Here is a 72,089-nt window from a genome sequence, read left to right on the forward strand (position 1 = left end):
GTGCAGGGATGGGTTTTGGTTTAACACACGGAAATGTCCTTGGGGCAGGGATGGGCGATGGTTTCACAGTTTGTGACAAAGAAAGTCTTGGTGCTGGCTTTGGCGCTGTAGGATGGGTTTGGGTTCCAACATTCACAAAAACAGGGCGATCTGCTGTCTGTACTCCAACATCTTTAACAAATACATTGTCAATATCAGAAATCATACTTGTTGAAGCATTCAAATCAATACATTGCTCTCATCACCAGGATTTGGAAAAGTATGGTTTGACCAGTCTCCGATTACACTGAGTTCTAGGCAAAAAGGTCAAATTATGGGGTCCACAATCGACAATGGAAATGTGCTCCAATTTTAATCCAACTTGTCTCAAATTGTTCCTTTGGCAAAGATAAATCAAGATGAGAAAGAAAAGTTGCATTGTTTGACGGGTTTTTACACAATAATAACATCACAAAATAGGTCAAGGTCAACATGGCTGAATGGAATTCAATCTTCTTTACCATGTTACCAAGGTAAAAAACCACCTGAGGTATGGCAAAATATATGAAAACTTTTTATCAAAATCGGTGCATATTTTCCAATTTGTGTCCCCCCCTGTGGAATCCAAATTTTGACTTAAGAAATGTACATCGGTGATAAGTCAAGCAATAATTTTTCTGAATCCTTTAACAAGAGGATTAAATTGGTATGGGTTTCGACAACATTGGCTTTATGCAAATTAGGCACTGTTCCACTACTTGGACTTTTGGGGACTTTAGTACTAATGTTCTTTAATATACTTTTTTGAAATGAATGGTGATTAATGGTACTACACCCCTGGCCAATTTTGTGCCTATTTTTGCATTTTTCTCAAAAATTATACCGCATTGGTGACAAGAAATATATGTATATTATAGGGGCAAGGACTACTACTGCAATGAAAATTCAATAACTCAAGGCAAGTAGTTATTGATTTATTGATCAAATATTGGTTTTCCCTCATTTTTGGCTGTAACTCCACAACTGTTGTCTGTGCTGAAATAAAATTTCCAATGCAGTAGTTGTAGTCCTTGCCCCTATTATATACATATCTTACTTGTCACCAATGCGCTATAATTTTTGAGAAAAATGCAAAAATAGGCACAAATTTGGACAGGGGTGTAGTACCCCTTAAATGATTTCTGTTGCAATTAGTGGCGGGCGAAGTCCTAGCCATAGGTCAAACGTAGAGGAACTCTATAACTTCTTGGGACCAGAGGAATAATTTGATATGGTTTTGACTGAAACCAAAGCTTGTTATTTTCTTTTACCATTGTATTACCCATAAAACATGCGGCCATTTTGAATTTCACTTTATCGGGTCAAGACGCCAAAATTGAGTGTGATAAACATTTTGTTTGAAATCAGCACCCTCAAGTCACCCTAACCTTCTTACTTATCCACTTTGAACATGAAATGCTTTCTACAATCTGGACCCGTCTACTCCGAAATATTTAAGAAATTATTACAATACACTGCGATCAAGAAATCAACAGTCAATCAGTCCAGCAACTTCGGTCAGAGTTCAGTTTTTGCTGGCAAAAGTGCCTGATTTAATCAAGAACATAAACAGAAATACATGACTTTTAATAAATCATTCAACATATTTTTATCTCAAGTCTTAAGTGCACTAGTGCACAATGAAAACCCATGCCTTTTAATTTCTTAACATGTTACTTAATAATTGGAAAAATCTGGCCTCATTACACTCAAGAAATAATATTTTGTTACTTAATAATTAGTTTTGAGATGCAAAAAGTGATACATTTATCACTTTTTTTTTAGTTTTGCCATTTTGGCATTTTATTTTTAAACCATGTTTTTTTTCCACCTGTAGCAAAAACCTACAGACCCTGCTTCGGCTGCATGTATTATATAATGTACATCACTAACCACAAATCACAAGGGGTAAAACTCAAATCAATCAATATTCACACATATCAGTTAGCCAATCAATCAAACAGGTTTAATCGATAAAGCAATTAATAATTCATTCAATAAATCAAGTAATCATCATTCAGTCAATCCAATCACCCGATCAGCCACATATGTATCAATCATCATAGATTGCAAGAATATTTACAAATTGAATTGAATGAATGATACAATGTAGTATAGGCCTATAATATTGTAGACCCATATGTAACCAATTGCATAATATATCAATATCATATATTTAATGGATGAAGAAAAGTACAATATATTTCAAAGAGAAATTAAAAAAATCAAATCAAATATTGTAAACTAGATAAACCCATCCAAAAAGAAAGTATCCAGTTTGAGTTTGGTCCATAAGTCAAAGATGGGGTCTAAATCAGGACCTACCAAAAGTATGTTACAGATAAATTTATTCCATACAGTTTGATACCTAATTTGTCCAAATCGATGCAGAATTGATGACACAATGACCTTTTGAATGCACCTACCCAGGATTTTAAAGTTGCAGTAATTCCTATGTGGGTTTCCTGCTTCTCAAGATTCTTCATAAATGTACACCATAACAAAGACGGACTAAGACTGTTTGACTTCACATCATGTGTTTTATTGAATACAGATACTTGTGTACTCCTTGCTCAATGTTTTACCTTCAAGTCAATATCTGGTATGTCCTCCTGCTGCATCAATGACTGCCAGACATCTGCGGCACACACCCTCAGTGAAACAAAATGAATATTGAGCAACAAGATCAAATCAATAGCAATTATTGCAACTTTCAACATTGATTTGATTGCATTGAAATGGACATTTGTGTCATCAATAATCAATCGATTTGGACAAATGAGGTATCAAACTGTATGGAATAAATTCATCTATAACATACTTTTGGTAGGTAACACCCTTCTTTGACTTATGGACCAAAATTAAACTGGATACCTTTTTGTGATGGGTTTATCATACCATGTGATGAACTGAGATATAAATACATTTAAATATAAGTATAAACTACATTAATTCCAATAAATAAAAATCTACGTCTACATAATATTTTAAGCAATTTATATACAATTCAAATGTGTCCATAATAATCATAATTACTAATAAGAACCTAAAAAAGAAAAGTTTATAGTTTACAATACCAAGTTTGAAGTTGATTGGTTATTGCGTTTAAGCTGCAGAGTGGATAATAGAGAGATTGCGATTTTCCAAACGTAGACGTAGGACGTACGTTTTTACGTACGTTAACACGTACGTTTTTACGTAGCTATGTATTGCAGTGAGGCCACATACTTTACCAACGCTCGTGTTGTGGCGCTATGTCCTATAGTCAGTCATCTGGTGATTTGTTTTGCATGAAATCAGCCCGGGGTAGTCGGTGGGGTCAGGGATCAATAAAGGGATCTTAATCCTCTCTACGTCATACATAAATTCGCCCAGTCTCATTTCCCTAATATTAAATTTTTAAAAAATGGAATTTCAGTTCGGCACAGGTGGGCCTCGAACCCACGCCGCTGCTACATACAGAATACAGAAGTCCAGCGCACTAATCCACTGGACCACATGACAGTTCGGTAGCCATATTGAATTTTAAACATATAGGCTATAGGCAACTCCAACATTGATCGGGTATAGACAGTGGCGTAGATTTCTTTTTGACATTGGGGGGATGAAGTTGGAAAAAAAATCTTGAAGTATAGTCAATCCAGCACCCTTTGGCGACAAAATTAGTTTATGACATAAATGCGCGCGAAGTGCGTGGAAATTTTTGCTATTTTGAAGCTAAACTGATGAAATATGGTGTAAAAGTAGATTAAATGCGCGCGAAGCGCGCAAAAATTTGCACTTTTGGGGCTAAAATGTGCAAATATGAGGTTAATTTGGTCAGAAACCCATTATCAGGCGTCAACATTGGGGGGATGATTGTATGGACCATCCCCCCCTGGCAAAATATTGGGGGGGATAAATCCCCCATCCCCCGGGATCTACGCCTATGGGTATAGACCACTTGACATGTGACGTCAATGCCCTGCAGTATGCGCGCGAATTATGACAATTTCCATTGTTCTTTGCCCTGCAGTGTGCGTACGCATCGTAGTTTGCTCAGGGCACGTGCATTTCAAATCGCCCACCATATTTCATATAGTACAAGAAAGCCATTGAACAGTGTAGCGGTTTGTTTGAGCCTATCGACAGACGAGTCCCTCGCCTTTGTTGATAAACAATGATTTCATATTAGCATAATGACAGTACTCATCAGTTAATAGCCACTTGGTGAATAGATGGGCATTATCAGCTGTCAAAGAGATGTCTTATGCAGCTGCCAATCACGATAGAGGCTTGAAAACATTTTGTTATAAACCCAAAAGTGATATAAGGACAAAACTGTGCATGTTGGTACTGGATTGTTTGGATTCTTATATGTTGAAAATCCCTTGTAGTAGTATTTTTATGTGTAGTGTATATTGTTTATAAATTATACAGCTTTTCAATTTTGGGCATTAATGCTCTGTTGCACTGTTTTCATCAACCTATTTTGTCGTAGTGCATTTCTTATGTGTGTGAGCCGAAATGTCGTGGTAGATTGCAATCATGCTTTTTGTTGAACTGTACTCCGCCATAACTACGGTGAAGGACACCGGTTCAAATCGTTTGTTTGGAGCCAATCAATAAAAGAATGCAGGGCCTCTATAAGTTAAGAAGTGACGTAATAATCGCAATAGATGAATACAATGTTTGAATAGATCGCCCAACCATGCCAACACAATCCAACACTAATCACCTGTGTATGTCTGCAAACATAGATTGAATACAATACAGCTCTTTTCAAAAATACTAATCTTATAGGTGCGAGTGAACCGTTGCCTTGCCAGAGGTCTATACTTTGAATTTGTGTGCAAATAAATAAATAAATAAATAAATAAATAAATAAATAAATAAATAAATAAATAAATAAATAAATAAATAAATAAATAAATAAATAAATAAATAAATAACCGATCAGGAATTGTGCATTTTTGAACTTGTTCCTAATGTTCCTAAAATATCTGAGCCAAACTTTCCTTGCCCTCCCCCCACCCAACTTTCGACCTGCAAAAAAAATGCTTGCCCCCCTCTTTGACCTGCCAACCAATCTTTGACCCCCCCACCCCTATAATACTTCACCACCTCGCGGATACACAAAGTTATTGCACCACCCCTCAGCTGTACAAAAAACACATGATATTTTGACTATAACATTCGTAGAGAAACACTCGTTCTCTACGTTTCCTTTACCTAGACTCGAGGTAAAATCAGCCTATTTCCACGTGGAACCATGGTGGAACGTACGTTTTAATGCTACGTTGAGTCCAAAATGTCAAATCGCAAGGTAATTTTTTATACGCAAAGTATCACACACATTTCAATAGACAATCTCTGCGTATGAATATTGCGTTTAAATTTAGTCCATTTTAACACATCGCTGTACCTTTATTATAATGATTTGTTACAAACAAAAGGATCATAATAATAATTAGACTTTCCTTCGTATGTTCATTATCCTTGACTGTCTTTAACATATTGTGAAATGGACAAATTTTGTGCATTTTCAACGATGTATCTACGTCGATTTCGCACGTGGAATATCTTCAAAAATAGCTAAATACGTGACCTCGCTTCGATACAGGAGAGTGGTTTTGAATAGATCAACGTACGTCCGATGTCTACGTTTGGAAATCGCAACCTCTCTATTGTAAATAAGCAAATAAATAATCATAAATACGCAAATAACATGACACAAAACTATACAGCACATCAGGCCACCATATCCAATCCCCATACCAAGTTTGAAGTTGATCAGTTATGGTGTTGCAGAGTGGATTAATGAATTTGCTCCCCCCCCCCAGCCAAACCACATGAGAGCCAAACAACCAACCAATCAGGCAGGCAACCATGTGAGCCATAACATATGGTCATTCTCCAGTTAGGGGTGTAACTTTTGATCTTTCGGGTTGAAATTTTAAATCCCTTATGTATGCTTCTGTTTGCTGAAATCATGGATATAAGTAGTATAAATTCCAGTAAAATAATGTTTCAAAGCTTAACCTTTAGATTTATAGTTTTTTTTTAAAAAGGAGACATTTCCATAACATTTGTAATTGGACTATTGAACATTTTAACATCGATTGTCATTTTTTATGGATATTTCCCAACCTTAAAGATGGTTTTTAAGTTGAAATTCCTACACTAATTTGAATATCTAACTTCATGTACAAATACCACAGGTGCTCATAAAAGTACAATATTTGGCCAACGACTACAAGTTGATATGAAAAAATAGGTTACAAATATCATTACAGTATAAAGCCAAAGAACTAAATATCAGTTATGTTCACCACTGTATATCCTAAACCTGAACAAAGCTAAAGACATATATGTCAAATTAAAACAAGCAGCCAATACCTGTACCCTTTAGCTCTTATTTAAGACCTATTTGTTGAAATTGGTGAAGGATTAAAGAAACAGTGATCTAAAATCTATGAAAGAAACAAAATCGAAAGTTCCACATTTGTGCTCTAATATAATCAAGGAATGCACAACGCTAGTTTTAATGTGCTAATCAATGGAAGCACGGCACTAGTTCTCTTGTTCGAGAACGATTTGTAATACAAATCAATAGGGCATGGAATGGAGCAAACTGCAACTTTTTAATTTGCATCTTCCTTGGGTTTTTATTAGATTGTGTCAGTATTTCTTGAACGATTTCAAAGAATGACATCTTAAAAGTTGAGCTTAAAGATGCAGCTATTGGCTGCTAGTTCCAATTATGACATATCTGTCTCTGTTTAGGACATACAGGGGGTGAACATAACTGGTACTAATTCTTTTGCTTACTGTGGTATGCTACTACATGTACAAGTATTGAATTTCAGTTGTGACAAAAAGAAATTATCACATCAAGTAATGAAATAAGGCTCTTTTGTTTCGGAGACTTCAGTCACTGGCTGTTAACATTGTAGAACTAGTTTTATGAACAGAACACTGTTGGTATCATTCAAGATGTTATTTTCTTATATTTATTGAATCAATGCATGTACTTCTATGTGGCAAATATTACAGATTTATCACACTTTTTTTCATCCATTTGTTAAGTATGGTGTTAACCACTTAACATACATGTGAAGCCTCCGAAAAAGCCATTTAGCTCTGTACGATCACAAATCAATGGTCAGTATGGCCACCATCCACAGTCTGTGGATGCACGAAAGTGAATGTAAAATAAGGTAAACACTGCATGGTAATATTGCTGCAGGTGCATCTTGTTGTGTTGTTGATGTTGCTGGTGCATCTGCTGTTACTCCTGCATCTGCATCAGGTGCTATTGCTGGTGTGTCATCCGAGTCTGAAAAAAAAAGACGGGTAGAAACAATAAAGGTTTAAATGAACAGCATGATTTCAAAGTGTTTGGGTCTAGTCAAATAAAATTGGGCATAATTATAGGGCTATGAAAATTCAAATTTTCCTCAATTTTGGTAGAAGAGCCACAGCTTTTGGAGTTTTACTCAAGGTGAATTGATGAACTGGAGGTAATATCCCGAACTGGCATTCTTCTCTTCCGTGGGGATCGATCTTCTCTTCCATGGGGATCTTTGGAACTGCTTGGAGGCCGGTCGAGTGCAGATCCGTCAGTACACGCTTTTCAATAGGGAATAAATGCTAACCTCATCGTGACATCATCCAAGCAGCAAAGTTCATTTCCCATTGAAAAAAAGCGTGTACTGACGGATCTGCAGTAGACCGTTCTGTTGAGAGCCTTAAAATGCATGGGAGTCTTGACCACTATCACATACCAGTACCACCTTTATGTCAGTGCCCTCCCACACACACACACTGATGGTTCCCCATCAAAATGAAAATAAGCCCTCAACTATCCCAAGTGTAGATACAAGGTGTGATTCATATATTGTTAATTTCAAATGAGGCCACCATATACTATGACCGTACCAAGTTTACAGTTGATCGGTGATTGCGTTTGAGCTGCAGAGTGGATAAACGGAAATGTAGGCAAACCATGCAATGAGCTCATTAATATTCATAAATATGCAAATAATGTGATGCAAAAATAGAGGTAATTTTTGGGCTAATTTCTGCCCGTCGTTGTGTACAATAGTGGTAAGAATTGCTGAAAATGTTCTTGAAACTGAGCAAAATTCTTTTTTTTTTAAACTTTAGGAACGATCATGCGTTACGCCTTTGAATAGGCAGTGACAACACTGGGTCGAAAAAGCCCTTTTACCCATTGTAAAGCATGTCAATTCATGGAAAATTAAAACTCTTTTGAAAATTAAGCTTGGAAATTAAATTAAGTTTGGAAATTAAATAAGCCCTTTTGTAAAAATATAACCCATTGGCATCAAAAAACAACATAACATGCAGAAGTCAGAAAGGTTTGTATATCACGTAACTAACGAAGGCACCACCCGAGCAATACAAAAAGAATCACGGGCCATGTCGAATTTGATTGTCAGAAGCAAACTAGTATTTGCTTTTCGCTTCTCATTATAAAACATGTCCCAATGCATGTCAGTGAGCTCAAATAGGAACAAAATATTTATCTCTTCAAAAGAGATTTGTGAATCTTAAAAACATACCAATGTGCCACCAGATCAAGACACAGCTTTTATTGCCCATCATGACCCAAGATCAGAACATCTCTGCCAATTAGAAGAATGATCTATTGATCTTGTTACTGCAGTTACTTACCCTGGTCTCACTGTGCTTCTTCACCTTTGCCAGAGGAATAATAACTTTGAAGTCCTCTTCTGTGAATATGCTGCCTCTCACAGCTACAGCAATTCCAGCATGAGCTTGGTTTTTTTTTAACTTTCCCTTTAAATCTCTGTGGAAGGAAGGAAATATTTTAATGATAAAAATAAAATTCAATAATAATCACAGAAACATTTTGATGCATATTATAAACTCTTCATAAACAAAAATTTGATTTACATTTCACAATGCTTCTTCCACAAAATTTGCATAAGGTGATAATACAATATTGCTTTTTAAAACTTATGTTAGTGCACGTTATCGAGTTTGGGTGAGCGGTGGCGAGTGAGAGCGATCGCTCACCTCAAACGGCAAGGCCTGATATTCTTGTTTCAGTCAGATTTCTAATGTGTCATTGGGATGAAGAGGCTAACCATGTGGCATACAGTTCATGTAAGTTTTGACTAATAAGTTCTTACAAGCTAAAAGTTACTATGCTTGTTTTGCCTCTAATTTTCTACAAAAATAGTACAATTCCATAATTATTATTATTACTATAAATGGAAGCAATTTTAATAAACAAAATCAAAATAAAGACTTTTTGTTTTTGTGTATTTGTGGCAGCTATTATTATTAGCACATGTTTTGGATGAATAATACATTAATTTCTAACAATTTATGGGGAAGTATGAAGAGTTGCTAATATTTTCACCACTATGTTGGACGCATGATTTTTTTACTGGACACAAATATTTTATGCATTTGCCACACATTGTATGCATCATGGGTCTGCTTAACAGGATGCCTGAATTTCTTGTAAATTATGTTAGAATAGATTACAATTTGAAATGACTTGTTACTCTTGGTGGGTGTGTAGGGTTTAAACTCTTTCCTTAGAGTAGTTCCAGTAACTGTAACTCGTCTACCTAGAGTTACAGTGCACTCTACTCTTATCTTTTCCACAAATAAGAAACATCACAATACGTGGGCTCCTTTTGGGCTCTAAGGATGTAGCTGAGAAACTCTCTCAAGGACAGTTTGGGCATGCACTGATGATTTTAATCCCATTGTAACAGGGTTTGGGCGTGCCTGGATGATTTTAATCCAAATGTACTGGTCTATACTGGGGTACTCACAATAGGCCGGTGGCAGACCAAGGTAGGTTGGTTTTGCCAGTTAAAGTGTTTTTGTTTCTGGATTATTGTTCTATGGGTGGTACAAAATGGGCAATTCGAGATATCAAAGGTCAAAGTTTATAAAAGGGTAAAATTATGTCCAATTTTGTCCAAACATATGTCAAATTATTCCTCTTGCCATAAGGATTCAGAAAATATATAGTGTCACATATCTACGACTTGTCGTTGTGGAGTTATAAGCAAAAAGGTCAAAGGTTAAATAGAGAACTCCACAGGGGTTGAAATTGAAAAATGCTCCAATTTTGATGAAAATGGTCTCAAATTGGTCTTTCTGCACCACAACTCGAATAATGAATAGTTTGCACTACCTAGAATGTCTTGTTGCCATGGTAACACATCAAAAGAGGTCATTGTCAATTGAGTCCTACTGATGTTGACCTACTGGTACTTCTTTGAATGCTTACCTAGGTAACGAGTCATTACAGTTGGTTATAACTATTCTTTATTCGATTGAGATAACAGTGCCAACAATTTAAGACCATTTTCATCAAAATTGGAGCATTGTATCTCTTTCAGCCCCTGTGCTTCTTCAAAGTTAACCTTTGACCTTTTGGCTTATAAGTCCGAAACAATAAGTCGGAGGTGGGTCAAACTATACTTTTTCTGAATCCTGAGGATCAGAGGACCAATTTGGTATGGGTTTTTAAAAAAATTGTGCAATTTTGAATTTTGACCCCTGTATAAACTTTGACCTTGGAAATCTTGAATTCCCCAGGGGTGACAATTCTACATCCCCCATAATCGCATTTTGTACCACCTATAGATTTTAAAATAATCAGCAAAGAAAAACACTTTAACTGGCAAAACCATCTGACCAAATAAAACAATAGTTTGCAGCCGGACTACAAAGTTGAGGTGATTGATCTACATTGATCTCATCTTTTGGGTGAATTCAAAATTTCCTGAGTTGGCAAAACCTGCAATCTTCATGGGAGTAATTTACTTAGTGCAAAAGTGGTCAAAATATTGCTCTGAAAAATGTCTTGATTTTCATGATTTGGAGTTATCATATTGAGCAGCATTCTACTTGTGATGTTTTTACACTGTGTAGAGAGGGTCTACAGCATCTCTGAGGTAAAACTGACAAATACAAGGTATATTTCTTGATGCTTGAAGTTTGGATTTCTTAAACGAGCAGTGCATCCCTATGTACCGCTGCAAGACTTCAGGTCCGTAGATGTCATTATGTTTATGATAAAGACTGAAGTCTTGCTGGCAGGACTATCCCTAGAGAAGTCTTTTTCAGAGGGCTGGGTTTTAATTCTATTGAGTCCCACCAACAGAGCTCTGAGGATGGCACTCAATAGAGCTATCTATTTTCCACAGTACAGTACAGTGGCACCGATAGGGAGGGGTGCAAATTAGGTAGACTGTACCTCTATCAGACAGGACCAGCTAGAATTGGTCTAAAAGCAATATTGTGATAAATTGGATTAATCATACCTGACCAAATTTATTCTGTATCACCCTTTTTTATACATGTAACAAATATTGGGTTACAAGAATAAATGCATTGACACTCGAAAACCAAACACAAACAGGCCCTGCCTTATTGATAACTTTCTTGTGAAAAACTATACATTTTTTAATGTATGGAAAGCTTTAAAGTGGTTCACTTACATGTTCAAATTACTAGTATTAGCTTCCGGCCTATGAATATGATCATGTTTATTTATTATCTGATGCTCACAATCACATGTACAGGGTGCCTTCAAGTTCTGCCAACATTAAGATTAACCTGGCCATATCTTCCATCATCTGCCAACAACATCCCTTTCATCATAAAGAAGTTGCAAGTGTCATCATCAGTTCTGTGGGTACAAAAAAAAATGTAGTCATGCCATGTAGCCTGTGGAAAATTTATTCCAAAAACATAGCACTTTTATTTAATAGTGTAGTCTGCAGGGCAGGGTACATGTGTACATACACTATGTTAGGTTTAATATTGTTATTTCACTCCAGAAAATTGATTTCAATTCTATTCAAATGCAATTCTTTCTACACCTGGAGTCTTGCTATTCAATTCCAATTCAATCCACCTAGCTTTAGAATTAATTCAATTCGATTCAAATTCAATTTTTCAATTTCAAAATCATTTCATTTCAATTCCAATCCAATGCAGTGAAATTAACAGCGAATCAATTTCAATTCAATTCTGAGCATTCATTTCAATTCCAATTCCAATACAGTTGCAGTTTGTGTTAATTGACCAAAGGCTGAGGCATGTGTTAAAGTACGGTATTGGGAATATTGATTTTTTGTGCCTTATTTTTTTATTTATTTTTTACTGTAACTTTGTAACCCAGCAAGGTATTGAGATGGATGTTTTGGTATTGATGTCTAGTTTTTATACAATGTGACCAGTTTTGTAGGTTTCTGAATTCTAACAAAACCTGAGAAGAATTACAATCATTTATGTGTGAAAGCATCATAAGCATTTATTTTTTCTGATTTTGAGCATGTAACAGTAACACATTTGGCCCCCAATTCATGGCGCATGACCTTTAAACGCGCTTTTAAATTTCAACATAATCCCATCAGCCCTCGAATTAAGGATCTGAAGGGGCACGGCAACTTTGCGAAAAAAGGTGTTTTTCAAGTTCACCGACAAGCATGAATACCTAGCCGATGCACGAAGTGCGGGGGCCGGGGCCAGAGTAGTCCACTTGCCCATTTTGCATTTTGCCGGGGCAAGTATGCAAAATGGGCAAGTGGACTATACGGAGAAGTCTACTTGCCGCTTAGAAGATGATTTTACTTCACTGCGCAATCTCACCAAAAATGCTACCGGTGACAAGCGGCAAGCCGATATATCGATCACTCCACCGCTTTGCCGCAGCGACAGCACCACTGGGGAGTTGAATTCAAATCAACTCGGCAGTGCTGCTCTGACGTATGAAAATACAAAATACGATTTTGGAGCGGTGATGAGCGCGCGAGCGGCAAGAGTGGCTTTCAGGGTCATACCGCTGCCGCTCAGGTCAGGCAACGCCGCGGTGTGCCGCTCTGCCTGCAGAATTGCAGAAATGAAGTGAATTAGCCGCATGATCATAGTGAGGAACACCCCACCTTCGCGTCCTTTATCATATGGGTGTCTAGCCTGCTACGGTGGGGAATGCTTACGTACATTTCCCCGATAGCGAGTCAGTTCCACACAAATTCAATGGGTGCGACAACAAAACTTGCGCGCAGTGCGCTGTGTCATGTTGGCTCCCGATCTCCTAGCATGCTGTGCGGATGAACTTACTGGGGACCATCATGATCTTCCGCTACGTGTTTCAGGAACTACTTATTGTCCAACGTAGTGAAGAGCAGTATTCCGTTTAAAAAATGTCAGTATGATAACACTTTAACCGTCAATGACAATGTCTGTGCTGACGAAACTGTCTAAGTTGAATGTGGATAACTACATGATCATGATGCATGAGGCTTCATGCCGCTCGGCAGAAAGTATGAAACCAGCATAAGATAGGGTACCTCGAGCTAAAACATGATATACATGTACTAAATTGTCTGATTTACAATGTATCTCGCCATGGCGACTGAGCAGAGTCAGCAATGTCATGATGCATGATGTCGATCATGTCGATGACACATCCCCACATTCGTGACCTAAAACTACTGTCCGTGAGTTACGAATTCAAGCGGAATACAGTATAAATGTTCAACACTCTGTACGTGTTTTATCTTACCTTTAATTTTGACGGAAGTTCAAGAATTTGACCTAAAACCAGCTGCCGAATCATCACCCGACATGCCTATAATTATATGCATGTATGGTTGAGTCCAATCGCAACTTCATTTGTCAACAATTTATGCTCCCGGTGCATTTAACTTAATTTTAATTCGCCCAAACGAACTGCTAAATAGCACCAACAAAATGCGAAAACTTGCCATGGAAAATGCAATAAACATACCATACACCATATCATGTAAAACTAACGAAGAAAGTTTATTATTAAAATGGTCCTATAGCAAAATATGTTGACAAAAACTCAAACTCACGTAAAAATGCTCTGTTGTCATGTATTATCAGGTCGTAGGGATTTCTGAATAAATTGGGTTAAAACTTTTTAGCTTGGCAACACCCCGTGCTGCTGTAGTCTTGAATCGATACATAACGATATACTGGTTATCCTAGGCTAAGACTACTCTGCTGGTACCAACATATATCGATACTGTTTGTACACCAGTACCCCTTATATATGGATGCTGCTATAGTCGACGGGTGATATTATTTGGTCGAGCGCTTGAGTGGCTTCAAGTCGGATTTTGAAAGTTGCACTTAGCTCCTATTCAAGCCAAATGCGTTGTACTGTGACCAATAAATGACCATTGCTTTTGTCCGCCAAATTCAAATGAGTATGTGTGTCGCCTGTTGGATAAATTGATTGCGATGACCATCAATTGTACTCAATGGTCAACAATGGTAAGCATAAATCAATATGAGGTTGAAGTCAGATTACCTAACATGGTAGGACAGGTAAAGGTGTCCCGAGTAACCAACGATGGCTGAATTGAGTCAAATGCCAGGCTAGATGTTGCAGCCCTAACTAGAGAGTTCTTGGAAACAGAGGGGGTGGATACTCTCGACTGGCCTGCAAAGAGCAGTGACCTTAATCAACTAGAACACTTGTGGGACACTCTGAAGAGGAAAGCTAACAAGGCAATTAAGCCTGACACCACCTTAGAAGGCCTTCAGTGCATCCTGCTCAGGAAATGGCGAAACATTGACCAAGGAAAGATAAGACACCTTATTCAGAGCATGCGACGACGAATCCAGGCAGTGATAGACATAGTGATGGTGGGCACAGCAAGTATTGAGATGTCAGCAGAAAGAGTTCATGAGATAAGTCAGATATAAGTAAAAGGGTAGCAAGTATTGAAGTTGGACGTCGAAGGAGTAAAATAAAGTAAAGTTCATGGTTAAGTAAACAGAGCACATCGGTGTCCTTTGTCTTGATTTTGTGTGTGTGTGTGTGGGGGGGGGTGTACACGACGAACGCATTTGGCTTGAACTGGAGCTAAGTGCAACTTTCAAAATCTGACTTGAAGCCACTCAAGCGCCCATAACTCAACCAAATGATATCGTAGAGCAACAAAAGAGGTATCAAAATGCGCAGGGGAAAGCTGCGCTTTATATACATTAAATAAGTTTTTGCTATATATTTCAGTTCCCGATATATCTGACAATCTATAATCGTTTCGATACTTTATGGGTTGAGTTTATTTATGGGTCAACAACTGCGTATTACTTTGAATGTGAAACTGAGATGTATCTAATGTACGAGCCACAATGGGGAGTGCATTAGATGCATCAACATCTCAGTACATTAAATGCATTATTTTATACAATTTCATAAACGAGAAAATACTCACATGATTTGTGCTATTCCTATAAATTATTCAAAATGCTTACCACGGAAAATACGAGCAAAATTGATAAATGCATCAACTCGCAAATCTACAATATGCGAACTCATACATACACTCATAGATAGCGCGAACAAAAGAGAGCAAACGACAGAAAAGTGCAAAGCATGCAACATTGTAACCCATATCCCAGCTTACATTCAAAACGACAGACTTTGTTTTGTTTGTTGGACAGCAATCTTTAAAGGTAGGTGACCTGATATATTTGGAAAATCAAATTCTTTAAAACTTACGTATAACATAAAATGTCATCCCTGTCAATGCAAAAAGAAAAAGAAAATGTAAATGTTTTTTTGTAAATGTGACTAATTCCTAATGGAATTACCGATATTTTTACAGTGAGATATTGGTAGTCTACAGTGTTTTTATTAATGATAATCATCATGATCATGTAGTATATTTATTTCAAGTGAAAGGCCCTATTTTTCTCATAAACATATTGAAATTAGAAGTTCCAACTCAGTGTATTTCCGAAGATATCATCAAACTGCCTAATTAGTCTAATTCGGCAGTTTTTTGATGATTTCTTCGGAAATACACAGATTTGGAACGCCAAATTTCAATATGTTTATGAGAAAAATATGAGCTTGTTACAGAACAAGTTTGTTTTGGTTAGTGAGTCAAGGTCACCCGAGTATTATTATTATTATAAAAAATGTCGTACGAGCATGAAATTCGGAAGGCACAGTCAACATTTTAAAGTCAAGATTTTTGGAAGGTCATTTTGGGGTCATCAAGTGTCACACAGGGGTCATCTGAGGTCAAATTAGTAAAACATGTTGTATGGGGATGAATCTTGGTAGGTGCAGTCAACTTTTAGTGTCAAATTTTTGAAGGTCATTTTGGGGTCATTCGGGGTCACCCAGGGGTCAACTGAGGTCAAATTGGTAAAAATGTCGTATGTGCATAAAACTTGGTGGGTACAGTCAACCTTTAGAGCCAAAATTTTGAAAGGTCATTTCGGGGTCATCCGGTGTCACCCATGGGTCATCTGAGGTCAAATATATTCTCAAATCGCCAAAGATTATCGCAGGTTCGTGAAATATGATGAGAAGGACCACATGAGGGTGGTTATAATATAACCTGACTGAAATCTTACACCAAGCACATAAACCAAGTTTTAAAAAAAACGCGAAAGACGGGTAACCACCTAGTATGATATAATATTTATGTGATTTGATAAAAAAGTAACTTGGTTATTCTTTCTCATTAGATACTGTTGCTTTATTTGAAGGCAAAACAGAACAATCAACCTGAACTTAAGGCAGCTGTGTACTCTAGACATTGTTTCTTTCGCAAAATTGAGGGTTTTTTTGATATGTTTGTACTTTGTTATGTTTTTTATTAATACAAGGAATGAAAATCCAGATTTGTACACTCCAACTGCAATATTTTAAGGATTTCATTTCACTATTCCACTCGTGTTTGAAAAATGAAAAGAAAAGAAAATATTTGTTGTACCAGCAGGGTACACGCTCGCATTAAACGCATCGCGTTGCGTATCGCGCAATTTGTTAACGCACAAATACGCTACGCATACGCAACGCTTATCTGCATGCGCGGCGCATCTTATAGAAACACCAGGGAAGCACAAAACCTAGTGGTCAAATGGCTCCGTTTTAGCTGATAAAATGTGGGTTTTTTAAAGTTCTTTCCCCGATTTAAATATCAAGTTATGAATGGATTTTGCTCAAACTTCTCAAGGGGCCGTGGATTTACCCGATGTTTATGTAATGTAAGGTAGAAAAATAAAACTGCCGCATTCTCCTGCGAGATTCGATGAAAGTGCAAAATGTGACCACTTTAAACTTCAACGGCCATTATTTCAATGTTCATTTTCTCGGTAAAATGACGATTTAGGTACACGATAACTCAATAAATACAGCATCTATAGGTAAGCAAATAGGAGAGTAAATCTAGCACTTTTGGGGGCCAACTAAGGAACTAATTGCAACAGAATTTTTTTCACCACAATGCATTTCCTTGAGGTCCCCAAAGTACCATATTAAAAGTCCCAAAATATTCAAGTATGGGAAAGGTGCCTAATTTGCATAAATCCAAAATGGCCGTTAAAATGTCAGAAAAATCTAAATTTTGACATACCTTCACTTCTAGATAGCATATTACAATGATTAAACATTCTATGAAGGGGTTTTGGACCCATCGAGTCTAATGGGATACGTTACAAAATGTCTACACAGCAGCATCATTAGCATATTTTCAAAATGGCCGCCAAAATGTAAATTATCTGTATATTACACAGGAAGCACATCATTTCGTATTGTAGAATAGCTTGGAACAACTGCAATATTGTTTTTGTTTCATCACAATAATCATTTGAGAACCCTTAAATACTATACTAACAATACCAAAGTATCCAAGTATCAAAAAGATGATTAATTTGCATAAATCCTAGATGGCCGCCTGCAAAAATTCAGAAGATGTAGATTTTGACAAACCTTCACTTCTAAACATGCTAAATGGACTCTCTAAATGTAAAAGAGTGAAAAACTCACTCCCCAAAAGAGTGATTTACTTACAAGACCACTCAAAAAGAGTGAAATGTGTTTTTTAACTTTAAAACCACTCTAAAAGAGTGAAAACCACTCTAAAAAGAGTGAAAACCACTCTAAAAGAGTGAAAACCACTCTAAAAGAGTGAATTATAACTATTTCAAGGAAAGAAAAAAAGCAAGGTACACCAACTTGACGTGGGGGAACAAGTAAAATACAGACTAGACAGTACGAAGGGGGGGGGGAACAAAATAGGCATTAGAAGAAAAAGTGTACTAGAACAAGCGATGAAAATCACTGAGCACATAAGTAGACAAAAACCAAACAACCAATGTAGGCCTAAAACAGGCAAAGTTCGGTGCAGAGTGCCAAAGTTTAATTGCCAAAAATTACCCATTCCAGAACCCACAGAGGTGTCAGGAAAACAGTACAAAAGTACACTGGAGTGATGAAAATCACTGTGTACATAGTCGACAAACAAAACCTAACAGACAAAAAAGCAACCGACGTTTCGAGCAGATAAACTGCTCTTCTTCGGGGACAGACGACAAAATATTAAATTAAACAACGAAAACTACATGCTGTAGTTTAAAACCAAATACAAGACAAAAACTGAAGGCAAGTAAAAGGTAGCAAACAAGACAAGCCCAGAGCAACTATAAGCTATGTCTTTACTGTAAGAGAGCATGTTCACTACTGGGTCAGTCCATGTCGAAACAGATTGAGTGTACACCCACCCTCTTGGATTTTGCTCTCCTTTGGCTCAGGGGTACCTTTCATGGATCCCTAGGTGAGGTCACAAAAAAAATTCAAATTCCATTTCGTTTGCGAATGGCGGGCAATCAAAGTTTGGCGACCTCGACCAAAATTGTGAATTTAAGGGGTCCAAATGACAAAGTGCTCTCTTTGAGGGGCACTTTCTTCTTAATTGAATCAGTTGTGATCCTCTTTTGGAATGTGGTCACTCACTGGCTGTGTCTGAAATACCTAATGCCAAAATAGATAGATTTCGGAATTTCGTTGGGATTTCAGAGGGGGTCAAAATCAGCACTTCGTACTGTTCAATCAAATTATCTTGATTTTGAAGGACCCATGATAATGTCACAGTGCACTTATAGGTCCTAATTATGTTCAGAATGGATTAACCATATGCCAATGTCTATGAGCAATTAAAAAAAGAGAAATTTCTAGACCCCTACAGAATTTTAGGCCACCCCTAAAGTGGTTCAGCCACAAATGGCACTTAAAGTCGGCAAATTTTGACCCCTAATAACTTTAGGTGTACACCAGATATGAATTTCTAGTCTTTTGCATCTGAAAGAATGTAGTTTAATGTTACTAGGAACATAAGATTTGTTTTGTATTTTTTGTGTTTTAGTATTAAGTTGACGCTTTCAAAAATAGTCATTTTTGCCTAACATACCATGCATACAGGATACGGTACAAAATGCCAATTTTAGTATGATATTTTTTATATTTTTGATCACTTTATAGCCATTTGTATTATTTATCCTGATATTTCAAGTTGCTCTTGAGTCAAGTAATAAGAAAAAACTACTTTCTAATCCTCTGTATGGATTTTTAAGGCGGTCAAAAATGCACTTCCTGGCAACGATGCACATGCAAAGTACAGGTTATGTGGGTCCAATTTGCAGAATACTCCCAATTATGTCAAGTAATATATCAAATTACTCGTATGGTCATGAGGATTCCAAAATGTATAGTTTGTTATGTGTCAGACCTTTCAGGAGGGCGCTATGACGAAAAAAAATGTTCATAGGTCAACGACCTTTTGAAAGTATCAAAACACAAAAAATACAAAACAAATCTTATGTTCCTAGTAACATTAGACTACATTCTTTCAGATGCAAAAGACTAGAAATTCATATCTGGTGTACACCTAAAGTTATTAGGTGTCAAAATTTGCCGATTTTAAGCGCCATTTGTGGCTGAACCACTTTAGGGGGCCTAAAATTCTGTAGGGGTCTAGAAATTTCTCTTTTTTGAATTGCTCATAGACATTGGCACATGGTTAATCCATTCTGAACATAATTAGGACCTATAAGTGCACTGTGGCATTATCATGGGTCCTTCAAAATCAAAGATAATTTGATTGAACAGTATGAAGTGCTGATTTTGACCCCCTCTGAAATCCCAACGAAATTCCGAAATCAATCTTTTTTGGCATTAGGCATTTCAGACACAGCCAGTGAGTGACCACATTCAAAAAGAGGGTCACAACTGATTTAATTAAGAAGAAAATGCCTCTCAAAGAGAGCGCTTTGTCATTTGGACACCTTAAATTCCCAATTTTGGTCAAGGTCGCCAAACTTAGATGGCCCGCCATTCGGAAACGAAATTGAATTTGAATTTTTTCTTGTGACCTCACCTAGGGGTCCATGAAAGGTACCCCTGAGCCAAAGGAGAGCATAATCCAAGAGGGTGGGTGTACACTCAGTCTGTTTTGACATGGACTGACCCTACTAAGTGCTGAGAAGTAATATGCAATTAATAGACAACTCCAGAGGACAATAGGGTATTGTCCTAATAGTGCTCAGCACTATGTCGAGTCGTGCGATTTCGGTGTTAAAAGCAAACTTTCACTTGATTTTGTCTCTTGTGGGGGTAAATAATGGGAAAAAAGATGTTTGCATTTTTTTATTTCGTGGGAAGTGGTAAAATCCAAGGTGGCCGCCAAAATCCTATAAAACTGACTGACAGATGCAAAAAAAGCTATATATCACTCTCAAAATATGCTAAAAATGTAAATTTCAAACACTGGAACTATGTAGGCTTGTGTCAGACACTCAAAGAAAGATTGAATATTTCGGGGTAAGTGGTAAAATCCAAGATGGCCGCCAAAATCCTATAAAACTGACTGACACATGCAAAAAAAGCTATATCGCTCACAAAATATGCTAAAATGTTAATTTCAAACACTGGAACTATGTAGCCTTGTGTCAGACACTCAAAGAAAGGTTCGGGGTAAGTGGTAAAATCCAAGATGGCCGCCAAAATCCTATAAAACTGACTGACACATGCAAAAAAAGCTATATATCGCTCTCAAAACATGCTAAAAACGTAAATTTCAAACACTGGAACTATGTAGCCTTGTGTCAGACACTCAAAGAAAGATTTACTATTTCAGGGTAAGTGGTAAAATCCAAGATGGCCACCAAAATCTTGTAAAACTGACTGACACATGCAAAAAAAGCCATATACCTCTCTCAAAGTATGCTCAAAAACTCAAATATAACTTTAATATTCTAGAATTATGATTATTATTCAATAGGGCGACCAATATGGCTGCTTATATACTGCTTAAATGTATATAAATGCATGAGTTTGTTTTTATGATCACGCTTCCAAGTGTATAATTATGTCTTTAAACCAAAAGCACAATGTTTTACATAACCAGACCCCTTGCCAGGTCCAAGATGGACGACATATCAGATACAGTATAGTTGGCTTTTGCTATGAAAAAGGTGATAAATCCAGGCCCAATTACTGATAATTACCCCCTTTGGTCAATTACACTTCCAGCTAGACAAGCCCACCCCAATGATAAACCACAGCAGACAATCCAAAAGATAGGAAATTGTTATGTAATAATGTTATTATGATACCTGTTGGCACACTTTTTGATAGTTCTATAATGGGACATCAGCAGGAGCTAATTGGAGGGATTAGTGGTTTTGATTTTTATTCCTTTTTCATAGAGCAACCAGAGTATTCCTACTCATGGCACTAGTGCATGGTTATACACCACCAATAGGCCTGGGCGATGCATGGAAATGATGAACTATTTGTTTGCGTGGCATCTGAGAAGACTGTTTAAAAACACTGTATTGACCAAGTTATATTGCCAAAAAAGTACATTTTGAGTTTTGATACTTCGAAATGGTATATTTTTCTCATTATATGACACCTTTTAGCATATATTCGCTCTATCTAATTAATTGCATCTTTCAGCTTCGAGGGCGCAATGCCATTTTGTTTGCGGTTCAGTGCATTTAAACAACAAAAGTCTCATTTCAACCTATGTCGAGTTTTTGATCATTTTTGATCATTAAATAATCAAGTTTCACCTGATATTGGTGGCGTTTAACTATATTAAAGCAGGTGAGAGTTCTAAATTTGAGAAAATTTCACCTGAAATCAGCCATTTTGCCATTGACAACAGTGTAATGGGTTTAGGGGTTTAGACTGCGTTATCCTAGATTCACATCCCTTATCGGGGGTTAGGGCACCTTATCTGGGGTTTAGACTGCATTATCCTAGATCCACGTTCCTGATCTGGGGTTAGGGCACCTTATATGGGGTTTAGACTGCATTATCCTAGATTCAGGTCCCTTATCTGGGGTTAGGGCACCTTATCTTGGTTTAGATGCCTTATCTGGGATTTAGACTGCCTTATATGGGGTTTGTGTTTCTTATCTAGGGTTTAAGGTGCCGTATTTGGGTTTTTAAACTGCCTTATCTGGAGCTTACGTCCCTTATCTGGGGTTTAGATGCCTTATCTGGGGTCTAGACTGTGGTATCCCCAGTCAACATCCCTTATCAGTGGTTAAGGCAGCTTATTTGGGGTTTAGACTGCATTATCCTATATTTACATCTCTTATCTGGGATTAAGGTGCCTTATCTGGAGTTTAGACTGCCTTATCTGGGGTTTACGTCCCTTATCAGGGGTTAAGGCGCCTTATCTGGGTTTAGATGCCTACAGAATGGATCTGGGATTTAGACTGCCTTATGTATGGTTTACATCCCTTTTTGGGGGGTTTTACATCCCTTATGGTTTACATCCCTTATTTGGAGCCTTATGGGGTTTAAATGCCTTATCTGGGGTTTAGACTATGTTATCCTAGGTTTACGTCCCTCATCTGAAGTTAAGACGCCTTATCTGGGATTCAGATGCCTTATGTGGGATTTAGATGCCTTATCTGGTGTTAAGGTGCCTTATCTGGGGTTTAAACTGCCTTACCTGGGGTTTAAACTGCCTTATCTGGGGTTTACGTCTCTTATCTGGGGTTTATGTCTCTTATCTGGGGTTAAGGCGCCCTATCTGGGGTTTAGGTGCCTTATCTGGGGTTTACGACCCTTATCGGGGTTAACGATCCTTATCTAGAGTTAAGGCACCTTACGTGGGGTTTCGATGCCTTATCTGTGGTTTATGTTCCTTGTTTAGGGTTAAGCCACCTTATTGGGGGTTTGGACTGCTTTATCTGGAATCTATGTCCCTTAAGCTGGGGTTACGGCGCCTTATCTGGGGTTTAGATACCTTATCTGGGGTTTAGACTGCGTTATGCTAAGGTTAGCCCCAGGTAAGGATCGTAAACCCCGGATAAGGCCGTATAAACCACTGATAAGATAAGATAAATGCTAAATTCTGCATTTTAGTGGTGGTTATTTTTAAATTTTGGCGGCCATCTTGGGATTTAAAGTCCTGTGCTGTTTAAGATTATACCAATGGATTTCTAGACCCTGTAAACATGGGTATAGACACCAGCATCATACTTCTAGGACTTTCTGCACCTGAGATATAGCCAAATTAATTTTCACTGGCGGCCATTTTGAAATTTTGGCAGCCATTTTGGAATGATAGGTCAAAGGCTGTTGTAAATGACTCTATTGGATTCCTTGACCCTGAAAACATGGGTATAGACATCGGAATCGTGCTGCTGGGTGCTTCTCTGACCAAGTTATGGTCATTTTAAGGGATTTTGGCGGCCATTTTGAAAAACGCCCTCTATCAAGAGTTCTCCACACTTTTCGATGGTGCAGACCCCTCTCATTTTATTCAGCGTCCTCAAGTCTATAAAGAAACACCTTCAAAACTTCTTGTACTCAACCCTAGAATGGGACTTCCATTCTGTACCCTACTAAAGCGCAATTTATGAGTAAAATATGGCAAATTTTCAATCACGGCGGCCATCTTGGATTTTAGGCACTAAACGGTCTTTAAAAAATGCAAACATGTTTTATTTCAATCTTTACCTTTCAATGTAATGAAATCAATTGAGAAATTGCTTTTAACAAACAAATCGCACGACTTCCCTTTGTTCAACATAGCGCTGAGCACTATAATTGACTGAGGATGTAAATGTCAAGAGGGTTGCAATCAATAGAAGAGAAATAGATTGAAAAGAGGATATAGGACTAAATAGGAAAAAAAGTGTCACTCAAACATATAATAAGAAACCGCATCATCAGTTCCTATCCTGAGGCGCTTCAGAAGAGAAAATATGAAGCGGATTCAACAAGTTTAAGACAAGACGGATTTGGGGATATAGACAAGAGACAAACAAGGGGGGTCCTAGGTCCGGAATCATGACGGCTTCAGGGGATCACCAGCAAAATCAGAAAAAGTAGGTAATGGTGAATCCAACGGACGAGGACACAAAACACATCAAGGATCAATAAATGATACAAGAGGATACCTTGATTTCAAGGAGTTAAATGAAGGACAACTCGACAAATGTGTTGTCCTTCATTTAACTCCTTGAACGAGTTGAAATTCACTCTTTTAGAGTGGGTTTCACTCTTTAGTTTCACTCTTTTTGAGTGGTTTTAAAGTTTAAAAAACCACATTTCACTCTTTTTTGAGTGGTTTTATAAGTGAATCACTCTTTTGGGGAGTGAGTTTTTCACTCTTCTAGAGATGACTATTACAATGATTTAACTTTCTAGGAATGGGTTTGTGGACACAACCATTCTTATGGAATAGGATATAAACTGACCATAGAGAATGATCACTAGCATATTTTCAAAATGGCCATAGGCCTATTAACACAACCGTATCACTATGTACAACTACACTTGGAACAAATCAACAGTTTCTTTCAGCTTAATACAATGTATTTGAGTTTCCTGAACAACATTCTAAAAGTTCTCAAATATATATATATATGTATGGGAAAGTGTGGGAAATATTTATTTGCGTAAATCCAATAAATGTACCCAATATGGCCACCAAAATTACACAATCAGAAAGAACACAATCTCATTGTTGGATCGTTACTCTTCCCACACAAGAAAATCCATTAGTTAACTTGGAATTCTCCCAATGGAATGACAGTCAACCAGAGACTATACCTTAATCAACCGGAAATGGCGTAATTCCTTAAAAGACGTTAGAGTGTACAGAAGAGCTGATGTTGGAAGTGACCATACCCTGGCAATTACTACCATCCACGTAAAATTTGATCTTTTGACATGCATTGGCTGAATTAGATGCTAATACTGATGTTGATGAAGATATTTGTTGATACCATAAATAGAGCATCAGTAGAACACCTTGGATTCAGAATGAAGAAGAAGGCAGACTGGATCTCAACCGAGACAAAGGAGCTTATTGACAAGTGAAAGGTAGTCAAACCAGCAATGGATAGTGACTACCGTGAACTCAACATGCACACAAGAATATTGCTTAATAATGACAAAAAAACCTGGATGAGCAAGATGAAAAATGAAAGTCTACCAGCTGAAGAATGTCATTGGTAAAACCAGCAGAAAGGCCTCGCAGATACAAGATGCCAAATGAGAAATACTTAAGGCTGCTCGACTGCAGAGATGGGCTGAATCTGTTGACCTGCTCAACGCTGAAGAGCCTAGTGAGGTATTAAACTTCTCAAGGTTCAATCCTTGTGAAGAACTGAAAATTGATATGGAACCACCAACCAGAGAAGAACTTCACAAGGCACTTAGCTTGCTTAAACGCAACAAAGCACCGGACATTGATAACATCCTCCCCCTCACTTCTCAAGGATGGTGGCGACAACATCAAAGAATGGTTGCTGATAATTTGTAAACTGATAAAGGCGAACCGAGAAAACACCAAGAGAATGGGGACAAGGCATAATCCTTCCATTGCCCAAGAAGGGAGACCTTTCTCACTGTAGCAATAACTGTAAAATAATAAACGTAAAATGAGAGAAAACCAAACTGGTTTAGGGACGCTCAGGCCAGGATTAAATATTCGGCCTGAGCCAAATCATCGAACCAACAGCTACCAAGCTTTTATTAAATGCATTGACTTTAAGGCTGCCTTTGACTCATCAAACATCTCTATGGGAAATCCTGCACATCTATGGCATTCCAAGGAAGATCATCAACATCATAAGTAACTCTTATTATGCCACAACATGTGCGGTCAAATCAGAGGGCTCCCTTTCCAACTTCTTAAGTATAGTCACTGGCTTAAGACAGGGTTATATTTGGTCACCATTGCATTTTGGCCTTGCCATCGACTTCGTATAGAAAGCAAGGAAAGTATAACCCTTCTACCTAGGCGAAGCTAGATGTACCCGGAGGTAAAACTGGTTGATCTAGACTATGCTGACATAGCCCTCCTAGAAGATCCTGATGCCAAGATGACAGATACAACTGAAGCCATCACTTGGTCGTTCGAAAATAAGAGACATTGAAACCAACAGGAAAAGGAGACACATCAAAGAATCAATTTGGATAAGGAAGAGGGGGCAGGCTAATACTCTCAACAGGGATTGTGGGAACTACTTCCTTCCGCACATCTATGATCAGTTATTGACAGCACCACCTACGTCAGCTACCAACAGGAAGCAGCCGACGTCAAAGGTCAAAGCTGGTCATTCAATTTGAAAAAGTGCTGTGTTACAGCACGAAACGTCATTGAGGTATGTTAACATCACCTTTATTTGGATTTGTTTGAGAACAATTTAATATAATTTTAATGGACAATCCTGATGAATCTATTTGCGGACTTGCAGCTTTTCTTTGGATGGATTCAAGCTGATGTTTAAGTTCTCCTGTATGCGGATCCCAAACTGTGGACGAATACTGAGCTGAGGTCTGATCTTAAGGACATATACCCAACAACGAGATACGTGTCCTGTAAAAATCAATTAGCCAAGTGTGTATGGACAATATATGCATGGTTCATTGGATACCTGTATACATGGTGTTTGTGACCCGTTTCCACAAATTCCAGTCCATATTTTTGCAATCATGTTTACTTTGTAGACATGGTACAATCTGTCAAGAGTATCAAGAATTTTAAAAAAATTATCATTTTTAAAATTTTATTAAGTAATCCATCTTTTTAAATACGTTTGTGCGTTGCTTATTTTGTTATGCACTCCTCAACCAAACTGTACTTATCACAGCGGCGTGAAATGTACTTATCACAGCGGCGTGAAATCTACGGGTCCACGATTTCATATTTTGTTACCCCAGCACAGTACACCCCCCCCCCACACCCCAGTTCGAAAAGACTAATCAAATTAACATTTTACCGAATCATATATTACGGCTCTAAACAGCACGTTAGGAGCCACTCGTTGTCGCATGTGCTGCAGCTGCCATGTTATATCTGATCATTTGGCTATTCTAGAAAATAAGTGCAACCCCCTGTAGAGGAGTAAAATTTCAATCAAATAAATGTTCGGATTTCTAAGTCTTCTCTCTGAAAACGACTGGAATTCCAGTTGCCAATGTCACTTGAAAAAGCTTGGAAATCCAATTAAATGGAGGACAAAGTACAGACATGTGCAAACTGAGCTCTCGAATGGAGGATTTCTGATTTTGAACTATTTTTCTGCCGGATTGTGTTTTTGTTTGTTTGTTTTGTTTTGTTTTTGCCATTGGACCCTTAAAAGTATGGATTTCAAACAGTCACGATTGGACAAAAAGTCCGGAAATCCGAACTCTTCTATATGAGGTGTGGATCTATTTTCTTAAAATAATGAAAAAAAATCCATAAACACTCTCAGACATTTAGGGCATTTGGTAGTAAAGTTAAATGGACAATATTTTACACCAGTGACCGATATTAAGAAATCCCAGTAAAAATAACCAGTCGTTTAAGGGTCTAGCAACGTAATGGGCTATTTAATAATCTAACCTTAATGTTCCACGCAGGGAGCTTGAATTTCAAATGGGGTTACCTGAATGGGTGGCTCCATTCGTCTATGCCAGTTGAAATCCATTCCCCCCTACAGAAGGCTTGACCTAAATTTTCCACACAGAGAGTGTGCAATTCAAATGAGGTTACAGATTAAATTCATACTCCCCCTATGGTAGACAGGACCCTGATCTTCCACACAAGGAGTATGAATTTCAAATAAGGTGACTCCATTCGTCTATTCCAGATAAAATCAATACACCCCATTATGGTAGACAGGAGCCTAATATTCCACACAGGGAGTATGAATTTCAAATAGGGTTACCTGAATGGGTGACTTCATTTAAAATCTACACACATTGTGTGTGAGATCGAAGTTATGTCTTCCATAGTCGATGTATGAATGTTAAATTGGCCCTGCACATTTTATAAGGATAAGGATACATATTTGCAAGTTTAGTTAAATTACATTAAATGAAACACAATAGAAGTAACATTTACCTTGTAAGCAAATTCTTTATTTGCAGTAGCATGTTGAAATACTAATGTGATTTCGAATAACAATCATGAAAAAAATAATAATTTTAAAAAATGTAAAAAAACAAGTATGTTAGGCAAATCACCATCGAAGTGTTACGTGTAATACGATGCTGTTCACTAGATTATATGACCTTGAGTTCCGAACCACGATCAAATTGATCGACACTCAACATGTGCCGGATCTAACATCATTTCCATAGTTAAGGAACCACTTCGTTGGCGAATTATTATATGCTTACAAAGGTATTTTATCATGCAGGATAGATCCCATAAACCATACTATTGTGAAGCGATATAGAAGAGTTTATATAAAAAATATTTTTTATATAAAAAATATTTTTAGATGAATATAAAAATATATCTTTAAGAAATTTGATTGCAACTATCCGATAAAGTATCACTCCCTCAATGTTGACAGACCCGAAATATATAATTGTAATGGATTTAACACGCTTTAAAATGTCAGGAATGTCTGTAAGATTAAATATATATTGTATGTACTTCTATCAATGATATAACAAAAAGATATAATATGGAATACCCTCCCTGCTAAAAAATTATAAACAAATAAAAATACTAAAATAAACGTTTTCTATTCATGTTGTGTTTAAAAAGACACAGCCAGGTACCGAACAACATTTGTCTGGTAAGGTAAAGTAATAACGTTACCAATTGTGTTTACACCTAATAGTTTGGAATGCCTCCAATAAACACAATATAAAAATTCTTAAATAAAAACAGTTATTATTCTTGTAATGTTTGAAAAGTCAAAGTTAGGTACAGGACAATATTTTTTATGGAAAAGTCATAAAACGGTATCAATATTAATTAAAAAAACCTTTGATTACACCTAAAATACGCGTTATTGCATGTTAGATTAAAGATTCAAAATGACGGTTGGGTAATAGTGAGTTTCTCTAAGGTAATATAAAAGCACTGCTCTATAAGCTGCTATCCCATAATACTAATCATGTGTCTTAAACGACATTGCATTTTACAAGATTTGTTCATCTTCATTCTAAGCAAGTGTAAAACGGAAATCAACTTTTGTTACGGTATGGCAAATTATGTCGCATGAGTTTTATTTTCGTGTCTTTCACTTGTCGCCTGCATTAAGGTTAACTATTTTCTTTTTTTTTTAGATAACACTTTCTGATCAATGCAATATAAAAAAATTATGGTGATGCTATTTGTTTTGTGCTGTTAAAATATGAAATATTATGAAAGTGTATTTTTAACAAAAACTTTTTCCACTAAACACTTTTCGAAAGCACATATAAATGGTTATAATGTACGAAGTAACTTCAGAATGATGGCATAAACCTGCAGGCGAGTTGCGATTATGGTAGAATGTTGTCTGTAAAAACTTTGAACATAGGCCTTAATGACGAACACATTTTTTATTCATTCAAATTGCTAAGTTATACTGTAATGACAATAATATTTTAAAAAGGCATTCGATATTTCAGCCATTTATATGTGCAGTCAAGAAGTTTTAGGATCCTGATGGTTTGCTGATCATTCACATGCGTTGTCGACCGCATTAAAAACATCATCAGCACGAGGATCTCCTTCAAATCTGATCTTCCAAGCATTTTTAGTCTCATCGACACACACAAAGTCAGCCACATCGACATCACCACAATTCGGAACTGAAAAAATAAGGTTCATAATCAATCAAGGAAACAACCAATCAATAAACCAATTTAATCAATTGGCAATCAAACAATGAGCTGTATGTATACTTATAATGTTTGTATTTTTAAATAAAATACATCTTGGAAAATATTATGTGTGAATATTTAACTAATCAGAAAATATCACTAGCGGGCGAAGAATTTTTTTCTAAAAATTCCCATCCCCAAATTCCGGATATCAAATGGTGCGCCCCTAAATAGACTGTTCATGGGAGGGGCTTCTAATGATTATGTGTGACCCAAAAAGCATGGATTTTGTTTATTCAGGATCACTCTACGTTATACATGTAATTGGCCCAAGTCGTACAAAGCTTTCGACAATATTATTTGCATGTAATACTCTGACGTAGCTGTAATGCAAATAGGTTGCCATGGCATTGCAGCTTACCGTTGCCTATCAAAGCATATTCGGTTATCAGATATTGAAGAATCAGCTTGAATTTGTTTTGTCCTCCATGTCCTGAAAAATAAGTCGAAATTAAGAGAAAAGAACGTATTAAAATTAAATTTACTATGATCCCTGTGAAAAACCACCCAATATCTCTCATCTTTGGTATACTTGCAGGATAAACAAAGTAATGCAGGAGTGACTCACATATTAAGGGAACAAACCAAAAGATCGATGACCTCCTGTAAACGTAACTGGTTTCGTTTAGGGGGGGGGGGGTAAAATACTCGATTACGTTTGTACAAAAACATCGGTCTGAAAAATGTGTCATTATTATTATATATTATGTAAGAATGTTCAACATTTTATTATTACGTTTCTGGCAGGTAGGGAGGGGGTCGGCTGAGAAACGAAACCAGTTACGTTTAAAGGACGTCATCGATCTTTTGGTTTGTTCCCAAACCATAATAATTCCAATCTCTGTGCATTCTACTGTTGCTTTTACCTGTGCTAGCCTGGCCTATCATTTGGGCTTAGAAATGAAAAACAGTTACCATAAAGATCAGGAATAGGTTCAGTGGCAGAGACAGATGGCTAGCCCGGCAACCCTAGTAATTTAAGGTAGTAAAATCCCACACCGGATCGGTTATGTAATTTTACCATTAGTCGGTACAAAATAATTCAAAAACATACCTTCAGGGATGGGGTATGAACGTTTGGACAGTATTTATTGTGGGACATTAGAGCACATCAGACATATCGAATTGCATTCTGAATACGAAGAATGTCCTTCTGATATCAAATAATTTTGATTTTTGAACTTCGCAATGTAATACATATTTTATGGCAAATGATTAAAATTTGACATTTTTGATATTTAACAGTACTCGAAGTAAACTTTATAAATCTGATGATTTATACTTAAAGTGTATGTAGGTGGGATGAAAAGCAGGCGCATAGCAAGCGGGGGGACAGGGTGGACGAAGTCCATGGGCCCCGAGGGTTCAGGGGCCCCGAGCACAAAAACGAAAATTAAATAATGGCTCATAATGGAGAGCAGGGCCGGATTTTTATACCATTGGGCCAGGTGGGCCCGGGTCCAAGGCAATTTTGGGCCTCCAAATTTTGGGGGCCCCAAAATTGCCCTATGCATCTTTCTTTTAACTCCAATAGCAGCCTGTTTTTGGGTCAAAATAGGGCAAAATTGTAAAATTTTCCGCGCTTCGCGCATTCAAATAACAAGATTTATGTTGATCTGGGGCCAAAATAGTCAGAAATCGAATTGAACCAAATATGTTAGTCCCCCTTGGTCCCCCATTAGTTAAACCAAAACTTGGCCACTGACTTGAGTGCACATACCTTTCTCGGCACGTGAGTTCGGGGCCTCCAAATTTTGGCCTGGCCCAGGGCCCCAAAAAGGTAGGCTAAATCCTGCCCTGGTGTAAAGGGCCCGTACTGCTCCTTGTCCATGGGCCCCTGATGCTCTTGCTACGCCCCTGATGAAAAGCCGACGACCGATTGAAAATTTTGACCTTTCGTATTGAAAATATGGATTTTTTTCCCTAAAACACCAAAAAAATTAGGTCGTTTTGGGAAAAAAATCCATATCTTCAATATGAAAGGTCAACATTTTCAATTGATCGTCGGATTTTCCTCCCAGCTACATACACTTTAAGAATATATCATTAGATTAAAAAAAAATTATTTCGAGGACTGTTATATATCAAAAATGTGAAAACTATCAAATTTTAATAATTTGTCATAAAATTTGTATTATATCGTGAATTTCAAAAAATGAAAATTATTTGATATCAGAAAGACATTCTTTGCATTCAGAATTCAATTTGATATGTCTGATGTGCTCTCATGTCCCACAAAAAATACTGACGAAATGCTCAAAACGCTCATTCCAGATCCCTAAGGCTTAAACTGGAGTTATTTCTCTGACTCATATTTAGAACATATTTAGATTTGCTCGGGTTAGAAAAACATATTTGTGCTAATGTTTTCTAATCAGAAACGCGTCTCCGCGTATTTATACTTTATAGTACTGGGGCCCGAGCACTGATGAAGACCTCAGTATCGCTGGATTCAGATGTATTTCCTGACTTGCTACCTTTGCCATGTTTGAATGACTTTTGTCCGACACGGTGTTTATTTTATAGGGCTATTGGTCCAGCGGCACGCATCCGATACTTTACGAGAAACTTCACTCCTGCGTTGTGATGTTTACTGCAGAGCTGCCAGATGGAAGAGGGATTCCAAGTATCAGCGCGTAGGTGCTCAAAATGCGCGTTAACTAACGCACAGCCAGCGCAGATGTTCGACGCAACTTGTGACGCGAAAACAGACGCACTGTCCTACGTGATGATGTACGGCGGAGGTGCGGTGGATATACATAAACATAACTGGATATTTGTCCCAATAAGTTAGTCAAATATTTTTAATATTATAAGTTAACTACCTCGTTTAGTGACGTCATCTGCTGCTTGTGGTTGGGGTCGCGGAAGGTAAACGAAAGTTACGCTACCATCTTTAACGGCACAAATGTCTGGATCATCTGAAGAGAAATATATTAAATTCCTTTAGTTGCGAACAAAATAATTATGAATAAATAAAAATAATAATGATAATAACACAATGTGGCAATAAAACCTATGCAAAGCTTAAATCCAACCCAACTAAGAAACACAAGGCCAAGATGATTAAAACTCTGCAATCCATCAAGCAAAGTGGTGCTATCACGGAGGTTCAATACAGAAAGCTCTTTCAAATAAGTGAGGTTCAGCTGTTTGGCCTATTGTTGCCTGCAGCGCCTCGTTCAAATTTATCGCGAACATCGTAACTCCACTAGTTGGTCACAGAACCTCACTTCAAGAACAACACTAAGGACCCAGTGATTTAACTTGATGACTTTACTATTACTGTGGATGGAAAATTGGTCAGTTATGATGTCATGGCTCTGGTCACGTGCACATCCGTAAGTAAAACTATTGATATCATTGAGTTACGCCATAAGAACGATCCTACTCTGGGTAACCGTGCATGTTTGTCAGTTGATGAAATCATTAAGCTGATTCGATTGTAGCTGACCATCACATATGTTCAGTATGGTGATGAAGTCTACAACCCGCTTGAAGGTGCGGGTATGGGGTCCCCCGTACCCCCAAACTGCAAACATCTTCACGAAGAACTTAATGTCTTAATGTCTTGATTTTAACCGAATACCCCCGCACACACCCCCCCCCCCCACATCCACCCCCACCCCCGTAGGCAGGAAAACGAGGACCTTATTTTTCACTTGGTTTAAAACAAACTAACCGAGGATTCACACATCCGTTCTTAATCGCCATACCGTGGACCTCAGTCACACACACCAGACCACTTACTATCCAACCGTGGCCCGTCTTATACCACCCATATGCAGTTTTACGTTATTTGCGATGTCTTGGATATATTTAAAACACCGAGGATGTCAATGGTCACCGGGTGTCCTCATTTGACATGTGTGTATCCTTGTGTGTGTCCTCGTTTGCCTGGCTACGTAAACGCAAGCCCCACAACACCCCCCCCCCCACCCCCGGTCATCATCAAGAAGAGTGTTATTGAGAGTTTTATTAATCATCTAAATACCTGCCATCCATCTATAAAATTTACGCGAATCCAATTTTTCTTGAAATGTAAGGAACAAGTTATATTATTTGGCTAAATTAAATTTAAAATTATAAATAGCACCCTAAAAAAAAAGCAGAAAAAGAAGAATAAAATGGACAAAACACGAAAATCTATGTAAAAAAGAGCTTGAAATATAATGTACATATTAGTGCGATAGTTGTTGGCATTTCTTTTGAAACAGATTCATCAGGATCGTTCATAGTTCAATACAGTAGGAAAGGTTCTTTTTCAGATCCAATAATACAGGTACTTACTCGGAAATATTTCAATTTCTATCAGGAATCTTAATTTTAATCAAGATTCCTTATAGGAATTGAAATGTTTCTGAGTAAGTACCAGCATTATTGGATCTGAAAAGGAACCTTTTCTACTGTAGTTGTTGGCATTGTCTAGAATTGAACATTATAAATGTCTTGTTAGAAAATTTAAAAAAATATCACATCAAACAACCGTCCGTAAGCATAGACTTGGATAGTACAATACACATCATCACAGTTATCACATTTTCAATGCATCGTAGATAAACTCTGTCATAATCATTCACTTGAATTGAACAGTTAAATATGGCTCCTCTGCTGAACCAGCCTCTACAGGTCGAAAATGCGTACACTATCCAAGTCTATGCTTACGGACGGTTGTTTGTTTGATGTGATAATTTTTACTGCTCTCAAAAACCGGAAGTCACAGTGACGATTGGGCTAATTAACATCAGCTTACCACCAGGGCATTTTCCGTCATCCCCGTCGGCGTTGACTATTGGTATTATTGACTCTCCATACTCAGGAGAGCCATCTGCATCCAACACAGGGGCGCCATTTTCATCTGTCAATGCTGTACATACATATATATTACTGGAGAAACCAAAACACACAGGATATTATGTAATGCACAGGTCACTGGTTTACGTTCTTCTGGTAGTAAATTAAAAAAACTCGGTCGAGTTTTGACAAAGTTTTAAAAATAATACATAATGGTTAGTTAATGAAAAAGAACAAGTGAAATTTAGCACCCACGAGGTTTATTTACTCGAATTCTACTTCCAATTCAAATCTATTATATTCCGCCATTGTATAGAGGTTTTCCGTGTTCTATAAGTTGCATATCCTATCAGCGAGTGCTATACCTTGTTTATGACTTTCAAACGAAGTACCTGCATGTGCAACCATGACTGTTTCAAAATAACCCGCCAAAGTCATGCAGGTAACTCCGAGGTCGAACATTGAATTGGTTTGAATGAGGAATACTACGGGAGCCAGGGGTTTTTGTTAGAAGTTTGACACATGAGTAAAAGTGGACCTCTATTCTATTCATAAATAGTATTGCAGGAATCGCGGAAATCGCTGCAATGCACATATTTATTAATCAAAGTGTTAAACATGTTAACTGCCCTACATTATATTTCAGTATATACTTATTTCCAAAATTCAAATACATTTTGGACCGGAAACGTCTGATTGTAGATGATTTGAGTATGAACTTGGAATAATAGGGTATTTAGCCGCAAACACTTGCAAAAAAAAATCATTAAAATTGGAAACTTTTGGGAGTACAATCATTTTGATACACCCTGTAATGCGAGTCTCTATCTCTTAGGGAACAAACACAAAGATCGATGACGTCCTATAAACGTAACTAGTTTCGTTTCTCAGTCGACTCCCTCCCTCCCTGCCAGAAACGTAATAATAAAACGTTGAACATTTTGACATAATAATGACACATTCTTCAGACCTATGTTTTTGTACAAACGTAATCGAGTATTTTTACCCCCTCCCCCCTAAACGAAACTAGTTACGTTTATAGGACGTCATCGATCATTTCGTTTGTTCTCTTACCATGTGCATGGTTCTTGGTCTGCTAAATCACCACAATCTTTAGGCCAGCCTTTTGATGGGCGAACATCGCCAGGTCCCTCACACGGTGGACCTGTTGACAAAAGATTCAATATTAATGCTGCTTTTATCTTCTTACACATGACTTCTGGAAACACTTTTGATGAAAACTTCAAATACCTCTGATTTGCCATGGAGTTCGTACGACTTAGAGCAAAGTAGCTACAATAACAAATCAGAATTGCGTATTAATTTGAAACTTACAACAAATTAAAGATGATACTTTACTCCATCTATCATTAGAGTTTCATAAATATTCTAAAATTTCTTATGTATTTCTTTATTTTTTGAAAATTACCTAAATTCGTCCACATTTTATTTTTAAGCCTACACGGAGTGTGCTCTTGTTTGCAGTTTCATGGATTGTGTATAAGCTTAATATTAGGCATGTCACAGTGGCTGCACAATACTTCTGTCACACTGTGCATGCAAGCATAACAGTAAATTGAAAAGCGCGCGCATGAAAGTTGTTCAATTTTGGCAAACATCCATGCCGAAAAATTAATTTCCTCATATGTGCTATTTATCACAATTGTTTGAATTTTTGATATATGGTGTGTGAAACCTTTCTGTGACTACCATCGGTTTTTTTAAAAATAAATATTGCTTCGTTTAAGAGCTACTACCTATTTTTATGGATTGTTGAAGATCCCTCATAAATCAATAAAAATAGGCCTTTTGAAAAATCAAGATCTACCATCATTTAGCTGAAATACTAATCTTTCTAAGCATGTAAATTATTTCCGTCGACAACGAATGGCACACTTGAGGAAAACGATTTGAAACAAAACATTTTTAAGTGAGTTTAAAGGGAGTAATATTCCAAACCACAATAGCTCTAAGCCATTGTGTGTGTCCAAGGCCACACCATTTTTGTATACGCGGTATAATAGAGGGGCTGTTCCGTTTACCGTTTCTCTTCCCATGTTAATCCAGATAACAAAATGTTAATTTAAAGTCTCATTGCAAATGAATTTTTATTTTTACTTTTCGGATTTGGCTTTGAGCAATGGTGACACATACCATATTTACAGAAAAAATGAAAATTCTATTCCAGACACCGTCAAAATGTCAAAGTTTTTTTTTAATATTATATTAAAGTAATTAACTGCAGATTCTTTACTCAACATCATAACAGGTTCATACTTGACAAATTCATGATGAATGAAAAGACTTTCATTAAACATCGAAAAACAAAACAAAATTACTCATGCCTAATTTACATAATAATATCATGAATACATAATTAGCTGTAATAAGCTAATTTGCATAATTGATTACTTTTGTGTATTTTTTGTTATCAATTGAAAGAACTTTGTATACATGTTTGTGAAAAAAACCGCACCCTGATATCATGTACGGTTTTCTTTTGGCATCAATTTTGCATATTAATTAGCTGAACTTAGTCATTTTTAAACTTTTATTTGTCTGCAGATTGGCCGGAATTGCTAAAATAGTATATTTGGTTAATTTATTATAATTATTCAATGATAGATTTTTTTAATTTTGTTTTCTTTGACGAAGTTAAAAAAGATAGGCAATTAACCTGTGATACTTAAATTAACGTTGCCTTTTCAAGCAAGTGTCCAAATAAACCTTCAAAATCTCGAAATGTGCCAATTTTGTCATTATAGCAATTTGTGGCAGATTTGCATTCCATTTATGAGCATCTTAAAATTGACACTACGTCACAATGCATTGACCGATTTCAATTCGGTTTTTTGATTTCTGATGCTTTAATAAAGGTCATTCATGTAGAAACATTAAATAACGTGTTTCTGCTGCCCTTATTTTTGAGGTGATATACCTATTAATATCTAAATTCTCTCGCAATGTTTTTTTTTAAATAGAAACACTTAATTTGAAACACTTAATTTGAAATAGAAACACTTAGAAAGCGAGAAAATGTTCTAAATTTAATTACCTTGTCTTAAGATTTGAGTGTAAATACCGCAAAGGTTTGCTCCCTCTGACCCGCCTTAGGCCTCGTATCCATAGGCTGTTCCCTTGTGGCGTGTGCCCTTGTTCCGTGTTTACTTTTTCCCATGTGACCTGCCACACAGTCAACCTATGGATACGACCACTAAGCAAAACAAAGGTTCGTTGTCTGTGTGGCAGGTCACATCAACGCTCTGCAGGGTCTATTGTTCTATTGTTTCCGATTAGAGCGCTGACATATTGGAAAATGTTGCCAATCAATATTCATGAGAGTGTACATTCAACGTCCAGTTTGCGAAATTGGGTGAGTTGTGTTTGGTAGGTGTGAAATACATCTGACTGGGCGTTTTAATTACGTAACGAATAAAGGCATTGACATCATCGAATGGCTGCCCAGTGCTGTTATGTGTTTAGTTATTATATAGGCCTAATAAGTATTATTAAATGTATTCATCATTCCTTTCTTTTCCCTTCTCTGTACTTATTCTTTCCTAGGCCTACACTTTATCACCCCCTCGCTTTCATTGTCCCCTCTCACCCTCCCTCTCTCATTCCCATCATTTTCCTTATATTTCTATTTATCTACTTGTCTTTATTATATCTTTTTATTTATCCCTTCCTCCAGCCCTCTCTCATTCTCCATATCCCCTCCTCTCCTCTTCCTCCCTCCTCCCCTCCCAAGACTTCTCACAGAGGTGAATCTGCCCCTCCCCAACCCCCCTCCCTCTTTGGGCACTCCATTATTTCTATACCAATCTCCTTCTTGAAATAAAATTAAATGGAAATTTCTTAAAAACAACCTTTATAGGCCTATACTTATACTTACATGTATACGTATAGCGATTACCATTATATTGTAATATAGATATATGGACTGGACACGGCAGCCTTCATACATTCTAATATGTAATCGACCAGCAAGAGCATTCAATTTATTTAAATGAAACGCCTAACGTCAGGTGGGTGGTAAAGATGATTGCATCGACAGCTAAAGCCTCCTTATAAACTTCAGACCCACACAAGCACACATTTGGGATGCGTGAGTACAATGGTACCACTTTACACATGACTGCCCTTACACATGACTGTAGTGTGGTCACTTATGGATACTCGCCTGTTGTGTAGAGCGTTAATATGATGCCGGATCAGTGACCAATTTAATGGCGGAACCCCTTTATTCGAAACAATGGTACCACTTTTATGAATAGCCTGTCGCAACTTCTAATCGGCATCAAACGAACAAAAGATTATATAATCTATTGCGACTCTATTTCTATTTAAAAGCTCTTTGGGTCACATGGGAAAGAGTAAACACGGAACAAGGGCACACGCCACAAGGGAACAGCATATGGATACGAGGCCTTAAACAAATGAAGACCTGAGCGCAAGAAGACCGTAAGTCCACTTGGCCCCTCAACATGTATACACTAAAGTTACGTAAAGTTTCTTATGGTTTTATAATGTTTAATACATGTTCCAGGGTGAAAACATCATGAAATGTTGTGAAAGATTTGATTTGGCCCCTGAACATGTATAAAACATTACCAAACTATATGAAACTATACGCAACTTGAGTGTATACATGTTGAGGGGCCAAGTGGACTTACGGTCTTCTTGCGCTCAGGTCTTCAAATTATCAATTGAATATTTCATCTTATACTTTTCTTGCACAAATCCCACTTGAACTTGCCCACTTGTTGAATGCCAGTTTACTAAACCCGCGATTTGGTAGCCCAATTGGGAAACTTTTGAAAATGAAGGTGAATTTCCTGTCCCATAAAAACTAATGGTTAAGAGAAAAATTGGGCGACTTTTTAACATTGGATCTCCCGATTTCCTGTAGTTTAATGTCCCGCTGAAACCAATAGTTAAAAGACAGATTTTCGATTATTTGACCCACGATTTGGGCGGAAATTTGTTGGCAACCCTGGTAAACTTCCCCAATCAATGGGGAGGACGGGTTAGTGTAGTGGTCTTCTCACTCGCTTCTCACCACTGTGGCCTGGGTTCAATTCCCCGCGGCGCCACATGTGAGTTTGGTTGCCGATCCATGCTCGTCCTCGCAGGTTTTACTCCGGGTGCTCCGGTTTTCCTCCTGCATCTAAAATCGGACCTCTTCCCATATCCCTGTCCCGTCATATCCGGATGGCGTCCCTTAAATTTAGTAGCCTCTGAGCACTATTGGGATTAGCCTGGCTTCGGCCGAATGTTATAAATAAAAGTGAAAAATTTACATTGAAAACAAACAAATGAAATATAAAAAACATAAATAAATACAAATAAATACCTGTATGACCCGTATGACCAGGCAAATTGGCCACTATTTGTATGCCAGTTTACTTTATCATTAATTAGTTAATGGTAACTAAAACATGTACATGTAAAATAAACGTATGAAGTGTGAAAAAATAAATTAAATAGAAATAAATAGAAAATTACCTGAGTTACCTCCACTTCTATTCTCAAGGAGATCCTGCAGAAACAAAGCGAATATGAAAATTATTCTTCATCATTCACATATATCAAATATAAACTGAGCTCAAAAAGAAACTTATATTTTTTTACAACTTGTGAATCACAAGGTCATATCTTAAAATACTGTCAATCAAAATGAACCAAAATTACAAACAGGAATACTTTAATACTCTACTCAAAACACATGTCAGTAACCAAGCAGTTGTCCAACTGACACAACAGCAAAATGCACTGTCATGTGACTTCCACCACTTTCACAGCCCAACATTTGACACACAGCATAAAAAAATCTGTGAGAATGCACACAAGATCCTTGCACAGATGATAAACGGTGCTGCTTTCTGCTTTTCATACACTTTTTTCATGAAACAGGGCTGGGCTGTGAATGTGGTCCAGGAAGCTGTTCCATGTCGGTGCATTTTGCTGTTGTGTCAGTTGGATAACTGCTTGGTTACTGACATGTGTTAAGAGTAGAGTATTGAAGTAAACCTGTGTGTAATTTTGGTTCAATTTGATGGACAGGATTTCAAGATATGTGAAAAATTATAAGTTTCTTTTTGAGCTCAGTTTTTTATCGGTTAACTTTTGGTATGTCATTTGACTTCAAACGATATCCAGAAACGGGGTTAAGGTTTGTTGAACTTTGCTCCTTCAACAAAATGGTACCTTTTTCGGTTCTACATCTTTCAACATTGCTGGTAATAAATATTAAACAGTAATAATTGGCGGTCATTTCAAATCATGCCAAAGTCAACGAGGTGTATTATCCTCTTCAATAATGGGATTATTGATTGGTTTAAAGGTGTTTGACTGGCGCTATCAAAATAAGATACATGCACCACCAACTTGAGGTATCTATGAATACGACCTCCATGCACATTTTACACTGTAACTCATAATACTATTTGCCGACTTTACGGCTCATTCGTGGTGTACGATCACATTCATCATGCGCTATACCATAACCAGCAAATCCTCTCACACTACAGACTAATATATGTATTAACAGCAGTTAATTAGGTCACGCTGATGGTCTGGCGCCTAGGTGGCTAAAAGTATCCTCCCGCTTGAATCCTAATTTGAACCTATATGTTCTGGCAGTGTATTCCAAATGCCTGCATAGTATGGAGTATAAGATCAAGTTTGACCTTGAAATGTTCACGTCAAGGCCGTGTGATCTTGTAGAGCGCCTTAGGCGAGGGTCAACTGTGTGAAGCTACGGCATAAGCTAAGATATATTCAGTTCGGTCCGCAACGACAATAATATTGTGTTTGTGCCCCCAATTAACAGCTAAGCGTCATCGATGACGGTGTCCTGTTGTATTTGTGATACAAACGTGCAGCAAGTTGTTTGGTTGGGTTGTTTGGAGAAAACATTTGGAGAGCGTTTTTGGCACAGCTCAGAAACCACTGCAATATACTAGGAATCACAACAGGATGTAGATATTAACGAGTCAGGCAAGACCTTTCAACTTGGGTATCGAATTCCTGGCTCTTGTTGGAAAATCAGTGTACTCTACACTTCGTACGCGTAAAATGGGAAGTACTGAGAAGTGTTTGGGTCCATATAATTCATTGTCTTACCACGTCCCTCGTATCGTCATCGTCATCACCTGAAAAGGAAAATATAAAATAAGTTTTAATAGCTCTAACCAATTAACAATGTCAGGTTTATATTATTTATACAGAACATAGAAACTGCTTTCATCTTCATACAACAAATGCAATAGGCCTACGGCCATTTAACGACTGTAAACGTCATAATACACTATAAAATAGTACCGGTATCATGGCGGTATGTGTTTCGGGACGTGATCAGAGTAAAGACTTTCAAACATGAGATAAGAAAATTGGTTTTCTTTACAGCATTTGGACGTAAGATAAACTTACTAGGACAGTCGTCACCATCTTCAGTCCAGTCCCACTCAGTTTCGCCAGATGCAGTAAGGTCGTCTTCACAAGTAAGTGTGCTAAAAAGGAATACCGTATTACATTAAGCAAAAAATATTCAGGTACAAGTTGTGTTTACTCCTGTATATCCTAAATAATGACAAATGTGTCCAAATTAAAACAAGCAACCGATGCCTGTACTCTTTAGCTCTGATTTAAGACCTTATTTGTTGAAATTGGTTGAGAATGAAAGAAACGGTGATCCAAAACCTAATGAAGAAACGAAAAAAAAAGTTGCACTTTTGTGTTTTAATCAATGAAAGCACGACGCTAGTTTTTCGTGCTAATCAATGAAAGCACGACGCTACTTTTCGTGTTCGCGAACGCTTTGTGTACAAATCAATAAGGCATGCAATGTGGCAATCTGCAACTTTTCCATTTGCATCTTCCTTGGGTTTTTGAATCGTCGTGTCTTTATTTCTTTAGGTCTTAAATTCGAGCTAAAAGATGCAGCTATTGGCTGTTGGTTCCAATAATGACAGATCTGCCTTTATTTAGGATATACAGGGGGTGAACGTAACTGGTACCTTAATTATTTGCCTTACTGTATATAATATACAGACTGTACCAACAAAAATTATACAATTGCAATTTCGTTTTTCAGAAAAACAATCAAAGAGATCGTGACAATAATGCCATATGCCTGGTATTGCTTTAAGTTTGTCGCAATGTTTGTTTGGTAGGCCATATATTACCCATCACATCGAAACCATTTTTACTGTATCTGATTTCAACAAGTAAGGTGTCATTTTCAAGCTAAAAAGCAGCAGTTTATCCTAGTGTTTAAATCTCCATTTTCATTTCTGCCGCAAGGTGGTCTGTTTTGATGTGATGGGTAACATATGTTGTTTTTATTTTATTTTTTATCACATTGGGATCGATTTTGACTTTTCACTCAATATATTGCATTTGTCGATTTGTTCTCCAATGCTTCATGCATTTCCCTCTTGCAATATGGTTTGTTTCAGGTCTTTTATTTGATTTATTTGTGTATATTTGCCTTCTAAAATATTGTTTTTAGTATTGTAATCCTAAAAATCTTGTACATTTATATCTTTGTGTTTTATTGCTGTAAAGCACTTTGTGATCGCTTGATGTATTGCGCTATATAAAAAGGTATTATTATTATTATTATTATTATTATTATTATTATTATTATTATTCTCAGGCTTATCGGCAAAGATATCAGCATAAAATCATCATATTGAAGACAATTATACATTTTTTCCCAAAAATTAACTTGGGGGGTACGAAAGTCAACATTCTAATTGATCGTCGGCTTTTCATCCCAGCTACATACACTTTAAGTACATATCATCACATTCATAAAGTTTACTTCGAGGACTGTTAAATATCAAAAATACAAATGTTTAATCATTTGCCATAAATTATGTATTACATTGTTAATTTCAAAAAATCTAAACTATTTGATATCAGAAGGGTATTCTCTGTATTCAGAATGCAATTTGTTATGTCTGATGTGCTCTCATGTCCCACAAAATACTGTCCAAACGCTCATACACCATCCCTTAAAGCTAAATAAAAAGCTTAAGTAAATATATATAAAACAAATTGAGCTAATTAACTTTAATTTCACTTACCATGTACAAGTATCTGTATTCTGACAGTCCTTAGGATACTCGACAGAAACTCCGTCACGGTTTAGGTCACATGGTGCAGGAGGACAATAGCCATCATTAATTGGAGTCGCCGAGTGTTTATATCCCCCAGATCCATCTTCAACACATGTAAATGTACTGACAAAAAAATATTAAACAAATATGTTGTTATTTTTTTCACTGTCACTTACCATGTGCATGGGTCTGATGAATAGGCCTACAGCCTGTATTGTGTGACTCTGTCACTTGCCATGTACATGGGTCTGATGAATACAGCCTGTATTGCGCGACTCTATCACTTACCATGTGCATGGGTCTGATGAATACAGCCTGTACTGCGTGACAATGTCACTTACCATGTACATGTATCTGATCAGAGAAGATGAGAAAAGAGGAGATCGCTCGAACATATAATCCGATTACCCACAGTTAACCTCTATTCACTTTTCTTTGTTTGGGGTACTTAAAACACCACTTGAAACTTCCTTTGTGGTAATCTGTTCATCCGCCACACGCTCGTCTGATTTGGTAGTTCTCTCTAGTGGAGAAAATATTCCACACACGGAAGTACATCGTTAAAGTCCCAATTTTGCAGTCAAATCATGCTTTTTTTGTTAACAAAAATAATACTAACCAGGGTGACCATGATTTTTAAACGAGTGAAAAAGCATCATATATATCGCAACTCCCATTAAAAAAATCAAAAAATTGTTAAGTTATGGAAAGTCAAGCATAATTAATTTTCCAGTCAAATTAATATAAGGTCAAAGGAAAATAAATTTAAATGATAACTATTTGAATATTTGCGGCAGTTTACGGAAACATAAAACCAGTGTAATCAGTAATTCAAACTCGTGTCAGTTTCTCCATATACTCCCGTTTTGTGTCCAAACGTGTCCAAAAATGTTATTTGGATCCAAAATGAGGGTCTTTTTCACAGGGATCTCGGGTCAAACTTAGCAGCCAGTCATGCCAAACAATACAGAAATTATATTTCGCGGTCAACTGACGTAACAAATTGATATCCGGGCATGCGTCGTTTAGTGCTAGCCAGTCGTGACTCGCAAAGCCACTTATCGTATTAGTTGATCAATCGGATTAGATCATTGTTTCCATCAATAGGCGGATGCACACATTATTTATTTGATGTGGGCAGCGAGCGACCTCCTCTTTTATCATCTTCTCTGATCTGATGAATACAGCCTGTATTGCGTGACTCTGTCACTTACCATGTGCATGGGTCTGATGAATACAGCCTGTATTGCGTGACTCTGTCACTTGCCATGTGCATGGGTCTGATGAATACAGCCTGTATTGCGTCACTCTGTCACTTACCATGTATATGGGTCTGATGAATACAGCCTGTATTGCGTGACTCTGTCACTTACCATGTGCATGGCTCTGATGAATACAGCCTGTATTGCGTGACTCTGTCACTTGCCATGTGCATGCGTCGGATGAATACAACCTGTATTGCGTGACTCTGTCACTTACCATGTGCATGTATCTGATGAATACATCTTGTATTGCGTGACTCTGTCACTTACCATGTGCATGGGTCTGTTGAATACAGCCTGTATTGCGTGACTCTGTCACTTACCATGTGCATGGGTCTCATGAATACAGCCTGTATTGCGTGACTCTGTTACTTACCATGTGTATGGGTCTGATGAATACATCCTGTATTGCGTGACTCTGTCACTTACCATGTGCATGGGTCTGATGAATACAACCTATATTGCGTGACTCTGTCACTTACCATGTGCATGGGTCTGATGAATACAGCCTGTATTGCGTGACTCTGTCACTTACCATGTGCATGGGCCTGATGAATACATCTTGTATTGTGTGACTCTGTCACTTGCCATGTGCATGGGTATGTTGAATACAGCCTGTTTTGCGTCACTCTGTCACTTACCATGTGCATGGGTCTGATGAATACATCTTGTATTGTGTGACTCTGTCACTTACCATGTACATGGGCCTGATGAATACATCTTGTATTTTGTGACTCTGTCACTTACCATGTACATGGGTCTGATGAATACAGCCTGTATTGCGTGACTCTGTCACTTACCATGTGCATGGGTCTGATGAATACATCTTGTATTGCGTGACTCTCTCACTTACCATGTGCATGGGTCTGTTTAATACAGCCTGTATTGCGTGACTCTGTCACTTACCATGTGCATGGGTCTCATGAATACAGCCTGTATTGCGTGACTCTGTCACTTACCATGTATATGGGTCTGATGAATACAGCCTGTATTGCGTGACTCTGTCACTTACCATGTGCATGCGTCTGATGAATACAACCTGTATTGCGTGACTCTGTCACTTACCATGTGCATGGGTCTGATGAATACATCTTGCATTGCGTGACTCTGTCACTTACCATGTGCATGGGTCTGATGAATACAGCCTGTATTGCTTGACTCTGCCACTTACCATGTGCATGGGTCTGATGAATACAGCCTGTATTGCGTAACTCTGTCACTTACCATGTGCAAGGGTCTGATGAATACAGCCTGTATTGCGTGACTCTGTCACTTACGATGTTCATGGGTTTTATGAATACTGCAGGCGCTGGCGGATGCGATATCGCAATTTAGTCGTCGCCATTGGATTAACACATAATCATGAAATCTTCACAAACATTATTGTGTGACTCTGTCACTTACCATGTGCATGGGTCTGATGAATCACAATCTTTAGGCCAGTCTTGTGCTTCCCCAACATGGTCAGCATCACACGGTGGTGGGCCTGTTGACAAATGAGTATTTATTATGCTAGTTTTATCTTGTTAAAGACATAGCAAGTGATTTGCATCACAGAGACGCCCTCAATATTAATTCTTATATTTCTAGTCTTTGCAGTATAATAAAATTGGATTTTTTTTGTATAATTTTTGTTTTGTGCATAGTAAATGTGACCGTCCACGGCGAATGAGCCGTAAATTCCTTCCCCGTTCAATTTTGTTTTATTTCATGTTTAAAAAATAAACATCATAAACTTAAAAAAGGTATATCATTTGACTTCAAACGATATCCAGAAGCGAGGTTATGGTTTGTTAAACTTTGCTCCTTCAAGAAAATTATAGCTTTTTACGTTTTTATACGTGTCTCTTTTTCCACATTGCTGGCAATATATATCAAATAGTCATAATTGGTGGTCATTTCAAATCATCCCCAAGTCAACGAGGTTTAAGAAAGTTCTCTCATTGTTAATTGTTGGTTATGCATACCTGTACAAAATACAATGCCTGGTAACCCACCACTTGAACAGGATTTAGCAAAAGCAAACAAAGACCAGAGCTATTAAAAGTTCTATAGCCGGCCATCTAAGGTAGAAGCTTATTATCCACTTCAACAATAGGATTATTGATTAGTTTTTGACTATCAAAATAAGACGGAAGTCGGGCCAGCTTAAGTTATCGATGAATACGACCTTCGTACACATTTTACACCGTAACACAGAATACAATTTAGGGAATTTACGGCTCGTTTGTGCTGCCGGGTCACAAATATAGTTAAATTGAAGGGTTTTTCTTAATGATAAAACCGGAAATCCCCGATCGAGTGATGACTGGAACGTCTCGTGCATGTGTATCATTGAATCAGTGACGTATAAACTATTTTTATGTCGCTATTCATATTAGTTATGTTCCATCTGCGTTAACGATCAGCGAGCTATAAAAGTCGCATTTATAGGCGCAGGAATCAAACAGCAAGTTTGTTCCATTTATCTCAGGCGGCGAATGGCATGATAGAGCCGGCAACTTGTGAAACCGCCCGGCCGTATAGCATTTTCCATGTACTCGGTTTGTTTTATGATGTTCATTATCGAACCCCAACGGTTTTAGCATGTATTTATATTATTTATTAAGGGATCCAAAATGAGCGTTTATTGCGTTTCGACAGTATTTTTTGTGGGACATGAGAGCACCTCAGACCTATCGAATTGCATTCTGAATACGAAGCATGTCTTTCTGATATCAAATAATTTTCATTTTTTAAATCACAATATAATACAAATTTTATGACAAATTATAAAAATTTGATATTTTTCAAATTTTTGATATATAACAGTCCTCGAAGTAAATTATATAAATCTAATGATATATTCTTATAGTGTATGTAGCAGGGAGGAAAAAGCCGACGGTCAATTGAAAATTTTGACCTTTCATATTGAAGATATGGATTTTTTCCCCAAAAGACTTTTTTTTTTTTGGTGTTTTGGGGAAAAAATCCATATCTTCAATACGAAAGGTCACAATTTTAATTGATCGTCGGCTTTTCATCCCACCTACATACACTTTAAGTATAAATCATCAGATTTATAAAGTTTACTTCAAGTACTGTTAAATATCAAAAATATCAATTTTAATGATTTGCCATAAAATGTGTATTAAATTGCGAATTTCAAAAATCAAAATTATTTGATATCAGAATGACATTCTTCGTATTCAGAATGCAATTCGATATGTCTGATGTGCTCTAATGTCCCAAAATAAATACTGTCCAAACGTTCATACCCCAGCCCTTAACATAGGCCAATTTGTTTGTGATATTTCAAGCGTTTTAAAATTTCAAAATAATCCCATTCAATTACACGGTTGACGATGAAAATTTACTGAATTTAGAGAATGCAATGCTACCACCACCTGATTTATCTCATTTGTTTGCTCAATGTGGTCAATAAAATCTAGCATTTTGTGGAAAACCAGTGATGTCAGAGATGACGAACCAAATATTCTTAAGAATAAACCTCTGCAATACATGGTTTCTTTTATGTTTGGAAAATGTTTATAAGATACGTTTGATGCCTATTGTAAATCTTACATAAAACGTGGTCTTATAGAACACATTTGAAGGCAACATAAATAATTTCTTTATTATTTTTTCTATATTCAAGTTCTGAATACTTGATGTACATAATAAAGTTTACTTGTATTTTATTTGTATTTTCATGTTTGGCACGTGTTGCTCTTATTTGTGACCCGGCAGCACAAACGAGCCGTAAATTCCCTAAATTGTATTCTGTGTTACGGTGTAAAATGTGTACGAAGGTCGTATTCATCGATAACTTAAGCTGGCCCGACTTCCGTCTTATTTTGATATTCAAAAACTAATCAATAATCCTATTGTTGAAGTGGATAATAAGCTTCTACCTTAGATGGCCGGCTATAGAACTTTTAATAGCTCTGGTCTTTGTTTGCTTTTGCTAAATCCTGTTCAAGTGGTGGGTTACCAGGCATTGTATTTTGTACAGGTATGCATAACCAACAATTAACAATGAGAGAACTTTCTTAAACCTCGTTGACTTGGGGATGATTTGAAATGACCGCCAATTATGACTATTTGATATATATTGCCAGCAATGTGGAAAAAGAGACACGTATAAAAACGTAAAAAGCTATAATTTTCTTGAAGGAGCAAAGTTTAACAAACCATAACCTCGCTTCTGGATATCGTTTGAAGTCAAATGATATACCTTTTTTAAGTTTATGATGTTTATTTTTTAAACATGAAATAAAACAAAATTGAACGGGGAAGGAATTTACGGCTCATTCGCCGTGGACGGTCACATTTATTACAACAAATGTTATTTGAATTTAATTATTTTCTAATATTTTTAGCTGCTGCATCAGAGTATTTGAATTTTAACAATTCCAGGTTTCTAAAGTAGCTTGTCAAAAACTCGGAATTGTTAAAATTCTGGAATTCTAGAATTGCGACAACGCCACCTGTCGTAATTCTGGAGTTGACAAGTTGTTGACAGGAATTCTTGAATTACGATCTTTGAATGATGACTATTCGCGTCATTTGACACAAAACAGGGACGAAATGATATCCGTGCGGTTTGTGTAGAAGGACGCTGATTGGTCCATATATGTCAGTATATAACAATTATGTAGGATGTAAGGAAGTTTGAAAATTTGTCAAAAATTGCGAACAATGTCTAAATACTATTAAAATAAGCGACTACATTATTTATTGTTACTTTTATTCTCGCATTTTGGGCTTCTTCTTTATCTAATTCTATCAAAATTCCAGAAATCTGACAATATTCCATTGCAAATATTAGGAATCTTATTAAGGGAACTGGAATGAGCGTTTTGAGCGTTTCGAGCGTTTCGACAGTATTGTTTGTGGGACATGAGAGCACATCAGACCTATCGAATTGCATTCTGAATACGAAGAATGTCTTTCTGATATCAAATAATTTTCATTTTATGAAATTCACGATATAATACAAATTTTATGACAAATTATTAAAATTTGATATTTTTCACATTTTGGAGATATAACAGTCCTCAAAGTAAATTTTATAAATTTAATGATATAGTCTTAAAGTGTATGTAGCTGGGAGGAAAAGCCGACGATCAATTGAAAATGTTGACCTTTCATATTGAAGATATGGATTTTTTCCCAAAAAGACCTAATTTTTTTTGGTGTTTTGGGAAAAAAATCCATATCTTCAATACGAAAGGTCAAAATTTTCAATTGATCGTCGGCTTTTCATCCCACCTACATACACTTTAGGTAGATTTATAAAGTTTGCTTCGAGTACTGTTAAATATCAAAAATATCAATTTTTAATGATTTGCCATAAAATGTGTATTACATTGCGAATTTCAAAAAATCAAAATTATTTGATATCAGAAGGCCATTCTTCGTATTCAGAATGCAATTCGATATGTCTGATGTGCTCTAATGTCCCACAATAAATACTGTCCAAACGTTCATACCACTTCCTTAAAAGTTCAAGAATTGTGACAATGTTCTCACTGTCAAATTATTATGAATTTTAAAAATTCTATCATTTTGACAATGTTCTTACTGTCAAATGTTGGCCATTTCATTAACATTTCCAGAATTGTGACAATACTATCAGTGTCAATTAGTAATGAATGGCGCGAAGTGCAAAACAGTTTTCAATTGTCACTATTCTAGTCCAAAATTAAGGTTACTTTTTTGCTAGGGGTTGTGGTGGACATTTTCGTTTTGAGGTTATGTTATTGGTTTACGCTGGTACCCCTGCAAAGACACACACTGATCAGAAGCGTTTTAAAACATGTTCAACATTCGTTCATAATACAGAATGTTTAAAACAACGAACGAAATCATTTATTTTTATATTTTGTTTGTTTCATTCATTCTTTTGTTCAAGTTTACTCATTCAACAATATCAAAAATATTTTAATAACATACAAAAAAAGTGTCTAAATTCCAGTATACTTTCACTTCCCCTAACTGTAGGCGGCAGTAGTTCACTTTTATGTGGTTCTTATACCCGTTTCAATTTGTTCCGTACGGTACTAGGGGGAACATGATTGCTAGGGAGCCCCCTCCACCACCCCTCCTGCAACTCTAGTTACTAATAGGTCTCCCCGATCGGTAGCTCAATACACCTAGTGCAACTATTAAATTGGGGTTTTTTTTCCTTCAGAATATATATTTAAACTTTGATTAAGAAAATCGCATGCACCCGATGTTACAAAATTATTTATTATATTTTTTGATACCCGTCAGAATTCTAGAATTCCGACAGTTCCAAAGATCTGACGCAACACTAGCCTCATTCTATATGTTTATCTTTATTGAAGTATATTAAAATCGAATCAGACTCTGAAGGGAATGTACCGACATGCCATGGGAATCGAACCCACGACCTACCGATATCTACCGCTTTATCGTGTTCACTCTAGCGTAAATTTGGGCCCTAATTGACTCATTGGAACGTTCTAAAGGCCCCCCGCGGCAATGAAGAGTTCCAACATATTGTCAAGGTGTGCCAACTATTACTTTCGTTGATTGTAGGCTTTGCGCTGGGAACATTGCGATAATGAGACGACAATCTTGTTAGTACGGTAAACCGTGAAGGACAACAGCTTATGTACATCTACCTCCACAAACATATACAATTAAGTCGCTGGTAGAAAGGGAGAGGTTGTCAAGCGTTAAGCCTGTAAGGCCACTAAGACTAGGCTGAATTTGCGCTTAAGAAATCCGGCGATAGAGTTAAAACTCGGGCTTCGAGAGCGGGCTAGGCTAGCACAAGGCCACCTTAAGACTAAAGATTACCAAGACTCCTGTCGGAAAACTCGCCCTAAAAGTTGAAAAAATAAAAAACAGAATTGTACATTTTCATGATCATACAAACAAGCCTGGTATTGGACATATCTCAAAACTTGAACATTTTATGTAAAAGAGTAAAAAAAAAAAATGTAAATAAAATAAAAAGAAGAACAACAATTACCTGAATCACCTCCACTTCTTGCTTCAAGAAGATCTACCAAAAGGCGCCGCTCAAGCTTCTCCAAGTTATCCTGTAGAAATATGAACAAAACGCAAATGCTGATTATATAACACAATAATTAACTAAACATGAGAAATCATGCATCACAATCATCATCATCATTTGAAGACCTGAGCGCAAGAAGACCATAAGTCCACTTGGCCCCTCAACACGTATACTAAAGTTACATACCGTACAGTTTCTTATGATTTTATAATGTTAAATACATGTTCCAGGGTGAAAACATCATGAAAGGTTGTGAACGATTTGTGTTGGCCCCTGAACATGTATAAAACATTACCAAACTATACGAAACTATACGTAACTTTAGTGTATACATTTTGCGGGGCCAAGTGGACGGTCTTTTTGCTCAGGTCTTAATTTATACATGACTCAGCCATATGTTTTTCATATAGCAGGAAGATAGTTGTATCAGGCCGTTGCAACTAATATACTAGCGCAATACAAAAAGGTGGCGACAGCGTCGGCTTTCCCTGTGTACAGGCTGAGTCAAAAAGAAGTAAACTCATGTTTGAGGGGCTGTAACTCGAGATCTGTAAGGAATCTGCTAAAAATGAAAACACCACTAGAAAGAGCAAATTCTACACGTCTAATTAAAAAAAAAAGAATTGTTGCAATTGCTCAGAGCAAACTCAAGTTATACTCATTTGAATACAACCACCCATTTTTGTAGCTGCACACAGTTTCACTTCCCAAGTATACCTATTATATTGATTGGTAAGGCGCGATATTCAAATGCAAATAAAGTTATGTGGGAGGTGTGGTTTCGATCAATAATTCCTACATGTTAAAGGGCTCTTTTTAATATGAAATTTACCTCATTCCACTACATTATAATAGAACCTGCCAAATGACAACATGGCACCACAGTTTACCGCAAGGGAGCGCACATTTCTGTCGACGAAGTATCATGAAACTAAGAGTCCCACTGAAGTTCATCGTCTTTTTCGTCTCCAATTTCCTACAGCTAACCGGGTTTCATGTAAGGGAGCAGTATATAAGAATGTGAACAAGCTCAATGTGCATGGGAAACTAAGGAACAGACAGCCGGAAGCTTCAGGCAGACCACGAACTGCTAGATCACAAGTGAAAATTGCTAGAGTTAGACATGCGTTACAGCAAGACAAAAGATCAGCCCAATTCAATTCTTTACCCAACATTCTCCAATCAAGCTTCTGCCAGATCGTTCGTAAAGACTTGAATTGGTACCCCTACAAACTATAGTACCGTCATGGACTTTGTTGAATATTAATTAAAAGCAAAGGTTGTCTTTTCAACAATAAATATTGTTAGCACTTTGCTGATTCGTCGAAATTGAAATGGATGAAAATCAATCAGCCGTGTGCAGCTACAAAAATGGGTGGTTGTATTCAAATGAGTATAACTTTATTTTGCTGTGAGCAATTGCAACAATTCATGTTTTTATTTAGACGTGTAGAGTTTGCTCTTTCCAGGGGTATTTTTATTTTTAGCAGATTCCTTGCAGATCTCGAGTTACAGCCCCTCAAACATGAGTTTACTTCTTTTTGACTCAGCCTGTAATTACTCTGCGCTTAAATGGCGTCCGATGGCGTCGCCAACAGGCACCAAATTGATTCATGGGCGGCGCCATATTGGAAAAGTAAAGAAAAATGCTGGTGCCACCACGATAGTACTAAAAGCTACGTAAAAAAAATATGCGTAGTGCTGTGGAGACTTATGCTAATTAAAGAAAAATGCTGCTGCCATCTACGTCCACATGTTGCAAGCGTGACGATCGCTGACCTCACATCGACGAACGGAGTTGCAATTCCATCGCACTTCGTGCTCTATTCTTCTTCCATGGTTGTATTTAGACCTAATTTAAATCATCAAAAGCATTTTGAAAAAGAAATGTCCATTACTTCCTTTTGTCAAGGTAGGGTAGTATAATAGCTGTCCCTATTTCGTGTATTTGTAAGCCAAACTTAGCCACTCAGTGAGTGCATATGCCTTCCTCACGGTGAGGTTGAGGGCCTCGAACTTTGGCCTGGCCCGGGGCCCCCATAAAAGTAAATCCGGCCCTGGTTTTATCTACTGCTCTGATACAAGACAACTACAATTTCTTAGACACATTTTCAAGATCAATCTTTGAATGCGATACATAATCCCAAAGGATGAACTTTGTGAATAAGGCTTAAAAATGATGGGCGTAACCCGACCGACACTAATAATATGCCCGAACATAGACTTTTTTCCTCTTTTTTCAAACAAAATTTAAAAACTAAAAAAAAAAAAAAGAAACAGAAAAGTTCCACAGCCTTTATCATACGCAATTTAGGGGCCTACAGCTTAAATTATGTGTGTAAAAAATAAAAATAATTTGAAAAAAAAAGAATGCCAACCGACCTACTATAATTTTTTTATGTTACGCCAATCAAACATTTTTTAGGCCTAATCAGACTCGATCTAACATTAATTCGTTCCGAATTAGAACCATTCTCACAGGCGTCGATCCTGTTAAAGTGCTATTCTGTAGAACTCTTTGAAATTGGACATTTGAAACTCAACATAGTGCATATTTAAATTGAAAATAAAAACACTATTTGCCCTCAATTGCGCCATTGAGCACAATCCCTTTTAAGGGTAGGCCATCTCCACCAGTGGCGTAGCTGCCGGGGGGGGGGGGCAGGGGGGCAATTGCCCCCCTGGCAAAATTGCCTATTTGGCCCCCCGCCCGCTAGTGCAAGGAAAAAAGAGGAAAAAGGAGGGAGAAAGAGAAAAAAAGAGAGGAGAGAGAGAGAGGAGGGGCAGAGAGATGGGGAAGCCATACGATATGCAATATTTTATGATTATTATCAATAAGCCTGGCAAAATTGTCTATTTGGCCCCCCGCCCCCTGCCCCCCCCTAGTGCAGGGAAATTTGGTAGATTTGGGCCCCGCCTCATACAGGCTTGCCCCCCCCCCCCCCTGGAAAAAAATCCCAGCTACGCCGCTGATCTCCACTAAGTTGCTGATTGTATTTTAATTTACAACACAATTGGAACTGGAACACTAGAACATTAAAACCTGTGACCATAATGGTATCATATTGAAACTGAAACATGAGTACTAGAAAACTACGAAACACCAGGTAAAAAATAATCAGACAAACAAATACACCAACAACTTCAAACAAAACACTGTCATTATTAATTCTCATTATATGGTGATTAAAAAGTCAACAAGACAAATCAATAATAAAGAAATGCATAATGAACTTAATGCATTAATACAGAATTTAAGAATAACCAAATTCTCGAAATCTTGGAAGCCATTGTAAAAACCAATGAAACAAAGATCCCAACATACGAAATAACAAAGCAAATACATTTTTGTATCAAAGCAAAGAAAGAGTACAATCACACAAATCATACACAAACCAAAATGTGACATGAACATGAAATGGGAAATAAAACTCAAGATCACTGGCGATGTTATGTGATATCCGAAGATACTAAATTCAGTGATTCTAACGAAAAAAGTTGTGCATAAATTGTAAGCATAAGTCATTGAAATTGTTATTTTTGAAATTAAAAAAAAATATTAACAGCAGTATTGACAAAGTTGAAGAGCCATTTTGGCCCAAATTCATGAATTTGACCTCACAGATGAATTTTTTAAGTCTTTGCATTTCTAAATATGTACACTTTTATACCACCAATTTAGCAGTTATGACGCCCAAAAGTTTTCATAATTCCAGAGTTAAGACCAACCTTAAATAGAGGTTGACATTAATACACGAGTTTCGGTTAAACTACTAGCAGACCATTATTTTAGGGCATAGTTGGTTAAATATACACAAAGACCAGATGGAAATTGTCTTGTGCTTTCACCAGCAGGATCATCAATTGATTGCCACCTGTCTTGGGGATTCCGGTCCTGTTATAATCAAGACTCCCTCGAGGTGGGGGGCCGGCAGTGAAAGAAACACCACCTCCCGCTGGTGAGCTACTAATAAAACTAAAACTATGCTTCTAGCATCTGTTGCTAAATAAATAGTAAATGATAATAAGAACTTCATGGATCAAAAACTTAAAATTCAATATATATTTGACTTGCTACCCAAAGGAAACCACAGGCCTATATTTTGAAACCTCTAACATACACAGGTTCAAACAAAAAACATTGAGTAATCTTACCAATGCAGCTCCATAGGCCCCAATGGCAAGGCAAGCTAACAGCAAACATCCAAACACACGCATGATGAATGTTCCCGGTGAATGTCAGAAGAGTTACGCCTGACTATTCTTTCAGTCAACCAGTGAAGGTGATATTATAATCCGAAAGTTGTGATTTCTGAACTTGAGAAGAAGAAAGTCCCAACTGCGACGGTTACACTTGTGCGTGTCACTTTTATTTGTAACAGTGGTGTGCTCTGAACCAATTTGTGAAGTTCTATGGTTTAGCCAGTCAATCAAGCGTGTGGGCGGGTCCTCTTGTCTTGTTGGTGGTGACATTCAAGCAATCATTGGATAGCTTCGATGTTGGTGGACAACTTCGGGCAAAATTTAGTCTATTTCCATCGGTGTAGGGCGGGGTGTAGGGATATTATTGGTGGATATAACTGGTGGATATCTGGTCATGTTGGTTATGCATGGAAACAGTACGGATGCGAAAGGCGTGTCATCATCCAACAAGTGTTTTCTGCTACTCAGCACGACTCCAAATATCAAACAAATTGATGTTAAAAATCAGATTTTAAATACTGAAAGCCCATTGTTGATTTTTAGTACTTGTGGGTCAAGATATAAAATTTGATACATTAAAATTTGAAAATGTTTGAAAGACGGTGAATGGGTGAGAGGGAGTTGAGAAATGGGGAGTCAATGTGACCGCATATCCCCATCACTCATTTTTAGTGGTAATTTACTGCAAAAAATAAGCCGATATGTCGATTATTGCGGCCGCCTCCGCTGATTTTATGCCCGAGAAAAGTAAACTGTGTCTTCAAATGGACGACTTTTCTTTTGTCGAATCGGTTTATTATTTGACGCTGTCGGGTGAAACATTGGCGGGTCGGGGTCCGTTCTCGCTTTCCGTATGCTTGTGGTTACATACCACTAATAGGCCAGGGCGATACATGGAAATACGACGAGTTAAAATTAAAATCGCTGAAATTGATCAAGTTATATAGCCAAAAAAAGTACTTTTTAGGGTTTGATGCTTCAAAATTGTATATTTTCTCTCATTGTATGCCATTTTTGTTGTAATAGTACCAAAATTCATACGCATGGCTTCGGTTTTTAGTAAATATTCGCCCTACCATATTGTAACTTTCAGCTTCGAGGTGTTTACGGTTCAGTGCGTTAAAACAAGACAAGTCTCAGGTCAACCTATGTTGAGTTTTTGATCATTTGGCATCTAAATCATATAGTTTTACCTGATATTAGTGGCATTTAACTGTGAGAGTTCTGAATATGAGAAAATTCCACCCGAAATTAGCCATTTTCCCATTGAAACCCGTGTAATAAAGAATTAGTGGTATTTAACTTTGTAAGTTGTAGGACAGCAGAGAAATCTTGAATTTATGCGTTATTTCAAAACACATTAAATCACCACACAACAAACAACAGTTATAAGCTACCAAGATCGTAAATTGGTTTTCTTTCATTATTTTTGCTTAAAATGAACAGAAACCCTTTCTGACAGTTTGAGTTTATAATAATATTATTTTATATTTTGTATAAAATATTTACGAGTTACTTAACACCTGAATGATGGCAAAACAGCTTGACCGATACTATACTATTTTTCCTTAGTCAAGTAGAAAGTTGAGTTCAGCAATACAAACAAAGAACACAGTAACTGTTACCAAAATCAGGGGTGCTTCAATAATAATATTACTACCGGTCAACGATAGTCCAGCGACTAATTATACGTACACGTCTCTCACGGTCTTGGTGTGATGCTCGTACCATTTCGTGTAATGCCAAAAAAAGAAGCAAGCTTTCTGGGAGCTTGACCCATACTGGCGTAAGTGAATTGAATAGTTACTCCGTGTTTTGTTTGTGTTGGTGAAGTTAACTTTCTACCTGATTGCGGGAAAATAAAAAAAATAGGCCTATACCTACTATTTTGAAACCATTCACGTGTACATAATTGACTGGTGTAAGTCAAAAATCGTGGCATTGAAATTGTGTGTGCGAAAGTATTATATGATTTGAAACACTAACCTTAATAATACTGCAATATTTATTCACGAAGTGCCTAGCCAGTCTGGAACAGGTCTGTACGAGCGTATAAACCACACGGGCTAAATATTAATTGGGGTGTGTCGGGAGAGTGTAAAATAGTAATGTTGCGCATTTGCCTAAAAAGGCGGATTGAAGGAGGCCGAATTTGAGCTTTGTGGGGGACACAATTTCGGACTTTATGCAACATTGTTCTGTTATTATCAAATGTATAGAGTTTGGGTCAGAAATTGGCATTTGTCACAGCTGAATGTACTTGTAATGTACCATTTTGTTAAATGGGAGGAGCTTAAAATATTGCTACTATAAGTGGTACGAACTTAGAACGTTTGAATCCCCCCCCCCCCCTCCCACTGGGGTCAAATGTTATACTTACGGTACACGGACAACTGCGCGGATTCCTGGTTGTCCAGAACCTCAGCAAACACAAAAAGTTTTCGACATTATTCGCAAAAGGTTAGAAAAGGTTGCCAGAAAACGTTTAAATGTCGGGTTATATAAAGGGTATATAAAGGGTATAAAACGTACTGATAATATTCAAAACATGCAAAACATAACTTACTGCAAATATTCTAACATAATAATAATTATTAAAGTGCTGACAAAATATTTTACAAAATTAATGATTAAGTTTTGAACCAGAGCACCTATAATCTATAATCATAAGACACTTTTTCGGATATGTCGAGTACAAGGATTCCGATTTTGACATTAGTTTGACATTACGGCATCATTTTCACCCAGAAATCCAAGATGGTGGCCAGCACCATATTGAAAAATTTAGTTTTGAACCAGAGGACCTAAAATCGTGTACAAAGACACTTTTTTGGATAAGTCAACCACAAGGATTTCAAATTTGACATTACTTTGACATTACGACCTCATTTTTACCCAGAAATCCAAGATGGTGGCCGCCGGCGCCATCTTGAAAAAATACTTACCGGAAAAATTGTCTTTGTACACGATTTTAGGTACTCTGGTTCAAAACTTATTTTTTTCAAGATGGCGCCGGCGGCCACCATCTTGGATTTCTGGGTAAAAACGTAACTCAGTACTTAGAGGAATACTAAAGAATATCTTACATTCCATAATTCTTAATAAAAATTGACAATTGCAAACCTAATAGGATACAACTTTTGGTTATAGGACCAAATTTGAGTTAAATCACTTACATTGTGAGTTGTAAATAGAGTTCCCAAAAATATTAAAACTTGATTTTCTCTAAATAGCATTTATTGTATCAACCCTCGATATCTTTCTGGACAGCCCCTGTAGAGAATTTGTTATTGACAAACGCACTGAACACGATGGTATCATCTGATCATATTCACGGGCAAAACTCAATAATCGCCATTCAACGATGATAGCTGTTTCCCGACCGTTTAAGGGGGTACTACACCCCTCGATAAATTTGTGTCTATTTTTGTATTTTTCTCAAAAACTAATAACACACTGGTAACAAAAGTTATGTATATTATAGGGGCAAGGAATCCAATTAGTACACTGAAATTTCAGTGACCCAAGACAAGCGGTTCGTTATTTATGATACGAAATAAGGTACCGCTAGGATGTACCTCATTTCCTATCATATATACAGAACCGCTTGTCTTGAGTCATTGAAATTTCAGTAAAGTAATTGGATTCCTTGCCCCAATAATATACATAACTTTTGTTACCAGTGTGTTATTATTTTGTGAGAAAAATGCAAAAATAGTCACAAATTTACCACAGGGGTGTAGTTCCCCCTTAAGAGCAGAATAAGGGGACACACATTCATCCGTCCAAATTTGATAAACAATAATAATATTATTTCACTCGAAACTGATCAAATACAACTTTTTTAATGTATCCTCCCATGATATTTACACCATTATTGTTCTTGCCATTTAACCAAATAAAAAAGTGATCGATATTGACGAATACGACGAGTTGGACAGGATTAAGTCGCCCATGGCTGGGGACCTTCCGCGCCAAACTAGCTTAGTTTTTTTGGATTGCGATCCAAGACGCCCACTATTGCGAGCGCGTCAGCTATGACCGCCAGTGAGGTTTAGGAATGTGTCAAGTCGGATTCGTGTATAAGCAATCTTTTAGAATGAAATACCGGCTTCGTCACTTGTTTACATGTAGAGAGTATGATTCGCAAAGCTATGTTCACAATATCTCCTTTTCGTGCGCTTCTATAAAGCAGGGTAGCAGCCAATTAGATAAGCGGTTAGAAAAATACACGGAGGGTATTGATAGTGCGTAAAATGCACTCTGCCGTGCTTTCAAAAGCGTTCGTATTTGAAGTTGTTTACATCAAGGTAAAAAAACACGTACGCACATCCACAGCGCGAGGACAGCGAGTATCGTGTTAAAATTGTATGTGCAACCTCGCGTATTGCTCTGTGTAGAATGTTCGCGCTTTATAGCATTTCTTATGAAATCATAGCACATTATTTCAAATATAGTGCTTACACGTGATGCGTTTTGACAAATCACAGTGCGTGATTTTCAATAATTGACCGTGAGGTTAATAGAGTATTTTCCGTTATTTTTAAGTGAAAAGAATAACAAATATCATTGGATTTTGTTTCCCGTGTATGAACTAGGTCAAAAAACGTAGACCTATAATTTAAACCTTATTTAGACTTAAATTGTATTCATAACCTCATTAATAAACGCGATGCGTGCGATCCAATCATATTTTATTATTTGCGAAAACGCGAACGCAAATCGAGGTCATTAATATCTCACAATTGACCGCAAAATGCGTAATTGTTCCAATGTCGCACACAATTGACTTCTGCGTGCGCGGTATTGTGCGTCCAACAAAATGCGCGCGCGCTGGCTGCCGTATTTGGATTGCGCGCTACCATATTTGCACAGATTGTGATACGCACTTTTGTTATTGGTCGTTCTCTTTTAGCCTGATCGATTTTTGGCAAGGGAAGATGTAAAAATCATCTATTTTTATAAACTTTTGAGCAAAATTTTGTGTTATTTTGTAAGGTGAAGAGATTAAAGTGACGGTTATGAATGAGGTTAATAACTTTGCATCGGTAATATGTCGGGCATTGTGAAAAATCTAAACATTTTGCTTTGGACCTCGGAATATCCTCGGGGCCCGCCCTCGGGATATTCCTCGGTTCCAAAGGCAAAATGTTTAGATTTTTCACAATGCCTCCAAATAACCGATGCGCAGTTATTAACCTCTAAATAATAAATACTTAAATAATCTGATAAATAACGTAATATTAATTGAACTGTTATTAAACAATATTATTCAATTGTGCAATTATGCTAACTGTCTTTCTTGACCTTCACACGTCATGCTCAAACACGCACGTACAACGCGTGTTTGTAAAAAAAAAAAAACGTTTGGTCAATTTTCCAGATGATTTGATATAAACTTGACCGTGGAAACTAGGCAGCCGTAAATAGTAGAGATCTGTCGCGCTGAACAAACTTCGCTTACGAAATTGAAATGTTCCTTAAAGGCTATATCAGGCAATCACAACATCATGTTAGAAAATTAATTATCAAGCACTAATCGCGGGGTTTTATTTGAAACAAACTCGTACTAACCATAAAAACGAATTAATACAGCCGTCTCTCAACACGCGCTATTTAAAATTCCCTGGTGCCGAAATTGTCCAGTGCAGTGACGTCCCAGTAATACAATGAAGGCTGACAACAATATTGACCACGAATAACCATGATGTCATTGCACTCGAAAATTGCGGTGCGAAAATTATGAATATCGCGTGTTGAGAGCCGACTGTTTTATTCGTTGTGCGCGGCCGTCCCAGTCTCATCTTCCCCTGTGGTAAAATATAAAGGCCATATTCCTTCACAGGCTCGGCGTCTTCAAGACAAGAAATTTGAGTTGAGGAATCGTGACTCTGGCAACCAGTGGAGTGATGTTGGTCAGATTGTAGATGTTTTCATTTTGAATCCGATCCGCTCGCTTTATATTTAACATGACTATGTAGCAAGGTGTTGTAAAGGTATGGATCTTGTTTTCTATGTCCTTGGTGATTACCCCTGACTCGCACCCGTACATAAATACAGTAATACATGTTGTCTCAAACAGCGGGCTTCTCAAAGGGCGTTCCAGTTTCCAGAAAGCTGCCCAGGCTAGTGTTTTTCGTCTTTTTAGGTCACCAACACTAGAGCCCATCTTGGAACCCAAGTAAACTGCTCCAAAAAGAAACTTACCAGGTAAGAAATTTGTCTGTCAAATTCAAACGACAAATTGTGTTACACTAAATGGGATATGAGTGGAAGCAGTGTTAATTGACGCGAATTTTTACACCTCATTTGTTGCAAACGGATGAGTATTTTTGAAGTTATGCTTATTTAACCGAACCTATCCACTGGAATGAAAGTTGCACTCATACCACTTGAGATGGTTGGCAGTATACAGGTGTAATCAGTGCTCTCCTCTTCTTCTTTGCATGACTAACTTTCCTATTGCTTCTTGTGAGGATGAAGAATGATCAAAGTTCAATGACAATTGTCCTTATTCAATCATCTGAAGAAATTAAGTCGAATGAAAGAATCAATATGATGACCAGGGATTTAGGGGACCTTGGGTGTGTCCAGAGTATTGCGTTCATGTGGTCGTTGGTTCAAGACCTGACAAGACCAAGCAATATGCCTAAAGTGTGAGTTGACAAAGAATAAAAGTTCTGAACATCCTTTCATGTGTCTGTTTATTGTGTGAATTCATTGGGGCGGACCTGCAACTTTCAAATTTGATAGTAGGCTTGTTCAAATGAGCATAACTTCAAAAGTTTTGATCTGTTTGCGACAAATGAGGTGTCAAACTCCGCGTAAATGTACACCGCTTCCACTCATATGCTATTCAGTATAATACGATTTGTCGTTTGAACTTGACAGACGAATTTCTTACCTGGTAAGTTACTTTTTGGGACCAGTTTACTTGAAGTCTATGAAATGGTTGATGGTATTGCCATAGACTTCAAGTGATGGCTGGGCGTTACAGTTTACAGTCATATGTTCTGTCTTAGATGCGCTGATGACAATGCCATGATCTGCTGTACTGTTGCAGTCTTAGCTGTGGCTGGGCCTGGGCTATGGAAGATTCCAACGGGGCAATATCATCAGCAAAATCCAGGTCATTCAGCATCCTAGCGGGATACATGCTTGAACGACATGGGTAGGTAACAATTCCCGCGTCAATTCTACATGTTGATTTCTTCAGAAGGTAGTCTACCAGCATAATGAACAGGAATGGTGCCAACACATCACCCCGAAGCACCCCAGTTGTTGGAAAGGATCCGAGATACTTCCATCTACCATAACGGCACTATTGGAGTCCTTGTAGAGCACCTGGATGGCATTTACCACAAACTTTGGTATTCCGTAATACCGCAGCACTGAAAACATGACGGACCACGGTTGTTTGATGGGATCATTTATTAGTTTTTCAAACAAAACATCATGTATAACCAAATCTTAGGCTTAAACACCTAAAAGTGATATCGTGCTAATATATACAGATGCTTTTGAGTCGGTCTCAACTTGAATTTCCCCTCTTTTACAAAATTATTCACTTTTATAGTATTTTTTAAAGCTTTTTCGGTATAAAATGTATCTATTAATGACAAAATTGGTGGCGCTATTTAGTTACTGGAAATTACCCTTTCAAGCTTTTAATACAAATAATTCCTTTTATTGTTTGATAAAATATGTTTATAAACTTTCCTTGTTGCTTCTTTCACCTGTTCCAGCTGTTTTAATGGCGGTATTAATCACCTAACCCTTGCAAATAAAGAAATATGATTCAGGATAAATAGCGCCATCTATAGTTTGCATTTAGTTAATAATGAAGCCAATTCCATATACATCAAACAGCCGTGGGACCTGTTGATGGAGCCGAAGGCTTTTTTGAAGTCCACAAAAGTGACTGTCAAGGGAAGTTGGTACTCCTTGAAACCTTCAATGATCCTCCTCAAAATATGTATTTGCTGAGCACATTTGCGACATGATCTAAAGCCAGCATGTTTGCTTCTCAGTAAAGGATCAATGTGAGGTCGAATCCCGGGTTGGATCCTGTTCAGAAGGATCTTGTAGTACACTTTTGCGGCAATGGACATTAGCGAAATACCGCGGTAGTTTGTCATGAGAGAGAGAGGTCGCCTTTCTTTGGGAATGATTACATTTGTGACCCATTGACGTGGCGGTGTCAGCGTTGAGAATGCTTCCATTCAGAATTCGAGAATCATATCAATCATGCTATCCCCTCCTCCTCCCTGAAGTGCTTCAGCAGTTATAGCACAGTCCAATGCTGCTGCCTTGTCTTCATGGCTGCTATTACTTCGTCTACCTCTTCACGAGTTGGGGGTTATTGATAATAGAAAAATCCCCAACAGCTGGTGCAGGAGGTTCTGAAGCTGCTGAGCTACTGTCGCTGTTAAGGTAAGGTAAAAGTAAAGGAGGCGATCCTGTATAAACAGTGATCGGAGTGCCCGTCTCTCTTTCATTGGCGATTGGGCCAGACTCCTCCATGTAATATTGCTATAGGGGGATCGCTACACCTCCTCCACAGCGAGTCTGTTACCTTACCGGTACCCATTTATACACCTGGGCGGAGAGGAGTAATCGAGATAAAGTGCCTTACTAAATGGCACAACGCGATTACGTCACTGGGGCTCGAACCTGCAACCTTCCGATTATGAGTCTCCGAGCTCGCTCCGTTCGGCCACCGTGCTCCTTCGAGAGCTGTTAAGGGGTGAGCTAAAATATTCCTTCCAATCCTAAGAATCTTCCCACAACGCGAGTGTATGATTTTCCAGGGGGGGGGGGTGCAATCCCCATCTCGTCAGCCAGCTTTAGGTCTTTCATCTGCTTATTGAGGATAGCAAGCTAATCATATTTATAAGAGTTGTTAAGGCTGGTGTTTATCCATCTTTCTCTAGATTGACGAGACTTTGAAATAGAGTACCGTTTTTTGACCTCATCCCTTTCAAGTTTAATTCTAATGATTGCATCTGATACCCAACTTGGCAGTCCGCATGGCTCTTGTTTTCAAATAACTTTCTCAACAAGTTCACGAACCGCTCTTTCGAAGGTCTCACACCTATCAGAGATGGGTGTGGCGTCGTCCATGCCCAAGACCTGAAATCTGTTTGATAGCTCCAGCTGAAATTTCTCCTTTTTATCAGGATCTTGCAACTTCTTCCAGTTGAATTTTGGTCTCTTGCAAGGTTTTCCTTTGCTAGTTCGCAGACTGGCAGCCAGACGGGTGCTCACAATACGATGATCGGGGTCAATTTCTACTGAGTTGTATGCTCGACAGTTGCGGATATAATTTACCCACTTGTTGAGATGGACGTTGTACCTTTTCAGATAGAGATGAATAGAATTCCTCCTTGTCAGAAGATGTTGCACACTCAGTGGGTGCATATACAACAGTGATGCTAAGCTGAGGGTTACCATGGAATGTTATCCTGAATAGTATCCTCTCGGAAACACCTTCAACACTCTTAAAACAATTATGAATGTGCCTGGACATGATCAGACCCACTCCTCCGTTCCTTTACTTGGTAGCAGAACTGAATATTAAAACCCAGTTCCTATCGTCTGACCAAAATTCATCAGTTGGGCTTGGTGTAATGAGACGATGCGCTTGAATTCCGAAAATGTCAATACATGCATAGCTGATTCCCTTGTTGATTTACATTACGGACATATATGTGATGCGATCAAGCAAAATCAGTCGGAACTCGGAAATATTAAATTTTCAGTTTCTTATAGGATAGTAAAATACATTTTCAAAGCTGTATTTTGCAGAAAACCCCATTGAAATTGAGCAACCAGTTCCAAAGATTTGCGCAATAAAAGAGTTTCCAAAACAAGAGAAAACAAAAAGAAATATCTCCTTTGTTCGGCAATATCTCAAAATCAATATTTTCGAGTTCCGACTAATTTTGCTTGATCGCATCACATATAACTAAGTATATATTATTACAAGAGGTTTGAAGGTAGACAGGAGACAATAATAAGGCCCAACATTTTGTAATGGTGTGCCGAGATCCCGCTGGTCCGTCGTGGACTCAACAGTAGACTGCCGCTCATCTACCCGCGGTATTTTTGAAGATTTGCTTGTAGTTTTCGTAATCATATAGTTTGCTGGGAATTATTTGGTCCAGTCCCAACAGCTTTACGGGTGACCAGCCCTGTTTCAGCTTATTTCTGGACACACAGCAGGCAAGATCTACCCATATGCAGTATTTCGTTCCTGATCTGGCACATGTTGGCCAGTTTGGAAGCAGTGGCGGCGCCAGGAATTTTTTTGTTCGGGGGCATTGAGGGGGAAAATGAATTTCAGGGGGGCGGCAAAATCAACAAATGTGACCGTCCACGGCGAATGAGCCGTAAATTCCTCCCCGGTCAATTTTGTTTTATTTCGTGTTTAAAAATAAACATCATAAACTTAAAAATGGTATATCATTTGACTTCAAACGATATCCAGAAGCGGAGTTATGGTTAGTTAAACTTTGCTCCTTCAACAAAATTATAGCTTTTTTCGTTTCTATGTGTGTCTCTTTTTCCACATTGCTGGCAATAAATATCAAACAGTCATAATTGGCGGTCATTTCAAATCATCCCCAAGTCAACGAGGTTTAAGAAGGTTCTCTCATTGTTAATTGTTGGTTATGCATACCTATACATATAACCCACCACTTGAAAAGGATTTAGCAAAAGCAAACAAAGACCAGAGCTATTAAAAGTTTTATAGCCATCTAAGGTAGAAGCTTATTATCCACTTCAATAATAGGATTATTGATTGGTGTTGTGACTATCAAAATAAGACAGATGTCGCGCCAGCTTAAGTGACCGATGAATACGACCTTCGTACACATTTTACACCATAACTCAGAATACAATTTAGGGAATTTACGGCTCGTTTGTGCTGCCGGGTCACAAATTGTGTGCAAAATTGCCGAAAAAGTGGCATTTATCGTAATTTTGGTGTGTTTTTTACTGGGGGTAACCGGCGAGGCAAGAGTTTTGACTGGGGGGATTTTGCCCCCTCATACCCCTCTCCTGTGTCGCCGCCACTGGTTGGAAGGTTGACCAATGATGACATGTTCAACACCAGCCTAATGACCTTTCCAATGGGAAATCCAACACCAGTAACAGCACATATTTTAAGCCAGAGTAAAGTAGAGTAGATTGGGAATAACTGGAATAGCCCAATTTAATCATCGTTACAATTGCATCCCAAGAAAAGAAAATTGAGTCTATTCAACACAAAACTACCTCCGAGTCCCCGGGCCAAAGTCATCACCGTGGATATCGTGTGGTTTATTGAAAAGCAAAAGAAAGGTTTAATGAAAATAAATAAATAAAAAGACCTATACCGATGATAATGTTGATATATGTGACCGTCCACGGCGAATGAGCCGTAAATTCCTCCCCGGTCAATTTTGTTTTATTTCGTGTTTAAAAATAAACATCATAAACTTAAAAATGGTATATCATTTGACTTCAAACGATATCCAGAAGCGGAGTTATGGTTAGTTAAACTTTGCTCCTTCAACAAAATTATAGCTTTTTTCGTTTCTATGTGTGTCTCTTTTTCCACATTGCTGGCAATAAATATCAAACAGTCATAATTGGCGGTCATTTCAAATCATCCCCAAGTCAACGAGGTTTAAGAAAGTTCTCTCATTGTTAATTGTTGGTTATGCATACCTATACAAATAACCCACCACTTGAAAAGCATTTAGCAAAAGCAAACAAAGACCAGAGCTATTAAAAGTTCTATAGCCATCTAAGGTAGAAGCTTATTATCCACTTCAATAATAGGATTATTGATTGGTGTTGTGACTATCAAAATAAGACAGATGTCGCGCCAGCTTAAGTGACCGATGAATACGACCTTCGTACATATTTTACACCATAACTCAGAATACAATTTAGGGAATTTACGGCTCGTTTGTGCTGCCGGGTCACATATATAGACACACACTGAATTCTATCCTACGATATACGTCTAGCCCTTTTCTATTCACAGATTATCCATTGTATTCCTTTTGTTTGAGGTTCGTTGCCTCGACCATTACCTAGAGTAATGGAGGTAACTAGTTGCCCAGAGACCGTTATCAACAAAATAGCTCAAAATAACGGTCTCGGGCAGCGAGCTAAACAAAAGGAATATCATGGACATTCTAGAAACACTATGGAAAGGATCACAACATACATGTAGAATCTGAGTTGGTTACTAGTCTCAGATAGAATTTTGGAAAAAATGCATTTACAGCTCGATTTAAATGCAAATGTTACATGGCAAGAGAAAATTATAGAGGGCTCCTGCAGTCCGTATAACAGTAATTCATATAACACCACTGGTGCTCAGTTAGATTTATGCAAATTAAATTTTAATTAGCATAACGAAGTAAATATTCATAAATAAAAGTAACCCGTTTCGTTGAATGTAAACTCAGTACATGTATATAAACTTGCCATTGGTTTTTAGAAGGGAATCTGCCTTTATCCTTGCCCAACCCAAAAACCAGGGGGATGACACTCTTATTCACATTTTCATTTTACAACGCAAACCTATATCGAATCCCGGTGGTTTGCGAATAATGAAATGTCCGCATCCCAGATCAATTAAACCCTGGTATGAATTATTTATTAGCTTTCGCCACGATCCGTTTTGCAATAACATAAAAGCACTTCAAATAACAGCCCGTTGAGTTCAATGAACTACGCCCTGAAACCGATAGTAGCCCGTAAAGAAGCTCTAGCTCCCATTGACCTCTATACAGGTCAGTGAGCTCTCCATACACAAATGAACAAGTACAATAGGACAAGGCCAGCACCTATGACCTGCTTAGTGACATGTTATTTTGAAGTCTTCTAAAGCTTAATATCTTGAAGATTAGTATTCGTTTGTACATATGGACTGCGCATTTATGATGCAAAATATTAGTTCTTATATAAAATTACAAAATATTGGTATTATGACACACGGTATAGGTGATATAAAACGACTAATAAAATCATGTCATCATGGCGTCATGTCAAAGGTTCATTATATCCCGTATGTTTGTCTAAATTAAATAATATTTTCAGAACAATTTCTACACCCATTTAATATGTACTCAGGTGGAACCCGCCTTTTTTTAATTTTCATTTCTTTTTATGTAACAAATTCAGGTTTTTCCATTGCGCGCGCTGCCGGGCAATACAAATTTAATGCTAACATTGAATAAACTCGGAATTAAGAATATGCGTTTCTAGTATATACAGCGTCTGACTCTACCTGAGGACCTAGCCTGAGTCCCATGGGCTCCAAGAATTAGCTGCAAATTAGCTGCTAGGCAAGAACCCCCGGGCACAGAGAACCTATTCTTGAGAGGGCACTCTATTCACGTGGTTTCTTTTCCAACGCTAAAAGATCACGAATTTTGGTGGTTTGCAAATGAAAAGTGTCCGCACTATCGATTGATTACGTAACTGTTATGACTAATTTATTAGGTTTTTCAATGCAATCGCCTCGACCCATTAATACATATTATCTGTATTATCAAAGTACTTGGAATAGCAATCCGGTGAGTTCACTGAACTACGCCCTAACACTGATGGTGTTTTAATGGCGTTAATCCTCTCCATACACAGATGAACAAATACAATAGATGAAGGTCAACACTTATGACCTCCTATGTGACATGTTATATGTGATGTACAAAAACCTGAATATCATAAAGATCAGTATTCGTTTGTGCATATGAAGTGCACATTTACGTTGCTAAATATTACTCATTATATATTATGACAAATATTGGTATTATGACAATACGGTATATACATTGTATATAAAACGACTAATAGATCCTACTATCATGGCGTCAGGTCAATGTTCATCATATCCCGTATGTTTCTTAAAATTCATTCATATTTGAGACAAATTGCTGTGCCCATTTTAAGGTGCACAGGTAGATCCGTGTTTCTTTTAATGTTCATTTCTTTTTAATAAAAGAATTAAGGTTTTCCACTGCACGGGGGCCACAAGGGTGATACTAATTTTAATGCTATATTTTCAAAACGAATACGTAGTCCCGGTTGGCTCTATAGCGATTTCACAGACAAGGTATTTCTAGTATAATGCAGTGTCGGACTCTAGCTGAGAGCGTAGCCTAAGCCATTATAGACTCCAAGAATGGCTCTCCATACACAAATGAACAAACACAAAGGAGGGTAGTCTCCTCCGTGGCCAGCTTGATTTCGATGGAGCGAAACCAAATTGGCTGCGGAGGAGATTGGTAATTTTGCCATGCAAATGTTTCAGTGTCATAGCCCTGCCCCGGGATACTACCCGACCAGGGGAGCTTCGCAAACTAACCTGCGGTACTCATTACAAGTCAAGAGGCTGGGGGTGCAAAGCCTAACTGTGACCTACCCATAATGGGGAGCACCATTGGACACAACGTTACCAGGTCTGTCAAATATCTGCTTATACTCACAGTTTTCTAAGATATAAATTTCATGGTGTTGAAACAGATGGTAGTCAAAACGTTGAAAACTCTCTATATAATTTGCATTATTCATTAATCATTTGAATAACAATGGTCACGGGGTGAATAAACTCCAGCGGATTAAAGCAAGTGAATAACCTACCAAACCACTTCAAATACAATTGTCAATTGAGATCAATGCTGTATTGATTTGATAAAATCACTTGCATTTGTCATTAAATAGACTCGCACGCAGGACACATGGGAAGAATATTACACTATCTCGAGGTGTTTTTATTTTGGGGAAAACCCCACAACTTTTACAAAATAATACATCAGTTTTTTCCATTTTGTTTTTTGGAAAATGAATACACTTTTACAACAAATTCGTTTATTTTTGCTCGCCGTATATGTAAGATAAAGATTATCTACTACTTAGCAAAGTCGTGTTACAACGAAATGAGTATAAAGTGGCAAGTAGCAAAACAAATATATTTGTAAATCGAATTTAGGAAAAATAATCCACAAGACAGGCCTACAAATTTCAGAATTAGGCATATAGGCCTATAAAGTGAAAAACAATAAATCACTGCAGTTATATTATATTTGCAACGCAAACATATGACAAATCCCGTAGGTTTGCTAGCTAGAAAATGAGGCCAGTTATCGATCCGTTATGAATAATTCATGTTCGACCCCATGATCATGCATGACTCAATTACAAATCTCTAAATCCCTTTCTTCTTGTCTATTGATATTTTGAATAGTGTTTATCTTTCCCTAATAGATTATGACACTAAATGAACAATCAGCTTGGGCAGTTCGCACTAGGCCCTACATCTCATAGGACAATAAAGCTAGAGCCCTGATTGATTCTTCCTGCATATCAATATGCTTCATTTACATTACATTACAGAGATCGGACTGTGACGGGATTCGAAATATTATTAAGTAGTATCCTTTAATTTTACTATCCAAACCACGTAGTGCGTCTTTAAATTAATTTCTGCATTATATCATTATCAATCAATCAATTAAGTGGTAATGAGCCGCGCTGATTGGCCGCTTCTAACCACGCGGTCACGCCAGGATGGAAAAACCCCATTCTGGCATGGTGCATTCTAGGTGATTATATATTTACACAGCGAATTTGCAAATTCGCTGTGTTCTGTCTTACGCCAATTCTTTCTTCTTTCTGGCAACAAG

The 72,089-nt window shown here is 37.5% G+C and overlaps 1 protein-coding gene and 2 long non-coding RNA genes across 3 annotated transcripts; all 3 read right to left on the bottom strand.

The window, feature by feature from the left end:
* Positions 1 to 7,097: 7,097 nt before the first annotated feature.
* Positions 7,098 to 13,687, bottom strand: LOC140141408 (uncharacterized). The gene is made up of 4 exons (XR_011857404.1): positions 13,589 to 13,687; positions 11,517 to 11,707; positions 8,698 to 8,833; positions 7,098 to 7,336 (listed from the first exon to the last, which is right to left on the bottom strand). It is a non-coding gene; the product is annotated as an uncharacterized lncRNA (long non-coding RNA).
* Positions 13,688 to 29,702: 16,015 nt separating this feature from the next.
* LOC140141409 (uncharacterized) lies at positions 29,703 to 40,321 on the bottom strand. The gene is made up of 4 exons (XR_011857405.1): positions 40,286 to 40,321; positions 32,809 to 32,904; positions 30,345 to 30,416; positions 29,703 to 29,911 (listed from the first exon to the last, which is right to left on the bottom strand). It is a non-coding gene; the product is annotated as an uncharacterized lncRNA (long non-coding RNA).
* Positions 40,322 to 41,893: 1,572 nt separating this feature from the next.
* On the bottom strand, positions 41,894 to 56,520 carry LOC140141637 (uncharacterized). Its single transcript, XM_072163548.1, has 6 exons — positions 56,353 to 56,520; positions 52,153 to 52,222; positions 46,572 to 46,653; positions 43,873 to 44,028; positions 42,212 to 42,291; positions 41,894 to 41,934 (listed from the first exon to the last, which is right to left on the bottom strand). Exons 1-6 carry the CDS (start codon positions 56,413 to 56,415, stop codon positions 41,894 to 41,896), a joined length of 492 nt encoding a protein of 163 aa, XP_072019649.1. The 5' UTR covers positions 56,416 to 56,520.
* Between the last annotated feature and the right edge of the window lie 15,569 nt (positions 56,521 to 72,089).

This window comes from Amphiura filiformis, chromosome 19 (assembly GCF_039555335.1).
Source record: "Amphiura filiformis chromosome 19, Afil_fr2py, whole genome shotgun sequence".
NCBI lineage: Eukaryota > Metazoa > Echinodermata > Ophiuroidea > Amphilepidida > Amphiuridae > Amphiura > Amphiura filiformis.

Bases quoted from the DNA above. Each gene is read 5' to 3' on its own strand.
- LOC140141637 (XM_072163548.1), bottom strand. From the start codon at position 56,415: ATGCGTGTGTTTGGATGTTTGCTGTTAGCTTGCCTTGCCATTGGGGCC. The intron at 46,654-52,152 runs GTAATTGTTGTT...ATTTGTCAACAG, and splicing joins AAGAAGTGGAGGTGATTCAG to GCCCACCACCGTGTGATGCT. The intron at 42,292-43,872 runs GTAAGTGAAATT...ATTCCTTTTTAG, and splicing joins AATACAGATACTTGTACATG to CACACTTACTTGTGAAGACG.